This window comes from Balaenoptera ricei, chromosome 18 (genome assembly GCF_028023285.1).
Source record: "Balaenoptera ricei isolate mBalRic1 chromosome 18, mBalRic1.hap2, whole genome shotgun sequence".
NCBI lineage: Eukaryota > Metazoa > Chordata > Mammalia > Artiodactyla > Balaenopteridae > Balaenoptera > Balaenoptera ricei.
Genome location: NC_082656.1, coordinates 46945246 through 47017334, shown reverse-complemented (window position 1 = coordinate 47017334; position 72089 = coordinate 46945246). Strand labels below are relative to the sequence as shown.

Here is a 72089-nt window from a genome sequence, read left to right as displayed (position 1 = left end):
ATTTGTCCAATTCTTCTAGGTTGTCCATTTCATTTGCATGTAGTTGTTTGAAATAGTCTATTATGACCCTTGCATTTCTGTGGTGTGAGTTGTGATTTCTCCTTTTTCATTTCTGATTTTGTTTGGGGCTCTCCCTGTTGCTTTATGTACCTGTCTAAAGTTCTATCAATTTTGTTTATCTTTTCAAAGAACCAGCTCATATTAATTATCTTTTCTGTTTATTTATTTTTTGTTTCCATTTCATTTATTTCTTCTCTGATCTTTATGATTTCTTTCCCTCTACTAACTTTGGGTTTAGTTCTTTCTTTTTCTAGCTCCTTTAGCTGTAAGGTTAGGTTGTTTATTTTTGAGATTTTTCTTGTTTCTTGAGGTAAGTTTGTATTGCTATAAACTTCCCTCTTAGAACTGTTTTTTCTGTGTCGAATAGGTTTTCAATCATTATATTTTCGTTTTCATTTGTCTCCAAGTATTATTTGATTTTTTCTTTAACTTCTTCAGTGATTCACTGCTAGTTAAGTAGCATAATGTTTAGCTCCATGTTTGTGTTTTATGCATTTTTCTTCTTATCGTTGATTTCTAGTCTCATAGTGCTGTGGTCAGAAATGATGCCTGTTATTATTTCAATTTTCTTACATTGACAGAAGCTTCTTTTATGGCCTAGCATGGTATCTATCCTGGAGAATGTTCTATGTGCACTTGAAAAGAAAGTGCGTTCTGCTGCACATACTTGTAATATGTATTACTGTATTATATATATTTAAATCAATTATATTATACATAATATATAATATACATATTATAGTATATAATATATATTATATATTATATTATATATTATAAAATATGTATAATATAAATATAATATAACATATATTAATATAGTAGATATCAATATAATATATAGTATAATATATATTATATTACATATAACATAAGTATATATATTCTAGTATATGTTATATTGTTTTATATTATAGATTATATAATATATGTATTATATATGTACATATTATATATTATATAATATATGTATAATATATAATAAAATATGGATATATAATAATATATAACATAATTAATATATATAATTAATTATATAATATAATATAATGATATAATATAATGATATTATAGTTATATATAATACAATAATCATAATTTAATAATTATTATATGTAATTTAATAATATGAATATATATCATATATAATTATCATTATATATAATACAATGACAATATATAATATTATAAATTAATATAACATAGTAAAATGATATATATATATAATATAACAATATAATAACATAATATAATATATGATGATACATAATATATTTTATATAATGTAATATATATATTACTATATATAATAATATAATATATAACATATATTAATATATTTATCTGTGCATTTATGTATATATATGGATATATATGTTTGGTGCATTTGCTGTAATGTGTCAATTACAGCCAGTTATCCTTATTCATTTTCTGTCTGAATGATTTGTTAATTGGTCTAAATGGGGTGTTAATTTCCACTGCTTTTACTGTGTTACTGTCAATTTATCTTTTTATTTCTGTTAATGTTTCCTTTATTTATTTAGGTCATCTTATGTTGGATGCATATATGTTTACATTTGTTATATCTTCTTCTTTAACTGATCCCTTGATCATATGTAATAGCCTTCTTTGTCTCTTGTAGCACTCATTGTTTTAAGTTTTATCAGGCTATTTTTTCTGATATATGTATTGCTATTCAGCCATCTTTTGTTTTCCAGTGACATGGAATATCTTCTTCCATCCCCTCACATTCCATCTGTGTGTGTATTTCGACTTCATGTGAGTATCTTGCAGGCAGCATATATAAGGGTCTTGGTTTTGTATCCATTCAGCTCCTCTATATCTTTTTATTAGTGCATTCAGTCCACTTACATTTAATGTAATTATTGATATGTAATACTTATTGTCACTAGTGGACACTTGTACACATCTATAGCTGGATGTAACCCAGTGTTAGCTGTATGCATTTAGCATGTTACATTTTCCAATGTGAACTTGTTGGCTAATGTGAGGTCCCTCTCTTTTCAGGTATGTCTACCACTCTTTTGTCTTTTCTGTCATTTGAAACAGAAGTTTCAAATAAATAAATTTATAAATGAAAGAGGAGACATTACAGCTAATACCACACAAATATAAAGGATCATAATATACTAATATGAACAATTACATATCAATAAATTGGACAACCTAGAATAAATGGATAAATTTCTAGAAATATACAACCTATCCAGACTGAATCATGAAGAAATATAAAATATGAATAGACCAATTGCTAGTAAGGAGGCTGAGTCAGTAATCAAAAACCTTCCCACAAAGAAAAGTCTAGGACCAGATGGCTTCACTGGTGAATTATACAAAACATTGAAAGAATAATTAATACCAATATTTCTCAAACTCTTCTGAAATAAAGCAGAGGAGGAAACACTTCCAAACTCATTCTATAATACAAGGACCCCATTACCCTAACCCAAATCCAGACAAGGAGACTACAAGAAAAGAAAATTATAGGTGAATATCCCTGATGAACATAGATGCAAAAACCCTCAAATATGTGTGTGTGTGTGTGCGTGTGTATGTATATATATATATATATATATATATATATATATATATATACTATTAAAAAGACAGAAACTGTCTTTTACAACAACAACATGGATGGACTTTAGGGAATTTTGGTAATGAAATAAGTGTGAGAGAGAGAAATGAAAATTCTGTGTGATATCACTATATGCGGAATCTAAATTAAAAAACCAAACAAACTCATATAAACAGAGAATGTATTGGTGCTTGCCAGAGGCCAGGAGTGTGGGTGGGGGAAATGGGTATAGATGGTCAAAGGGACCAACTTCCAGTTATAGAAGAAATAAATTCTGGAGATGTAATGTAACAGCATGGCGACTATAGTTAAAAACACTCTATTGTATATTTGAAAGTTGTTAGGAGAGTAAATCTTAAAAACTCTCATTACAAGAAAAATATTTCTAAGTATGTGAAGTAATGGATATTAACTAAATTTTGTGGTATTCAGTTCATGACATATACATTTATCAAATCATTACATTGTATGCCTTAAACTAATACAATGTTGTATCTCAGTTATATCTTAATAAAACTAGAGAAAGTAAAAAATATCTTTAGTTGACATTATAAATGTAAATCTATTGATGCTGCTCTGAAAAATAATTGAAAATATTTGCAAATGTATAAAATGGATTGGAAAATTAAGGTCATTGATGTATTTCAGGAAACTTTATTTTTTTATTTATATGTTCTGAATAATTTTATCAAATTCTAGTGCCCAGCAATAAAAAGGAAATAAAAGAGTTAAAATAGCTAGAAATCAGAAATTAGGCAATCTCTTATTAACTAAATACTGTGCAATTTTTTATATCAAATAGTTAATTTAAACGGAAGGGTTGGGCTTCCTTGGTGGCGCAGTGGTTAAGAATCCGCCTGCCAATGAAGGGGACATGGGTTTGAGCCCTGGTCCAGGAAGATCCCACATACCGTGGAGCAACTAATCCCGTGTACCACAACTACTGAGCCTGCGTGCTACAACTACTGAAGCCCATGCACGTATAGCCTGTGCTCCACAATAAGAGAAGCCACCGCAATGAGAAGCCCATGCACCTCAAGAAGAGTAGCCCCTGTTCACCACATCTAGAGAAAGCCTGCGCACAGCAACAAAGACCCAATGCAGCCAAAATTAAAATAAAAAAAAAAATTTTTAAATAAAAAATAAATAAAAGGAAGGTTTATTTCTGTATAATGTATAAATTATGCTAATATTGCCCAAATGAATTTCATTAGCTATGGACAATGTTAATACCCCTTTCAATTGTTTATTGAAACAGAATATTTTTAGTATTTATTTATGACTATTATTTAAATGAGATATACTGAGACTTTGTAAACACATTGACATTTTGATGTTAAATACTTTAAAATAGATTCATATTATAATGAAAATATATTTATTACATTTAAGTACTGAAAAATATGGTACTTTATAATAATTAAAAATAAAACACCACAGACTGTGAATCTTCTTATACTTTTGTGCTCAATTACTTTTTAAATATGACAGGATTCTTTAGCAAATCTTTCTTTCTCATAAATGTATTCAAATTTGATGCTTCCTTTTTACAATGTGTGCAATTTATTTAGTACTAGGTTATAAATTTTTGAAAATTCATTTCTGTGTTTACTAAATTTGAACATTATGATAGATGAAAGTATGACCTTTGAGTCTCTAATGATATATGTACTAACCAAGAAAGAGCTTATTTTCAGGTCTTCTTTTTTGTAAAACATTATATCAAAGAAAAAAATTATTGCCATTGTCTTTGTGATTTTTCTTCTCTTATACTCCAGACAATACCTACATAGAAGACAGTGCTCTGTGTGTGATTGCATAATACTATGATATAGAAATACATAATATATTAATCATAGTATTATATTTATTAGTATAAATGATGTAGATTGACTTAAAAAAAAACATGTTTTTATAAGAGTATATAAAAAATTCACCTGAGCTAGACTAGGTGGTTAGCAAATTCTCAACCATAAGAGAATCACTTAAGTGTTTCTTTAAAACTCAGTCCCTGAGCTCTATTTCATACATTTTGAAACAGAGATCTGGAAAGTCTTCATTTTAATAAGGATTTTCCAGCAAATTTTTATTCATTTGAAAATTAGCCTAAATTCTAAAGACTGAAATTAAATTCTCTGTTTCTCTTCACACACACACACACACACACACCTTTGATTTTAATAGAATATATTGAAAATAAAATCACTGTTGAACCATTCTGGATAATTGTCCAGACTATAGAGATGTGTTAAAACTTTGTTCCAGGTAGGGTGCTGAATCTTAATATAATTTCCACACTGGATCCTTACTTAATTTCTACTTCCCCTTGTAAATTTCCTTCATAGCAAATGGGAAGTTGGATTGAGAAATCAGTAAGACTACTAAGTGTGTAGGAGGATCTCCAAGACCTTGGCTACTGTTCTTTCTCTCTGGCCATCTACATTCCTTAATAAAGTCACTGTGTAGAGGCGACTACTAAAGCCAATGAGCTTGCAGGGAATTTTCTAGTCCTGGGATTGTCCCTCACTATGCCCCACAGAAAATATTTGAATAGCACAAGTGAAAGCTTTTGTCCATCAATCTAAATATCAATTCATTTATCTACCTATCCATCAATTCCTATACTAAAATTAACACCTAATTAATGACCAATACTAATCCATTTTCCATGATACATATATTTTCTTCCAGGATTCTATTACAGTCACATAAATACTCGAGTTCAATATATTGCAATAAATATGATGTTCAGATAAATGGACCAAGGCAGAATATAGATTAGATCTCCTTTTAGGAAGAGGACAATATTTGTTTGAATGATAGTGGAAATAAATGCTCTCTTCAATTTTATAGCCTTCCATTTCAAGTGCACTTCCTAATTCATGTATACATATATGTTTTCTTGGATAAAGTTGTATTAAATATTCTTTTAAAACATTTTTATTGAAGTACATTTGATGTACAATGTTGTGTTAATTTGAGGTGTACAGCAAGACGAATCAGTTATACATATACATATAGCCACTCTTTTTTTAGATTCTTTTCCCATATAGGCCATTATAGAGCATTGAGTAGAGTTATCTGTGCTATACAGTAGGTCCTTATTCGTTATTTGTTCTCTATATAGTATTGTGTGTTCATTAATCCCAATCTCCCAATTTATCCCTCCCCCCTCTCTTACATCCTGGCAACCATAAGGTTGTTTTCTACATCTGTGACTCTACTTCTGTTTTGTAAATAAGTTCATTTGTACCCTTTTTTTAGATTCCACATATAAGCAATATCATATGATATTTGTCTTTCTCTGTCTGACTTCACTCACTAAGACAATCTCTAGGTCCATCCATGTCACTGAAAATGGCATTATTTCTTATGGCTGAATAATATTCCATTGTATATATGTACCACATCTTCTTTATCCATTCGTCTGTTGATGGACATTTAAGTTGCTTCCATGTCCTGGTTATTGTAAATAGTGCTGCAATGAACATTGGGGTGCATGTATCTTTTTGAATTATGGTTTTCTCCGGGTATATGCCTAGGAGTGGGATTGCTGGGTCATATGGTAGTTCTATTTTTAGTTTTTTAAGGAAACTCAATACTGTTCTCCATAGTGGCTGTACCAATTTACACTCCCACCAACAGTGTATGGGTTCCATTTTCTCCACACCCTCTCCCAGCATTTATCATTGGCAGTTTTTTATGATGGCCATTCTGACTGGCGTTAGGTGATACCTCATTGTAGTTTTGATTTGCATTTCTCTAATAATTAGCAATGTTGAGCATCTTTTCTTTTTTTAACCATCTACGTCTTCTTTGGACAAATGTCTATTTAGGTCTTCCACCCATTTTTTGATTGGGTTGTTTGTTCTTTGATATTGAGCTGCACAAGCTCTTTTTATATTTTGGAGATTAATCCCTTGTCTTTTGCTTCATTTGCAAATATTTTCTCTCATTCTGAGTGATGTCTTTCCTTTTGTTTATGGTTTCCTTTGCTGTGCAAAAGCTTCTAAGTTTAATTCAATTTCATTTGTTTATTTTTGCTTTTATTTTCATTACTCTAAGAGGTGGATAAAAAAAATCTTGCTGCAATTTATGTCAAAGGGTGTTCTGCCTATGTTTTCCTCAGAATTTTATAAAGTCCAACTTTACATTTAGGTCTTTAATCCATCTTGAGTTTATTTTTGTGTATGGTGTTAAGGAATGTTCTAATTTCATTTTTTTAGCTGTAGCTGTTCAGTTTTCCCAGCACCACTTATTGAAGAGGCTGTCTTTTCTCCATTGTTTATTCTTGCCTCCTTTATCATAGATTAGGTGAACATAGGTGTGTGGGTTTATCTCTGGACTTTCTATCCTGTTTTATTGATATGTATTTCTGTTTTTGTGCCAGTACCATATTGTTTTGATTACAGTAGCTTTGTAGTATAGTCTGAAGTCAGGGAGCCTGATTCCTCCAGTTTCATTTTTCTTTCTCAAGGTTGTTTTGGCTATTCAGTGTCTTTTGTGTTTCCATACAAATTGTGAAATTTTTTGTTCTAATTCTGTGAAAAATGCCATTGGTAATTTGATAGGGATTGCATTGAATACGTAGATTGCTTTGGGATACAGCCCTGACCAATACTGTATAAAAGAAGGTAAAAAGGGAGAGAATTTAAACATAGTTCAAATGCTGTATTTTTCTCCTAGGAGTTTAAAGTGTTAATTAGTAGTGTCAAAAATATTTTATCAGCATTCAAAATTTGTGATTTGCAGAGTGATTACTATCTGGGGAGGAATTAATTAGCTTCCTCTACCCCTTTATCCTAACATTGTAATTTCACTGTGTGTCTGTGGAATTTATGTTGAGGATATACTCCTTTATAAATGCTTTGAGGGAAACTTTGGGATTAAAATATGCAGAAATAACGTATTTTTAAAATTTTCCAATCTTATGAAAATACACTTTTTTTTTTTGCTTTTGATGTAATTTAGTGATGCTTTAAAATTTCACAAGTAATGGCATATTCTCAGAAGAGCCAATCAATTAAAATTGGTTTACAAGTAAACGTGTTTTTATTTTGTAAATTAATAGTCACTTATCAAAACAAGGTATGAAAATATCTCTCAGTATTCTAATTTATGGGAGCACAGGGATAAAAAGAAGCAGTGCATGAAATAAGGGGAACACAGAAAGTTATATAAGAAATAACTGGAAACAAAACTAAACATAAAAGTGATATGATCATATTTGTGTTAGAAAAATGTTTGCTTCTCTACTGAAACAAAATCCTGAAACTTACAAGTCTCAGACAAAATTCAGTTTGGCCAAATATAAAACTTTTGCTGTTAGTATAATATATAAGAGAATATAAGGGCAGGTACCACACTTAGAAGTCTGAAAGTGGGAGTAGCAAAGAAGAAATAATTTTCTCTCTCAAGAATTCTCTTTCAACACTAGGCAATTGGCTGTGTAGCAAATATTGTTCACTTATATTGGCTGAAAATATAAGTTGAAATACATGTCTTTAGACCTTTACTTTTATTGGTGAAAAAGTAGGATACAGTCACAACCTTTTTGCTGTAAAAATATGGAAGAAAATGTGTGTATATACATATAAGTGTAATATATAATATTATATAAATGTATATAATGTGTAAATATATCATAGATATATTTAAAATATATTAAAATTAAAAGTATAATTTCATAAAAAGAACAATGATTTTACATTCTAGAGTAAAAAACAAGAGTAATAGTATAGAACTTTTATGTTTAAAAGTGATCATGTAAAGAGAGAAATAAAGTGTAAGTATATAAAAAATTATAATAAAAATCAGTTTCAGGGAAAATATTTTACTTATATTAATATTTAGTATTGTATAATGGTTCCAACTTATTATACAATAGTGAAGATGAATTTAAAATTAATGCAAATATTATTTACTGAATACTTATCTTGATATTATGATTGTATATTTTTTCACTTAATACTTATAAATATTGGCTTATGGATAATATTTATATTCGTATATGCATAATAATCTAGCATTTAAATAAATCTATACTTTTTGTAACTTTGTGATTTCAAAGACTTAATAAAATGACTTTTTTCTTCCTCACCTGAATTTGGAAATAATTGGAATAGGATAAAGAAAATTAAAAATAATTAGCTTTATCAATGATACAGTCTATTAGAAAATATAATCTTAGATCACAGACCAAAAAGCCTCACTGATAAGTTTTGACCCTCCTTTCTCAGTTTTAGTTTAGAATAGCCCATTTATGAGAAATAGTGTGTCTTTGTTACATAACATGTACATAGGTTTGTATTTCTGTGGTGATTATGCTGCTGGTGATGTGTGGTAGATTGGTGGGACAGAAGAGTTAGTCACAGAGATATTTCAAATGTGGGTGTTATGGAAATCTGATAAAGCTCAACTAAAATACCCTGTATGAAGGTTTAACTAAATTACTGATTTGTTGAATGTGAAGTTAATTAGAGATACAAGCTAGAAAATTTAGCAATTATTTTGCTTAGCTAAAATAAATACATAAGGCAAAGAAAATCCATCTTACAGGTCTGGTGATTTGTAATTTTCATGGTTTATGTTACTAACTACTTACAATCCAAATGCCTACTTTTTTGAGATTGCAAATCAGTATTTACACATAACCAGGAATAGTGTGTATAGCACATATAATCAGAGGTTAAAATATAGTGCATTATGATTGGAAATATTTTTTTCACCCAACTGTAGGATATAACATATAAATATTTTAATAATTTTCAAAAGTTTATTTCTACTTTTTAGAAAACTAATGCATAAGGGACAACAACAATGTCACTATACATGCTTTGGAGTCCAGAAAATCGTTTTGTGTTAAAAAGCAGCAAGATCTTTGAAGAATTCGGGCTAAAACAGAAGCAGAAAAAAATCATCAGCACCAGAAGTATGAATTATTCACAAGTAATTCAATCACTGAACTGGAGGTTCCCAAGTTGGTGTTAATAAAAGAGAACATTACTAAAAGATAAAAGTTACTGAAGGATGACAAGCTTGGTAGGGCACTGAATAACGTTCTGTAGAGGTATGGACTGTAAAAGTGTCTCATTACCGAAGAATTGTGTGCCTGTTAACTTTACTTGTGGAACTTTGTGTTTACACTCTTTCTTACTTCGGGAGAAGTGGGAGTTATTTTGTAAACATTTACCTCAAATTTCCATCGTTATCCAAATGCTTCCTTTTTTATGGAAGTATAATTGATTTACAATATTACATCAATTTCTGCTGTATAGCAGAGTGATTCATTTAAACATATATATACATTCTTGTTAATATTCTTTTCCATTATGGTTTATCACAGTATATTGAAAAAATTCCCTGTGCTATACACTAGGACTTTGTTGTTTATCCATTCTATATATAATAGTTTGCATTTACTAACCCCGAACCCCCAATCCATCCCTCCCCTCCCCCCTCCCCCTTGGCAACCACAAGTCTATTCTCTATGTCTGTGAGTCTGTTTTTGTTTCATAGATAGGTTCATGTGTGTCATATTTTAGATTCTACACATAAAGTGATATCATATGGTATTTGTCTTTCTCTTTCTGATTTATTTCATTTAGTATGATAATCTCTAGGTCCATCCATTATCCAAATACTTCCTGAAAATTAGACTCACATTTTAGCTGCCAGCTCCAAATAAAAATATTATACAAAACAAGAAGTCAATACTAAAATATAGACTTTTTGTGTGAAAAATAAGATGTTATCATCTTTGTCCAAGTTCACACCCCTGTTCCTCAAATTGCTCATTTTCCTGAATATTTATCTCAGTAACAGGATACATAAATGATTAGTTATCCAAGACATGACTATCATTCTTTAAATATTCCTTCTTTTAGCATCCTCAGTTACAAATGATCACCATTCCTAAATAATTATTTATCCAAAACTTCTCGAATTAAGTGACTTAGCTCCATTCTTATCACTCAGCAGATTTCACATAGGCAAGTAGAAAATAAAGCAAGGTAAAAGCTATTTTACAGCCATAGGCTCTGTTTGTACATGCATATTGTAAACTCTACAAGACCATCCATTTACAAATTACTTGTTTAATTTATAACTCCACATACACTATTTGAGACCTACCAAATTAGATATAGATATATTGATAGATATAGACATTACAGATATAAATATTTGGATACATTTAGTCATTAATTATCAATCCCTGACACTCTATTGTAACTCATGCATCCTGGTCTCTGTCAAAATCATCCTTTTGCCTCAAAACCAATCCATGTAACAATAGGACAATTAAATATATGTATTTATAAATATATTTACATATAAATGTGTATATAAATACATCTATAATGTTTTAGTAATAAAAAAAATTGTTTAAATTTCCTTGCAAGAACTAATGAACATCTTCAGTGATTTTGCAAACTTATTTCAACAATCCAATGTTCTTAATATTTAAAAATTAATATAATTTATTAAACACCAGGTCTTATTACTGTGTGTAATATTCTGTCTTCTATTGTAGGGGGACTATATTCATATTACTTCACTTGTAGTCATTATGAGAAAATTAGTATGTTTGTAGCACATATGATATCTATACTGTCATATCACTGAATCTGAGAAAAAAATGAAAGCTAGAAATCATGTCATCCAAATTAATTTCTTATACATGAAATTCCTTTTCATTATCTCCAACAAGTATGATCTCATCAGCCTTAAACTGTTGTGTAGTAGAAAGAACATACACTTCTGAACCAATTCATCTGTGCTTCAATCTTGGATCTTTCGCTTATTGGCTGGTTTTCTCAGACAATTTATTCATCCTCTTTCTTTCTGAGATTCCTCATTCATATGGAGATAATAGCATCCAAATTATAGGACTGTATGAGTATTAAGTGAGATAATAGGGATAAAGTCCTGGTACTACTCCTGGGGTTCAGCCACTGTTGCATCTCTTCTTTTCCCAACAATACATGAATGATTGGAAAATCACCATCTACAGATACCAATAATGTGTTCAAAATCTATATTGATAATTACAGTGTAGTTACTTTCACTGACTTATGTTTTGCTTTCCTTGGATCATTAGTTAATAAGTATATGTCTTTTATTGGAGTTAAATTGTTTCCTTCCCACCGCTGTCCTACCACACTCAAATGTCTACTTTTGATTAAAAGTGCTGTTCAGTATGCAATGTAATACCATTATACTATTATACAAATGATAGACAAAAAATGAAATAAATTTGCTTTCTTACATATAAACTATTTTCATATGACTAGATGATACTTTTTAAATTAATGAAGTTTTAAATCAATTGAATGCAAGTATCACAAAGGGTTTGAGAAGTTTAGATTGTTATGCATCATTTAAAATATATATTTATTTTATATATAAAATACAGATATTCCATTTAATCTTTATCCAGTTCCCACTGGGTAGCATAGTAGCATCTTGCAAAACTATAGTTAAATATCACAATCAGGTTATTGGCATGGACAAGGTCAACAAACAGAACAATTCCAGCACCATAATAATCTACTGTGTTGCCTTTTTATAGCCCTTCTACTTTGCACGCCCTCCATTACTGACACCTGGTAATCTATTCTGCATTTCTATATTATTATCTTTTCAATAATATATAAATGCAATCATATAGTATGCAACCTTTTGGGATTGGCATTTTTTTGACTCAGCATAATCTCCTGAAGATTCATCCAAGTCTTTTATTTTTTAATTAAAAATATTTTTATTACGACTTTATTTTTTAGAGTTTAAGGTTCATAGCAAAATTGAAGGGAAGGTATAGAGATTTCTCATGTACCCCTGCCCCCACACATTATCAACATCCTTCATCGGAGTGGTACATTTGTTAAAACTGATGAATCTACATTAACACATCATAATTACCCGAAGTCCATAGTTTATATTAGGGTTCACTCTTGATTTTGTTTATTCAATGAGTTTCAACAAATGTATAAAGACATATATCCATTGTTATGGTATCATACAGAGTATTTCACTGCTCTAAAAATCCTCTTTGCTCTGCCTATTTGTTCTACCACTCTTGCTCCTTGGGGAAACACCGTTGTTTTTTTATATTGTTTTCATAGTTTTGCCTTTTCCATAATGTCATATAGTTGGAATAATACAGTATGTAGCCATTCTGATTGGCTTCTTTCACTTAATAATATGCATTTAAGGTTCTTCCAGGTTTTTCTATGGCTTGATGGCTCATTTCTTTTTTGTTCTTAGCTTTTTAAAGTTTTAAAAATTTTTAATTTTTTTTTTATGAGAGTATAGTTGATTTACAATGGGGTGTGTGTTTGTACATATATATAGATATATATGTATATATATATATATATATATATATATCCATTCTTTTTTAGATTCTTTCCCTTTTTTTTTTTTTTTTTTTTTTAGAGCTGAATAGCATGCCTTTGTTTGGATGTACCACACTTTATATATCCACTCACTTACTGAAAGACATTTTGATTGCTTCCAAGATTTGCAATGATGAAAAAAGGTGCTATAATCATCTGGGTGCAGATTTTTGTGTGGACATATGTTTTCAGCTTCTTTGTGCAAATATCAAGGAGAACAATCACTAGATTTTATGAAAAAGAGTATGTTTAGTTTTGTAAGAAACTAACAAATTGTCTCCTAAAGTTGCTATACAATTCTGCATACCACCAGCAATGAATGAGAGTTCCTATTGTGCCACATTATCTCTAAAATTAGGTATTATCAGTGTTCCAGATTTTGGCCATTCTAATGGTTGCACAATGGTATCTCATTGTCACTTTAATTTGAATTTTTCTGATGACATATGATATGGAACATCTTTTCATGTGCTTACTTACCGTCTTTATATCATCTTCGGTGAAGTGTCTGTTAAGGTCTTTGGCTCATTTTTTAAATGGCTCTTTTGTTTTCTTATTGTTGAGTTTTAAAAGTTGTTTGTGTATTTTGGATAAGAGTCCTTTATCAGATATGTCTTTTGCAAACATTTTCTCCCAGTCTATGGCTTGTTTTCTAATTCTCTTGATATTGTCATTCACAGAGCAGAAGTTTCTAATTTTAGTGAAGTCTAGCTTATCAGTTATTGCATTCATGGATTATGTCTTTGGTATTATACCTAATTGGCATCACCACAGCCAAGGTCCACTATATTTTCTCCTACACTATCTTATAAGTGTTTTATAGTTTTGCACTTTACGTTTTGGCCTATTAGCTATTTTGAGTTAATATTTATGAGGAGTAAAACGTCTGTGTCTAGATTCACATTTTTGCATTTGTATGTCCAATTGTTCCTGCACGATTTGTTGAAGAGACTTTTGGCTCCATTATTCTGACCTTGTTCCTTTGTTAAAAATATGTTGACTATATTTATGAGAGTCTAGTTATGGACTCTCTATTCTGTTCCACTGAGCTATTTGTCCATTTCTCTACCAATATCACACTCTCTTGATTACTGTAGATTTATAGTATGTCTTGAGGTCAGGTAGTGTCAGTCTTCCAACTTTGTTCTTCTCCTTCAGTATTGTGTTGGCTATTCTGGGTCTTTTACCTCTTCATGTAAACTTTAGAATTAGTTTTTTGATATCCATAAAATAATTTCCTGGGATTTTGATTGAGATTCATTGAATCTATAGAACAAGCTGGGAAGAACTGACATCTTGACAATCTTGAGCATTCTTACCAATGAACATGAAATATCTCTTATCTCTTCAGTTCTTTGATTTCATTCATCAGAATTTTTTAGTTTTCCTCCTATAGATCTTATACATATTTTGTTAGATTTATGCCTAAGTATTTAATTTTGGGGAGTGCTAATGTAAATAGTATTATTTTTGATTTCAGATTTCACTTGTTTATTGTTGACAGATAGGAAAGAAATAGACTTTTGTATATTAACCTTGTATCTTAAAACCTTGTTATAATTGCTAAGAGGTTTTATTTATTTATTTTGGTCAATTCTTTCAGATTTTCTACATAGATGATTATGTCAAATGGAAATAAAGACAGTTTTATTTCTTCTTTCCAAATCTGTGTAGCTTTAATTTCTTTTCTTGGGTTATTATATTAGTTAGAAATTCCAGTATGATGTTGAAAAGGAGTGTGAGGGGACAGGCTGACATTGTACCTGTTCTTAGTGGGAAAGGTCCGAGTTTCTCACCATTAAGTATGATGTTCGCTGTATGTTTTATGTAGATACTCTTTGTCAAGTTGAGGATGCTCTCTTCTATTTCTAGTTTACTGAGAGTTTTGCATCATGATTGGGTATTGGATTTTACCAAACGCTTTTTCTACATCTACTGATATGATCCTGTGATTTCTCCTTTTTAACTTGTTGATGTGATGGATTACACTAACTGAATTTTCACAAGGCATTTTGTGAAATGTATTCATTTTTATTGCTGAGGAGTTATTCATGGATATACATACTGTGGTATAGTTGTATCTTCATTTCTTGAAGGACATCTAGATTGTTACTGCTATGAACTTTTTTGTACAGATTTTTTATGTGAAAATATTTTCATTTTTCTAAGATAAATGCCCAAGAGTGCAACTCCTAGGTTTTATAGTTGTTGTATGTTTAGTTTTATAACAAATTCTCAAACTGTTTTCCAGAGTGTACCATTTTATTTTTGTATTCATATTCTGAGAAACACCTGTTATTTGTTTATTTATTTGTTTACAGTAGGTCCCTCTTGGTTATCTATTTTAAATATAGCAGTGAGTACATGTCAATCCCAAACTCCCAATCTATCCTCCCCTTCACCATTCTCCCCTGGTAACCATAAGTTCATTCTCTAAGTCTGTGAGTCTCTGTTTTGTAAATATTTCCATCCATGTTGCTGCAAATGGCATTATTTCATTCTTTGCAATGGCTGAGTAATATCCCATTGCATATATGTACCACATCTTCTTTATCCATTCTTCTGTCAATGGACATTTAGGTTTCTCTCATGTCTTGGTTATTGTAAACAGTGCTGCAGTAAACATTGGGGTGCATGTATCCTTTTGAACCATGTTTTTCTCTGGATATACGCCCAGGAGTGGTAGTGCTGGATCATATGTTAGCTCTATTTTTAGTTTCTTCAGGAACCTCCATACTGTTCTCCATAGTGGCTGTACCAATTTACATTCCCACCAACAGTGTAGGAGGGTTCACTTTTCTCCACACCTTCTCCAGCATTTACTGTCTGTAGATTTTTTGATGATGGCTATTCTGACTGGTGTGAGGTGATAGCTCATTGTAGTTTTGATTTGCGTTTCTCTAATAATTAGCTATGTTGAGTATCTTTTGATGTGCCTCTTGGCCATCTGTATGTCTTCTTTGGAGAAATGTCTATTTAGGTCTTCTGCCCATTTTTTGATTGGGTTGTTTGTTTTTTGAATATTGAGCCATATGAGCTGTTTGTAAATTTTGTAGACTAATACCTTGTCAGTCACATCATTTGCTAATATTTTCTCCCATTCTATGGGTTGTCTTTGTACCATTTTAAAGTCCTACCAGGAAAGTGTGAGAAATCTGGCTTCTTCACATCCTTACCAGCATATGTTGTTGCCACTATTTTCATTTTAACCATTGTTACAGGTGTATAGTGATAGCTCACTGTGATTTTAATTTACATTTCCCTAGTAGTTAATGATGTTGAACATCTTTCCATATAGTTGTTTGCCACCTGTATATCCACTTTGGTGAAATGTATTTTCATATATTTTCATTTTTTATTCAATAGACTGTTTGCTGTTTTTACTATTAAATTTTGAGATTTCTTTACATTTTTTCCAGATATTAGTCATTTGTCAGGTATATGGTTTCCCAGTGTATCACTTTTTTATTTTTCCTGTTGATGTCCAATTATCATAGCACCCTTTGCTGAAAATATTATCCTTCCTCCATTGAATTGACAGCATTTTATTTTAAGTGATTTTGAATTTTTTCAATGTAGTAACGATCAATTTTTAAAAATAAAGAAATAGATTTCAGCATAGTTACTCAAATATTTTTGATAATGAAAACTCTGGAGTTTCTTTTTTGACTTGTAAATTCCTAGGCTCCAGGCAAAGAATCACATAATCAGAGTTTTCATCTGGGAAGGTGACTGTTTAATAAGCATCCCAAGGTATTGTTATTATAAAAATTTGGAATTTTTGTTTTCAAATTGTCAAAGACATATTCTTTCAATAAAAAGTAAAAAAAGTGATTAGAGAACATTTATTTTATGTTCTATAAGTATGTAAATTATGTTATATAAGTTTGGCAATGCTCTCTGACCATAACTTTCTACCTAAATATTTAAGCAAGCATATATTACAAATAAGTTTTAAAACTGCAAAAGAAAAAATAAATACAATAATAAAATCAGAAGGTTAAAACAACATAGTAACATATTTGTAGCAACTGAAAATATAAAACAGGATAAAAATGAAATAAAATGTCTTCTTTTCTAAAGCTCAATTCACATACAGTGAAATTTTGTGAACAATGGCATTTTAGTTCATGTAAAATATGTAATACATATATGAATAAGCCATGTGACGTAGTACATATCATATATTATATGCTTGTTATCATGACTTTCTGGTCAATAACAGATACATTAATCTACCTAAAAAGATGGTAAAATATAATGCAATTTCAAAAAGAATAAAAGTGAAAAAATATTAACAATTCTGCTTTTGCAAAATATTAAAGAGGGTACAGTTTTGCATCATAAATGCGTGGATCTACAAGTTGTTCTTTCAAGTGCATCATTGAGTTAGGTAAGGGGTTGTTGTAACTAATAAAACTTGGTATCTCATTAATTTAACAAATGTTTATTTATCCCTTAGGCAGAATACAATTGGTGGTGGTGTGGGAGTGGTGGGTTTAGTCTAACAGAGATTCTGTCATCTTCAAGCTAGTGCTGCCCACATCTCCCTTGTGATTAACAACTCTCCAGCAATTGGAGAAAAGAGGCTTTTAGTTGTCATTCCTGAAATTGGTGGATGAATTTTGCCTACGGCCATTGGCTATGGCTCTGTCACATTTCCACCTTTAAGTTCAAGGGGCATTGAGAAATGGAACCTAGCTCTGAGTTCAGAAGGAAAGTGATCTGAATTTTGTTAACAGATAACTGGTTTCTGTTATATTTGAATAATTATGACTTTAATGGATGTTAATAATTTGGCTCTAAGGCTTTGTGAGTACAGTAAGTCCCCTACATACAAACCTTCAAGTTGCAAACTTTCAAAGATGCAAACGTGCGTTCACATGTCCAATCACGTAAGTTAGTTCATGTGTCTGGCATACATTGTCACATGCGTGCATCCTCTACAAGTGGTGTGCTTTGTGTACTTTACTGTATAGAATACAGTTATACAGTATTTCTATTTCAAGCGCAGGATGTCTGGAAGCAAGTGTAAAAGCAGCGGTTATGTAGATGGTACTACTGTACTTTTCAAGGTACTGTACTGTAAGATTTAAAATGTTTTCTTTATTTTTTTGTTTATTTTTATGTATTATTTGTGTGAAAAGTATTATAAATCTATTACACTACAGTACTATATAGCCGATTGTGTTAGTTGGGTACCTAGGCTAACTTTGTTGGACTTATGAACAAATTGGACTTACGAACGCGCTCTCAGAATGGAACTCCTTCATACGTAGGGGATTTACTGTATTTAAATTTATATTAAAAGGAGGAAATTTTCTCTCTGAATCACATTTAAAGAATCAAATCCCTTTTGGTAATAAAACTAGTAATGAAATCATAGAAGAATCTAGTCTCTAAAGAATGTTAAAGAGACTAGATTCTTTTTGTATGACTGAATTTTCTATTTTAGAAATTCTGAAATTTATGGAAGCTCTTCCTAAATAAAAAAAAAAAAGCCTTTATAAATAGATAAATAGATTTATCCTGAAATTTATTCCCATTTTGATGGTATATGAGTTTAAAATTTCTCTCCTAGAAATTGTGTGATGCAACCTACTTATATGTCAGAGGCTGAAGTTTAAATGAAAAACCAACTACAAATTGGCAAAGAGAAAAGCAAACACAGTATCTATAACCCACTTTCCTGGGGTTGTAGTGGTTAAGAATCCACCTGTCAATGCAGGGGACACAGGTTCGAGCCCTGGCCTGGAAGACCCCACATGCCGCAGAACAACTAAGCCCATGCACCACAACTAATGAGCCTGCGCTCTAGAGCACGAGAGCCACAACTACTAAGTTCTTGCTTAGTCTTGTTCTTTCCACTGCTTCACATTATCCCATGATATGAATGTTATCTTGTTCTGAACCATAGTTAATGCCAAAATGACACAGCAAGTTGAACATATTTACTGTAGCACATAAAATGTAAAAGACCCATGAGTGTTAAATCTAAGTTATTTTCCAACATAAGTATGTTTTTATCAGTTATTTTTAATCACTTATTTGAAAGTATTCCTTCCAGAAACTGAGTATAACAGGTATGGCCTATTACACAGAGTATAATTGAACACTCTCACATGCTGAATGCACAAATTCAACATTTTATAATCACTCACGCTCATTGTTTGTGGAATGAAACATCAGTGCATTAAATTAATTTCCTCTCTTACAATTGCCTGTTATATTTAGCTTATGCCAGGATTTATTGAGCTTGAAAGTTACTTAATGCGTTATTATTTTTCTTCCTTAACTTTAACATAAACAATATAATTGTCTTCTCAGCATTCTAGTTAATAAAGCACTATAAATTAAACTTATTCAGAGAATTAAATTTCTGCAAATTATCCTAGAATGCAACAAATGGACATTTTCGGAGAGAGGAAAGAGAACCCATGTCTAGTTTTTTTGTTGGTTTTTTAAAAATTTATTTTGTTTATTTATTTATTTTTGGCTGTGTTGGGTTTTTGTTGCTTAGTGCAGGCTTTCTCTAGTTGGGGTGAGTGAGGGCTACTCTTCGTTGCAGTGCGCAGGCTTCTCACTGTGGTGGCTTCTCTTGTTGCAGATCACAGGCTCTAGGTGTGCAGGCTTCAGTATTCATGGCAAGCAGACTCTGTAGTTGTGTCTTGAGGCTCTAGAGCACAGGCTCAGTAGTTGTGGCACACCAGCTTCGTTACTTCACGGCACGTGGGATCTTCCAGGACCAGGGCTCAAACCCATGTCCCCTGCATTTGCAGGCAGATTCTTAACCACTGCACAACCAGGGAAGTCCCTCATCTCTAATTTTTTACATTTGAAGTATTTAAGAGAACAGAAGATAATATCAAAGGACTTTATACTTACTAAATATTAACACAGACTTTTAATAATTTAGCAAAGGTAAAGTCGTTAAACATTTCATACCTATGTGATAGGTCAAGGGGATACAAAGGTTAATAAGAATGATACTCAGTCTATCGAGAGCTCATAGTCCAGAAGAAAAATATAATTCTAATTTCAAGGGAGCAATATTACACGAGAGGCACGTACATTATGCTGTGGAGAAAGAGAGCTGTGAGAGACTGCCAGATGAGCTGAGGTTTTCAGAAGACATGACATTTATAAAAGGTCTTGAAGTAAGAATAGAAGTTCAGCATGAGAAGAAAGGGGAGCCGACATTCAGTGCAAAAGGAATTACATGAAAAAAGTAGCACAAATAGAAAATAGAATGCTCTTTTCTCAAAAACTGATAGATTATTTGATTGTAATGTCAGATGAAGCACATGGGTTAGGGTTATGTTTATTGTTAAGGCTAGGGTTAGGGTGCCGAGGTTTTGAAGCCCAGAACCAAACAATGCACACACCACTTTGGCTTATATTCCCTTAATAATGATTTAGGCACAGATGGCCACACTTAACCAAAACTTGTTTCACAATCATATGACCTATGCAGTTGCTTAGGGCCCCATGCTTACAAGGGGCCATGTTTGTTTTAATACTCTGCCTTTGCGATTTTGAAATTTTTAATAATTTTTTTGGCAAGGGGCCCTGCACATACATTCTTTACTGGGCCCTGCCAATCATGTAGCTAGTTCTGCACCTAAAAGCAAAGATGGTTAGGCAACATTGTTTAGCCATGTGCCATTAAGAAAGCTATACTCACTTTCAATCAATATCTAGCAGGCTTTGCTAAGGTAAATATGACAAAGAAGTTGTATAGCCCCAGTTAATCAATGTACAATTATGTGACATAATTTTTATTTTTTTGACATTAAATCCATTGATTTTTTTCTTTTTTAAAACTGAATTTGTATGACTTACTCCATAGACAAATATGTGGGACTTGAAAATATTTTCATGAAAAGTTATAATTTTTTTTGTTTACTTTTCTTTTGCTTTTATTGTTGTTTTCCCTGAGAAAATTGTATAAAAGTGGTACACTAAACAAAAATTAAAAATAATTCTGGAGATTGATCCTTTGTCCATTGTTTCATTTGCAAATATTTTCTCCCATTCTGAGGATTGTCTTTTCGCCTTGTTTATGGTTTCCTTTGCTGTGCAAAAACTCTGAAGTTTAATTAGGTCCCATTTGTTTATTTTTGTTTTTATTTTCATTACCCTAGGAGGTGGGTCAAAAAAGATCTTGTTGTGGTTTTTGTCAAAGACTGTTTTTCCTATGTTTTCCCATACCATATGCTAACACATATATATCAAATCTAAAAAAAGAAAAAAAAAAGCTACTGATGAACATAGTGGCAGGGCAGGAATATAGATGTAGACATAGAGAATGGGCTTGAGGGCATGGTGCAGGGAGGGGGAAGCTGGGACAAAGTGAGAGTACCCTCAACATATATACACTACCAAATGTAATATAGCTAGTGGGAAGCAGCAGCATAGCACAGGGAGATCAGCTCAGTGCTCTGTGATGACCTAGAGACGTGGGATAGGGAGGGTGGGATGGAGGCTCAAGAGGGAGGGGATATGGGGATATATGTATGCATATGGCTGATTCACTTTGTTGTACAACGGAAACTAACAGTATTGTGAAGCAATTATACTCCAATAAAGATATATTAAAAAAATTAATAAAATAATTCACTCATGTCAAAGGAGTTGTTGTGTGAGTTCACTTTGTTAGACAGCTTCACCAAAAGTGAAATAAGTTAAAACTTAGCTTCTGTTTGAAGAGTTAACTAATTCAATCACATAACAATAGATAAGAAAATGGAGTTTATCTTAAGGAATAAGACTTCACTAAATTCGAAACAAATTGGAAAATAGAACTGTTACTCTGTGTTTACATGAGAGAATATTGGAAAGAGATTATTCTTAATCAGCAGGATGAGTTTATCAGGAAGTTTAATTGAAAGCCAAATCCTCAAGAAAACATTTAGAAAACAACAGCAACAACAAAAAATAAAAGAAAAAATAAAAATGTGCTTAAGAAGTCTAAACAAAAATATAAACATGAGGCTTTAGGTAGAGAATAACTTTGGTTGTTGTTGAATGTTAGGGCTATTATATTTTAAAATAACCAATGTGAGGTAGCATACATGTGTGAGAGGATTTGAGAATAGAGTTAAGAATTGAAGTTGAAGGCCAGAAAAAGAAAAAAAAAAAAAAAAAAAAAAAAAGAAGGAAGAGAGAAGAAGACACTGAAGGCAAAAAAAAAAAAAAAAAAAAAAAATGGAACTGAACTCGAACTCTTCCATCCAGATTTTCTTACCTTTGCAAAAATTTTCATCAGGATGCCATGCCTAGTTAAAACCTCTTATTTCCATGGAATCATTTTGTATGGTCATCACATACTAAGCTTGAACCTATCTGCCATGCAAGAAGAATACAGACACAGATACATAATAAATATGTGTGATAAATAAGGCAGGTAAAACCCACAGCCTAGTTGAAGATCATTAACTCTGATTAATGTCTGATTACCAAAAGGAAACAATTCTACAAAACAAAACAAAACAAAACCCAAACAACTTCATTGTTTCTTTTTTCAAGAATTTGAGGTCTTTATTCATAAATCTTTACGTTTATAAATTTAAAAACCTGCTCATCCCTTATAGATAGGCCTTAGAAATACTTTACTAAAAGCCATTCATTTTACAAAAAAAAAAATATGCTCAATATTTTCTTTTAACCTCTTCATTGGGGTATAATTGCTTTACATTGTGGTGTTAGTTGCTGCTGTATAACAAAATGAAACAGCTATACGTATACATATATCCCCATATCCCCTCCCTCTTGTGTCTCCCTCCCACCCTCCCTATCCTACCCCTCTAGGTGGTCACAAAGCACGGAGTTGATCTCTGTGCTATGCAGCTGCTTCCCACTAGCTAGCTATTTTACATTTGGTAGCGTATATATGTCAATGTCATTCTCTCACTTCGTCCCACCTTACCGTTCCCCCTCCCTGTGTCCTCAAGTCCATTCTCTACGTCCATGTCTTTATTCCTGCCCTGCCCCTAGGTTCTTCAGAACCACTACTTTTTTTTTTTAGATTCCGTATATATGTGTTAGCATACGATATTCGTTTTTCTCTTTCTGACTTACTTCACTCTGTATGACAGACTCTAGGTCCATCCACCTCACTACAAATAACTCAATTTCATTTCTTTTTATGGCTGAGTAATATTCCATTTTATATATGTGCCACATCTTCTCTATCCATTCATCTGTCGGTGGACACTTACGTTGCTTCCATGTCCTAGCTATTGTAAATAGTGCTGCAACGAATATTGTGGTATGTGACTTTTTTTGTATTATGGTCTTCTCAGGGTATATGTCCAGTAGTAGGATTGCTGGGTCATATGGTAGTTCTATTTTTAGTTTTTTAAGGAACCTCCAGAATGTTCTTCATAGTGGCTGTATCAATTTACATTTCCACAAACAGTGCAAAAGGGTTCCCTTTTCTCCACATCCTCTCCAGCATTTATTGCTTGTATAAATTTTGATGATGGCCATTCTGACACGTGTGAGGTGATTCCTCACTGCAGTTTTTGTTTGCATTTACTTAATAATTAGTGATGTTGAGCATCCTCTCAGGTGTTTGTTGGCAATCTGTATATCTTCTATGGAGAAATGTCTATTTAGGACTTCTGCCCTATTTTTGGATTGGGTTGTTTGTTTTTTTTTGATATTGAGCTGCATGAGCTGCTTGTATATTTTGGAGATTAATCCTTTGTCAGTTGATTCATTTGCAAGTATTTCTCCCATTCTGAGGGCTGTCTATTCTCCTTGTTTATGGTTTCCTTTGCTGTGCAAAACTTTTAAATTTCTTTAGGTCCCAATTGTTTATTTTTGTTTTTATTTCCATTTCTCTAGGAGGTGGGTCAAAAGGATCTTGCTGTGATTTATGTCATAGAGTGTTCTGCCTATGTTTTCCTCTAAGAGTTTGATAGTGTCTGGCCTTACATTTAGGTCTTTAATCCTTTTTGAGTTTATTTTTGTGTATGGTGTTAGGGAGTGTTCTAATTTTATTATTTTACATGTAGCTGTCCAGTTTTCCCAGCACCACTTATTGAAGGGGCTGTCTTTTCTCCATTGTATATTTTTGACTCCTTTATCAAAGATAAGGTGACCATATGTGAGTGGGTTTATTTCTGTGCTTTCTATCCTGTTCTATTGATCTATATTTCTGTTTCTATGCCAGTATCATACTGTCTTCATTATTGTAGCTTTGTAGCATAGTTTGAAATCAGGGAGACTGATTCCTCCAGCTCCGTTTTTCTTTCTCAAGATTGCTTTGGTTATTCAGGGCCTTTTGTGTTTCCATAGAAATTGTAAAATTTTTTGTTCTAGTTCTGTGAAAAATGCCATTGGTAGTTTGATAGGGATTGCATTGAATCTGTAGATTGCTTTGGGTAGTAAAGTCATTTTCACAATGTTGATTTTTCCAATCCAAGAACATGGTATATCTCTCCATCTATTTGTATCATCTTTAATTTCTTTCATCAGTGTCTTATAGTTTTCTGCATACAGGTCTTTTTTCTCCTTCGGAAGGTTTATTCCTAGGTATTTTATTCTTTTTGTTGCAATGGTAAATGGGAGTGTTTCCTTAATTTCTCTTACAGATTTTTCATCATTAGTGTATAGGAATGCAAGAAATTTCTGTGCATTAATTTTGTATCCTGCTACTTTACCAAATTCATTGATTAGCTCTAGTAGTTTCCTGGTAGCATCTTTAGGATTCTCTGTGTATAGTATCATGTCATCTGCAAACAGTGACAGTTTTACTTCTTTTCCTATTTGAATTCCTTTTATTTCTTTTTCATCTCTGATTGCTCTGGCTAAAACTTCCAAAACTATGTTGAATAATAGTCTTGTGAGTTAGCTACCTTGTCTAGTTCCTGATTTTAGAGAAAATCGTTTCAGTTTTTCACCAAAGAGAATGATGTTGATTGTGGGTTTGTCCTATGTGACCTTTACTATGTTGAGGTAGGTTTCCTCTATGTGTACTCTCTGGAGAGTTTTTATAGTAAATGTGGGTTGAATTTTGTCAAAAGATTTTTCTGCATCTATTGAGATGATCATATGAATTTTATCCTTCAGTTTGTTAATATGGTGTATCACATTATTGATTTGCATATATTGAAGAATCCTTGCATTCCTGGGATTAACCCCACTTGATCATGGTGTTTGATTCTTTTAATGTGTTGCTGGATTCTGTTTGCTAGTATTTTGTCGAGGATTTTTGCATCTATGTTCATCAGTGATATTGGTCTGTAATTTTCTTTTTTTGTAGTATCTTTGCCTGCTTTTGGTATCAGGGTGATGGTGGCCTTGTAGAATGAGTTTTGCAGTGTTTCTCTCTCTGATAATTTCTGGAAGAGTTTGAGAAGGTTAGGTGTTAGCCATTCTCTAAATGTTTGATAGAATTTGCCTGTTAAACCATCTGGTCCTGGGCTTTTGCTTGTTGGAAGATTTTTTATCACAGTTTCAATTTCAGTGCTTGTGATTGGTCTGTGCATATTTTCTATTTCTTCCTGGTTCAGTCTTGGGATGTTGTGTTTTCTAAGAATTTGTCCATTTCTTCCTGGTTGTCCATTTTATTGGTATATAGTTGCTTGTAGTAATTTCTCATGATCCTCTGTGTTTCTGCAGTGTCACTTGTTGCTTTTCCTTTTTCATTTCTAATTCTGTTGATTTGAGTCTAATCTCTTTTTTTCTTAATGGGTCTGGCTAATGGTTTGTCAATTTTGTTTATCTTTTCAAAGAACCAACTTTTAGCTTTATTGATGTTTTCTATCATTTCCTTCATTTCTTTTTCATTTATTTCTGATATGATATTTATGATTTCTTTCCTTCTGCTAACTTTTGGGTTTTTTGGTTCTTCTTTCACGAATTGCTTTAGGTGTAAGTTTAGGTTGTTTATTTGAGATGTTTCTTGTTTCCTGAGGTAGGATTGTATTGCTATAAACTTCCCTCTTAGAACTGCTTTTGCTACATCCCATAGGTTTTGGGCCGTTGTGTTTTCATTGTCATTTGTTTCTAAGTATTTTTTTTTTTTATTTCCTCCTTGATTTCTTCAGTGAGGTCTTGGTTATTTAGTAGTGTATTGTTTAGCCTCCATGTGTTTTTATTTTTGTCGGTTTTTTCCTGTAATTGACATCTAGTCTCATAGCGCTGTGGTTGGAAAAGATACTTGATACGATTTCAATTATCTTAAATTTACAAAGGCTTGATGTGTGCCCCAAGATATGATCTCTACTGGAGAATGATCCATGAGCACTTGAGAAGAAATTGTATTCTGTTATTTTTTGATGGAATGTCCTATAAATATCAATTAACTCTATCTTGTTTAATGTATCATTTAAAGCTTGTGTTTCCTTATTTATTTTTATTTTGGTTGAACTGTCTATTAGTGCAGGTGGGGTGTTAAAATCCCCTACTATGATTGTGTTACTGTCGATTTCCCCTTTTATGGCTTTTAGCATTTGCCTTATGTATTGAGGTGCTCCTATGTTGGGTGCATAAATATTTACAATTATTATATCTTCTTCTTCGATTGATCCCTTGATCATTACGTAGTGTCCTTCTTTGTCTCTTGCAATAATTTTTATTTTAAAATCTATTTTGTCTTATATGAGAATTGCTACTCCAGCTTTCTTTTGATTTCCATTTGCATGGAATATCTTTTTCCATTCCCTCACTTTCAGTCTGTATGTGTCCCTAGGTCTGAAATGGATCTCTTATAGACAGCATATATGCGGGTCTTGTTTTTGTATGCATTCAGCCAGTGTATGTCTTTTGGTTGGAGCATTTAAATCATTTACATTTAAGGTAATTATCGATATGTGTGTTCCTATTACCATTTTCTTAATTGTATTGGTTTGTTTTTGTAGGTCTTTTCCTTCTCTTGTGTTTCCTGCTTAGAGAAGTGCCTTTAGCATTTGTTGTAATGGTGGTTTGGTGGTGCTGAATTCTCTTAGCGTTTGCTTGTCTGTAAATGTTTTAATTTCTCCATCAAATCTGAATGAGATCCTTGCTGTGTAAAGTAATCTTGGTTGTAGATTTTTCCCTTTCATCGCTTTAAATATGTCCTGCCACTCCCTTCTGGCTTGCAGAGTTTCTGCTGAAAGATTAGCTTTTAAACTTATGGGGATTCCCCTTTATGTCATTTGTTGTTTTCCCCTGCTGCTTTTAATATTTTTTTTTTCTGTATTAATTTTTGATAGTTTGATTAATATGTATCTTGGTGTGTTTCTCCTTGGATTTGTCCTGTATGGGACTCTCTGTGATTCCTGGACTTGACTGACTATTTCCTTTCCCATATTAGGGAAGTTTTCAACTAAAATCTCTTCAAATATTTTCTTGGCCCCTTTCTTGTTCTTTTCTTCTTCTGGGACCCCTATAATTTGAATGTTGGTGTGTTTAACATTGTCCCAGATGTCTCTGAGACTGTCCTCAATTCTTTTCATTCTTTTTTCTTTATTCTGCCCTGCAGTAGTTATTGCCACTCTTTTATCTTCCAGGTCACTTATCCTTTATTCTGTCTCAGTTATATACTATTGACTCCTTCTAGATAATTTTTAATTTCATTTATTGTGTTGTTCATCATTGTTTATTTGCTCTTTAGTTCTTACAGGTCTTTGTTAAACGTTTCGTGTCTTTTCTCCATTCTATTTCTGAGGTATTGGATCATCTTTATTATCATTACTCTGAATTCTTTTTCAGGTAGACTGCCTATTTCCTCTTCATTTGTTTGGTCACGTGGGTTTTTACCTTGCTCCTTCATTTGCTGTGTGTTTATCTTCTCATTTTGCTTAACTTACTGTGTTTTGGGTCTCCTTTTCGCAGGCTGCAGGTTTGTAGTTCCCATTGTTTTGTGTGTCTGCCCCCAGTGGCTAAGGTTGGTTCAGTGGGTTATGTAGGCTTCCTGGTGGAAGGGACTGGTGCCTCTGTTCTGGTGGATGAGGCTGGATCTTGTCTTTCTGGTTGGCAAGACCACATCTAGTGGTGTGTTTTGGGGGTATCTGTGAACTTATTATGATTTTAGGCAGTGTCTCAGCTAATGGGTGGGGTTGTGCTCCTGTCTTGCTAGTTGTTTGGCATGGGGTGTCCAGCACTGGAGTTTGCTGGTCATTGAGTAGAGTTGGGTCTTGGCATTGAGACAGAGATCTCTGGGAAAGCTCTTGCTTATTGATATTACATGGAGCCCGGAGGTCTCTGGTGGACCAATGTCCTGAACTCTGCTCTCCCACCTCAGAGGCTCAGACCTGACACCCAGCCAGAGCACCAAGACCCTGTCAGCCACACAGCTCAGAAGAAAAGGGAGAAAAAATGAAAGAAAATAATAAATAAAATAAAGTTATTAAAATTAAAAATTAAAAAAATATTATCCAAAAATAAAAATAAAAAGTAATAAAAAAGAAGAGAGCAACAAAACCAAGAAACAAATCCACCAATGATAACAAGCACTAAAAACTAAACTAAGATAAACATATAAATCAAAAACTAGTCAGTTGCATACAGCAAACTCCAAGTCTATAGTTACTCTCAAAGTCCACTGACTTAATTTTGGGATGATTTGTTGTCTATTTAGGTATTCCAGAGATGCAGGATACATCAAGTTGATTGCAGAGATTTAATCCACACCTTCTGAGTCTGCATGGAGTAATTTCCCTTTCTCTTCTTTTTCCACACAGCTTCTCTGGTCAAGCTTTGGATCTGGCCCTGCCTCTGTTTGTAGGTCACTCTCCGGCATCTGTTTTTCACCCAGACTGGAGTGGTTGGTTAGGGGGCTCTGGGTCACTCAGGTCGGGGGGAGGAAGGGGTATGAAATGCAGGGCGAGCTTGCAGCAGCAAAGACCAGCATCATGTTACAACAGCCTGAGGTGCATCATGTGTTCTCCTGGGGAAGTTGTCCCTGGATCACGGGACCCTGGCAGTGGTGGGCTGCACAGGCTCCAGGAGGGGAGGTGTGGATAGTGACCTGTGCTTGCACACAGGGTTCTTGGTGGCTGTAGCAACAGCTTTAGCATTTCATGCCCATCTCTGGTGTCTTTGCTGATAGCCACGGCTCATGCCCTTCTCTGAAGCTCATTTAGGTGGTGCTCTGAGTCCCCTCTCCTCACACTCCCCAAAACAATGGTCTCTTGACTTAGGCAGTTCCAGACTTCTCTCAGATTCCCTCCCCATTAGCTGTGGCACACTAGCCCTGTTCAGGATGTGCTCACACAGCCATCCCCAGTCCTCTCCCTGGGATCTGACCTCTGATACCCGAGCCTCAGCTCCCAGCCCCCACCCGCCCTGGTGGGTGAAGAGACAAGCCTGTTAGTCTGGTGAGTGCTGGTAGACACTGATCCTCTGTGCAGGAATCTTTCTGCTTTGTCTTCTGAACCCCTGTTGCTGAGCTATCCTCCATGTCTCTGAAGCTTCCCCACTGCCCACCCCCCCATCTCCACCTGTGAAGGGGCTTCCTAGTGCGTGGAAACATTTCCTCCTTCACAGCTCCCTCCCTGAGGGACAGATCCCATCTCTAATCTTTTGTCTCTGTTTTTTCTTTTTTCTTTTGCCCTACCCAGGTACGTGAGTATTTTCTTGCCTTTTGGAATGTTTGAGGTCTTCTGCCAGCGTTCAGTAGGTGTTCTGTAGGAGTTGTTCCACATGTAGATGTATTTTTGATGTATTTGTGGGGAGGAAGGTGATCTCCATGTCTTACTCCTCCACCATCATGAAAGTACTCCTGTCCAACATTTTATATATTGATGAGCATACTCAAATTTAAACAACTTAGGGAACAGAGGTAGGAATTGAATTAAGGAGTCCTGATTTTTCTCTCTGAGTTCGGGCCACTGTTCTACAATGGAAGGACAAGGGTAAAGAGGATGAAGATGAAGCCAATTATGCAGTATTTAAATTATTTAGGGCCAGAATGGGAAAGACAAGGAGTTTACATTTTTTTCTAGGCTTATGGTGAAGGAATGAAAGGATTTTGAGTAGGAAATGTGTTTTATATTTATGTATCAGCAGTATCTCCGACTAAGTGTGAGGAAATCTAGTGCAGAATAAGGAGACTAGTCAGAGGGTATTTCAATAGCCCAGGGGAAAGATTATTGTCCTATAGTGTTAGGACTAGTTATAGGGTTCTTGAGGGTTAACTGGGCCAGGACTATATTTGGAGGATCAAGCCAAAAGAGTTTGTACAGGGAGAAGATATCAGATATAAAGAAAGAAAGGATGCATGTATGAATCCTACTTTTGAACTGATAACTGACCGATGGTTGCCTTTCTAAATGAGGGTGAGACTTGGATTAGAAAGGAAACAGGAGAAAATATGAAGAGCTCATTCTGAGGTGTTTATCACACTTTTATTTCAACTTTTCTATATTTGAAGATTTTTATAATAAAGACATGAGAAAAACTATTGTTTTCAAAATGCAGTAGCATATCATCATAATGTCATAAATGGGTCCAACATTTCAATTACATAAATTTTCAGATTAATGCAATGCATCTGAGCTTAAGCCTGCTACAGAAGTTAAGATTCAATGGTATTATAGCAAATTCACTTTTTAATGGGGAATGTAATTGAAAATTGAAATTCTGCAATGGTTTAAGACACATATAAGACATCTAAGTCAAGTTGTGGAATAAAGAGGTGAATATATAAATCCAGAGTGCTGGAGTAAAGGGGAGAAATCATAGTCTGGCAATAGAAATGCAAGAGATAAACAGACTGAAACAGAGATACAGAGGTACTGATATGGTTAGAGAGAGTGAGGAAGTAATAAACATAGAGATAGAGAACTATGGCATTCCTTTTGTCATGGCTTTGATAAATAAATACTTTGGTGATGAGAGCAGAGCATCAGTGGAAAGTGCAATGGTGATTGGCTTCTATAAAATGAAGGTAAAGGTGGGAGATGCTGTCATTAAAATAGCTGCCTGATTTCAACAGGAATGATGGAATACTGGAATCACAGGCCAAGTCATTGCTTTTAACGTCCAGAGGAGAGGTGTCCATAGTTATCATTACAGGCAGAAAAGCTAGACTGGTAATCAGAACAACTTGATCTACAGAGATCTTTGGTGATACCAAATACATAATCAATCACTCTAAATCATGTGGATGGCAATCCTGATTAATAAAGACTTACTCGACCTATTTAATTATTAAAAATAATAGATCTGGTAAACGAAAGCTTGGTTTGGCTTACCACAATAAAATGTCAGGAGCTTTTACTTAATTCTGAGATATGACTCAGCTGATCATCCTAAAGACCCTGGAATAAAGTATGTCTGGTCCTATGTAAAGTCCTCTCTCGAGGAAGGACTTTGCAAAAACAACACAAGTCTACGCAATATCTTCCTCCCAGCATTTGGAACAGGGAAAATGGGAACTGTGTGCTTGGAAAGAGAAATTATTCAGCCCTATTAGGAATTAATGAATGACTCTGAACCAATCCCTGGGAATAGAGGATGTGTATGTGATCTACCAGTTAGAGTGAAGGTTTATGGAATTTAGGTGGAAATTGAAATTTTAACCTAATTATATTTTAAAATGGGTCCAGTAGGATAACAAATTCATACTCATGTCATTTCCCAAAACTGCCTTTTATCTTATCCTCATAATGGCTCCCTGACTCGAAGTATGAGGGTCATTTAGGGAGAAATAGTAAGTGGAATTTCTGTATTTCCCACATTCCAACAAATGAGTAAACCAAAACCAAAACACATGTGTGATAGAGACAAAAATACTAGTAATATGATGAATTTACAGAAGATATAGGAGTAGTAACACACAGATGGATTTCATCAATGGCTGCATTGGGAAGGGGGTACTCTGTTCCACACACATAAATTGCTTTGACAAATGATATGTTAGCAAATAGGATGAAAGCTGTGGTTGGGAAAGCAATTGCACAGTAGGGCTGGCTCTTTAACCCATTTCGTTCTTCTAACTAACCTTGACAACATGTCCTGGAGCCTGCAGGAGGATAAAATGTGTGGAGAAGGTGGAGAGCTAAGTCATCCCCTGTGAGGCCCTCTTGATCACAGATGTGTAAATGAGACTAACAGAAAGCACGCAAAGCTGGTCCAGGTCAGCAAAAACACACAATGGGACTTAGACTCAAGAGAAACAATAGGATTTTTGTTTTAGGCCAGTTAAATATTGCATCTGGATATACAATTTTATTGAATTAGTAGCTAACTATCATGGGTGGTTACCATCCCATCTCCTTTACTTCACCTATTAACCTAATGCTCAAGAGAGAGTGACCTTGCAATATGAAAGTGGATTATTTTAAGTTTTAGCAGGAAATGACTTTGATTTCAGCTATTCATGTAAATGTTGTCTCCTAACTTGAGGAAGTCACAGATCAAATTCTAAACACTTACTTTACAACTAGTTGTAAAACTAGTTTTTGTTTTTTTGTTCTATTAAATATTGATGTGGAATTTCTCTCTCTCCTCATCTCCTTTCCCCCAAATACTCAGAAATAGTTTGCTTCCACCTGGCAAGAGAGTAATACATCTTCTCTATCTTGCTTCTAAGTTTTAATACATTTTAATTTGCAGGTATATTGATCGTAGTACTGTCCAAAAGAACATGACACTTGCCCACCAAATAAGGACCTTATTCTTATAAGATCTAGAAAGCAGCATATCATTCCATGACAGTTTGTGAAATTCCATAAAAATAAATGGTTTCTTTACTCAGTGAGTAGTTTTGGAGATCCAGTGACCTGGATACATTGAGATATCCCTCCCTCAAAAATAAAAATAGGTTTATGTGTTGGATTTCTGTCTATTCAGAAAAAATATAAGCAAAGCCACTTTTGGTTTTAGAAAAAACAAGACACATTTAGATGAATTGTGTTGACAATTTTCTGTATTGCTAAGATGCCTTCATTTTTAACCTGGAAGAGAAGGCTTGTCAGACTGTCCCAAATGGGAAACAGGCAACTCTGCCACCCAACCTTCAGAAGCAATGGATTGGATGATGAAAGTGTCTGTTTCAAAACAGGATGCTTCAAGGACCTTGTGGTGAACCCAGCAAGGAGAATAAAAAGAGAGATTCTCAGGATAGTTCAGTACATATGCATAAATATAATATACATAGATGTATATGAATGATATAAGTATTTAAATTATTTTCATAAAAAATATATTTGGTGTGGTTTTGGTAACATTAAAGTTTAGCCCATATGTTAAAGTCGTGATATTATTATGAAAAAAAATTTTTAAAGGAGGAATGGACATGATACAGAGAGGGTAGGTTTAAAACTACATATAGAAACTGCCTCATTTTTAAAAATACCCCTCCCAAACTTCTAAAGTTTTTGAAGAATCAATTGACTATGCTTGTGTGGGTCCAAGTCGGGATCTTACTCTCTTCCTTTGATCAACATCTCTATCCCTTTTACACTGAGTTGATGATTGTTTTGAACTTTTAAATGGTTGAAATATTTTTAAGACATTTCTCTAAAAATCCAAGTTATTAAGTATGTAAATGGAAACACAATTTTACATTATTTGACTGACGTACAGTTTCGGGAAAAAAAAAGATGCTCAATTATGCCATTTTACCAAGTAATTAATTTTTAAGATATTTAACTGCATATTTAATTTTCTTAGATATGAACATATTTATTTAAGTGACAATAATTTTTACTTTTGATCACTGATTCTGGAATTGGCTCAATCACTCTGCCTCTGGCTGTAATGGCTATTGTTCATGATTCAAGTCCACAGATCCACTAAAATGTTCTGCCACATATGTGTTCATTCTAGGGTTTTAACTTACAGGGAAACACATATTCAGGAACATCTATTTTCACAAAAATGGCGGGAACACAAGAGAACATGCCACACAAGCAAATTTTAAGTCCTTGGTTGCTTAGCACCTATTAATGGGCTCATTGTTCAAAACAAGTTACATGACTGAGCCCAAAGACAAAGTTTAGGGAGTATATTCCACCAATGGAAGTAAAGTAGAGAAAATACATATTTTAAAATAATATTCAAATTCTCATGATCTGTCTACTTCAAGTCTCTCTAGTATGCAAAATATAAGAATCTCAAAGTTTATCAAAATCATGGTATCAGGTTTGAAGTTCAGATTTTTGAAATCTTGATGAAATCTTGATGCAGCTCCACTTATCTGGGATCCTCTGAACCAAAACAAACAAACAAATAATAAAAAATCAAATATTACCCACACTTAACACTAATGTGTAGTACAGGGAGCTGGTATATTCCCAAGGCACATAGAAGTCTTCCATCCTTAATAATTCTGGACTAATGATACGAGGTATCCGTACTCTGAAGGAAAGGAATATTTCCTCTTTAGGCACAGGTTTTGTTACCACAGCTGTTCCCTCTGCCCTCTGGAAGTTTCTTCTTTTTGCAGTATGCACCATTGACAATTCTGGAAAATTGGTTAAGAATAAAATAACTTTAAAAAGTAAAGAATATGCCCTTTGGGGAATTTGAGAATCTCTCTCAACCTGACTCCCGTCTTTGGAAATTTGGGGACTGATAGACTTATTATAATTTGAATAATTTCAGTTTCTTGAAATCTGGCTGACAGAACTTTTGACAATATAGTTTTCATAGTTTTTTTCACTTTTTACTTATTCATTTATTTTTTTTTTTTAATTTTATTGGAGCATAGTTGCTTTACAATGTTGTGTTAGTTTCTAGTGTACAGCAAATTGAATCAGCTATAAGTACATATATAGCCCCTCTTTTTTGGATTTCCTTCCCGTTTAGGTCACCACAGAGCACTGAGTAGAGTTTCCTGTGCTATACAGTAGGTTCTCATTAGTTATTTATTTTATACATAGTATCAATAGTGTATATATGTCAATCCCAATCTCCCAATTCATCCAGTTAATTCCACGTGCCAAGAGCCACACTCTCAATTATTTCTGTCTCTAGACTAAATTGAAGTTTCTGTGAGCAAATTAGGCTGCTGTGAGACCACGTTTTTCCTTGGATCCTTTTATCCAACTTAAAGGGTATACTTGACACTAACTAATTCTTTTCAGAAATGGTAACTAAAAGTATTTGAGCAACACACTTAATTTGGGTTTTTTTCTTATCATAGACAATAGAACTTATATTTTACTTGGTGAAAAGGAGCTTTATTTTCAAAACATATGAATTATGGTTTTGCTATATTTGCTCTAAATTCTGTTGGCAAACTGGCAAATACTTTCTGTGACCTTATCTCTGTCTTTTAGTAAACTATGAAATACAGCTAGTAGCAACCAGCTCATTATTTCAACATTTGCCTCAAGACCGCCAAGCCCTACATTGAAAATATATCAGGAATGTTTTTTGCCTTTTAGAAGATCATAAGAAAATTTCACCAAATTATTTAGCACTAAAGAAAATAAATTGCTATTTTTCCTACCTCTGTTATCAGTTTTATAACTTCAAGCACTTGGTCCAAAATCCAAGAACCATATATTCTAGGTTATTTTTACACAAGCCAGTCCTCCTATTTCCAGTGTCAATTTTTGTATCAGCTTTTACTACATAAGAAAAGAGAGGCAAAAAATAAAATCTTCTAGCTTCTAGCAATAGATATTTATTTTTTTCATGGCTCTGCAGTTTAGTTTAGGAGTCTCTGCTCCGAAGTGTTCCTCCTGGGGCCAAGGCTGAAGGACAAGTGTTACTCAGTTACAGCTCTCCTAGAGGTCACAGATGTGTGAGATGACACATCCACACACAGACACATTAAAAGCCCTGTTAATGTCACACCTGTTAACATCCCAATGGCCAAAAAAGGAACGTGGTTGAACCCAAGTTCAACTAGTAATGATTGCACTCTTCTCATGGAGTTCAGGTAAAAGGAGTTACTATTTTTCAATACTAACATGTCTTTGTCTGTTCAGGCTGCTGTAACAGAAAGCCATAGATGGGGTGGCTTATACACAACAGAAATTTATTTCTCACAGTTCTGGAGACTGGGAAGTCCAAGGTCAAGGCAACAGCAGATTCGGTGTCTGGTGAGAGCTTGATTTCTCATTCACAGCCAGCCATCTTTTCACTGTATCCTCACATGGTTGATGGGACAAGGAAATTCTTCCAGGTTTCTTTTGTAAGGGCACTAATCTCTTTCATGAAGGCTCTGCCCTCAAATCACCTACCAAAGGCTCAACCTCCTAATACCATCACATTGGGGCCTGGAATTTCAATATATGAATCTGGAACGTGGCACAGACATTCCATCTATAGCATAATGTAATCTAATACAGTCTTACTAAAAATAATTTAAAGAATGTCTTCAACAACAGTTTTTCAAAAGTGAAAAACAAAATAAATTAAACTCAAAACAAGTGTATTTATATACTAATAAATCATCACCCATTTGAAATGTCATCCTTTTGCAAGAGATCCTTCTTAGCTGGAATTGTAAGAGACAGCAGAGAGGTGGGAATTATTCACTTCTATCATCATGATATCCTCACAAGAAATATTATCCATAGACAAGTCATCAAGGAGCCTCTGGTTGATTTATTTTTAATATTTTCTCTTTAGCTCCACTTGAGGCAACATGAAAGCATTTCATATTTGACTATAACATAATTAAGCTTTAAAAAATTATTTTTCAGTAAGTGAAATACCTTTTTTCCCTTTTTTATTGAAGTATATTTGATTTACGGTATGTTGTTAGTTTCAGGTGTACAACAAATTGGTTCAGTTATATGTATACATATACATATATATTCAGATTCTTCTCCATTATAAGCTATTACAAAATATTGAACATAATTCCCTCTGCTGCACAGTAAATCCTTGTTGTTTATCTATTTTACACGTAGTGGTGTGTATTTGTTAATCCTATGCTCTTAATTTAGCTCTTCTCCTGCTTTCTCCTTTGGCAACCATAAGTTTGTTTTCTACGACTCTGTGTTTTTTATGCACTCTTCTTGTCAGGGAGGTACTGGGACTTGTTCCAAAAAAATAAAGAGATAAGACAAAAAAGAGATCTAGTGAACTGGTAGTTCAAAACAGAAGTAAGGCAAAATGTATACTTAGAATCATGGTTAAGGAAAGCTCCAAATAACACATGTGCAATCAACTGAAGTTCAAATAAACCCTGACAGGAAAAGGTAGAGAGAATGCTCTAAAGGTGTATCTCTAATGAAAAAAAAAAAAAAAAAAAAAAAAAAAAAAGGTATGAAAGATTATTTAATGCAGTAATTTTGAAAGAAGTAACTGGTTTGGTCACCTATTTCAGGCTCTCTAAGCAATATTTTCTCTACATCTAGAAACCTATAATACTTTTCTATTTATTCTTCTATTATAGGAATTTTACCAAGGGATATATGAATATGATCATTTTCTGTGTGTTATCCTTGATGTAATGTACCCTTCTAATCTGAGCATTCAATTTTGCAGGTGAATAATCTTTAAATAGGAATTATTTATTTTTCCTGATTCTGTTTTCTCCTTTTAAAATGTCTATTATCCTCATGTTAAGATCGTAGATCTACCTACATGCAGCTAGCTTTTCTCTCAATGATTCTCTTTAAAACAGGATTTTATATCAGAAGTTTATACTGGACACCAAGATAAAATAGACACAATATTTGAAAATAATTTACCAAATAACCATGTACTGATTTTTGAATAATTTGCCTATGAACTGTTTCTTTAATCTTGAACACCCTCGTATACTTTGAAAATACAAAAGTTTTGAGAGAATGAGTGAGATCATTTTGTGAGTTTGGTATTTTAGGAGAAGACTTCACTGTGTTCCTTCCACATCCCATCATGGGAAACCTAGTGCTAGTACTATTACCTCAAACCTAGTAAAGAGCAGGGCTTTGAGAGGGACCTAAAAAAGCTTAATAGGTGACAAACACTAGTTGGGTTCAGAGTGGTCTAGAATTTGACTTCAGCCTGAGAAGCATTGAGGGCAAGAGTTTCTCTGACAGTTTTGGTGCCAAAGCTGAGAAACATCATTACTATGGGATTTGTCAACTTTCCTATGGTTTATCGGGCAAGGGTTAAATGTATGTTTCTAGAAGTTGAGGTGTGATCCCCATGAGAAAGAGAAGCAACAGGGCCTACAGGGCCACATAGATGGGTATAAGGAACCCAGTAGCAAGAAACTGGAAGTAAGTGAGCTGAAATTGAGGATGAATTATCAACTGACTCCCTAGAATACAGAAGAATCTGCAAGAGTGAAGGGAAAGGCACTTGAACCAGTCTAGCAGAAATGTCTGAATAGCCTCAAAATTGTGTCCCAGGAGACAAAGAGTCATCTTAAACAGTGAGGTTCATATAGAATGAAGTAAGCTTAGGACAGTACTAATGAAAGTACTTAATGAAAGTATTTAATGAAACTGCCGTATATCTGTGCCTCTCATTTCATAAAAATTAATGGAACAGGGACTTCCCTGGTGGCGCAGTGGTTAAGAATCGCCTGCCAATGCAGGGGACACGGGGTCAAGCCCTGGTCCAGGAAAACCCTCATACCACGGAACAATTAAGCCCATGTGCCATAACTCCTGAGCCTGCATGCCACAACTTCTGAAACCCGTGCACCTAAAGCCTGTGCTCCACAACAAGAGAAGCCACTGCAGTGAGAAACATGAGCACTGCAATGAAGTGTAGCCCCCCCTCGCCGCAACTAGAGAAAGCCCGCGTGCAGCAAAGAGGACCCAACACAGCCAAAAATAAATAAATAAATAAATTTATTTAAAAAAAAAGAAAATCAATGGAACTGCTGGCAAGAGATAGCAGTAAGAAGAGAAGCAACCAGTAGGAGATTATAGGATCCAATAATGCTCTTTCCCACTTTAGGTGCCCTGCCTGAAGCTACTTGAGCTGCAAGACGGGTAAAAACTTATCACTGGATCAATTCAGAATCTTGATTAATATCTTCGTCTGGCATTATAAAGGTTGAATTGAATCTGTCTTTAAAACTTGTCAACAGAATGTCTGCCTCATAAGATTAATTAGATGTCCTACAGAGGTTGCCAGAATTCTTATCTAGATAAGACTTGCTTTTTTTTTTTTTTAATATAGGAACAGGAAACACGATTTCACTCAATAAATGAAAGGAATGGTGAGAAGTCAATACAGTGTGGCTTAAATGCATTGTAAATCCAGCTTATTCTATATCATTTTTTGTCTTTGTTGTATTTTATTCTGGGTTGTGTAATATTTCTTCCATTTGATCAATCAGTTTATCTCTCTATCTATCTATCTATCATCTACCACATGGTATTAGAGAAACGTGGAAAGTGAAGATTTGAAAAGACCTGAGGTTCTACTTAACCATCCACCTTCAATTTTACATGCTTTCTCCATTCTCTTGAACTGATAACTGCCCTGGCTTTAAATATTTATAATGAGAGAGCAGCCTACTCTTGAAAGTAATTGAGACAGAGAATTAAGAATCCTACTAGGTGCTTCCCTATTTTCAACTGAATTGGTCTCATTTCATATTGCACCATTTTACTTTTCCTACCAATTACTCCAGGTTTTTTTCTGGAACAATATGTAAAAAGTATTTAACATGGGAAAATTTTAAGTCAACTTAACTCAGATACCATGTTCTTATACTATCTCTGCAAATCTCTTAATCCTCAATTTCTCATAAATCTTAGTTTCACACACTATAGGAGATGTTTTGATTGTTACCTATGTCCATTTTAAATTATGGCAAACATAAATGGTCTAATACTCCACAGAGAATTTTGAGTAATTTATTTAAACATGTATGTCTGTTAACATTAACTAATTTCACTTTCATTCTATCAATCAGTGGGGTAGTTAGAGCTCATATTGAGCTCATCAACTTCTAGAACCTCAAGTATTATTCAAATAAGATATTAATCCAAGTTCATGCCCTGTCATATCATATAAATTAATGTAGTATTTTTAAAGTTTCTTTTAAAATGCTATTAATTCAGTTTGCTAAATTTAAATCATCATTCTGATATTGTTAAGAAATTTTAAATCCCAGTTATTATATCTAACACATTAGACATCCTTTCTATTTTCCTTTATGCAGAATTTTGTAAACAACATCTCATATTTTAATTTGATTAATTTACACACGATATGAGACTATTTCATTCCATAAAATGAAACCCCAGAGACCTCACCTAATTTCCATATTGACAATTTTGGAGAATTTTTATATAAATGTTTGTTGTCTACTGTAGTTCAAATTTTGAACATTTTCACAAGAATATCAAAGGTGGTTTTTAGTGGTTTGCTAAAATAAATATATCATATCCACAACTGACATCAATTCCCTTCTATTTACTTCCAAAACCAATGGACATTTTCATCTATTATCTTACACGACTTCACAGCAGAAGCAGATACTACTTGATTAGTTAACACTCTTGGTTGCAATAGGCAAAATTCAATTCACCGTAGTTTAGGACAAAGGAAGAATTTATTAGAGCTTAAATTTCATTTTTTAATTTTTAATCTTTCTTCATAATTCCAGTTTGAACTACTGTCATTTGTTGCCTGGAATATTAAAATAGCTTTCTAACTAGTTTCCTTTCTCCCCCTCCATTTGGTGCTTACTGAGCTTTTGTAAAACTTAATCAGATAACTACAGTATCCTAATATAAATCCCCTAGTGGTCTTTGATTGCCCATAAGGTCCAATGTGATTACAAACATGCTGACCTCATTGGACATGTAGCCTGTTCTTATCTCCCTACCTTCCTGAATTCCAGCACCCAGATCATTTTTATGTTTCTTGAATTCATTGAGATTCCCCCCAATTCTTAGTCTTAGACTAGTTGTTTCCTTTGTTTACTCCTTGGTTTGCTCCCTGACCTCCCTTTGGTTGACTGTATACGTTGTTCAGATCTTGACTCAAACTCTTACATTCTAACTGTCCAATCTAAATTACTCCCACCATCAACTCACTCTCAATCACTTCATTCTGTTTTTTTTAATTTTTGACATGCATTAACTCTACCATTATGTTATATTGTTTATGAATTTATATGTATTTATTTTGTGTATCCCCACAAAATAATATAAAACAGATTAGAGAAAGGATACCATTTGTTCACAGTTGCATTCCCCACACTAAGATAACAATGCCTGACAATTGGTTAGTCCTCATTCAATATAGCACAAATAAATATAATACCTTGGAGGAAGGAGAGAAAGGAGGAAACTGATAATATATATTCTGTCACCACTAAATCTCATTAGCATGCCTCAGTTTATCTCTAGGTGTCCACTTTCTCTTAACCCGCTTATTCCAGATGCTAGAAACAAAGGTCCAGGAAACTCTAAGTTACATGTTTATTTTGTTACCTCTTGATATGAGTAGATTCCTTCATCTCAGCTGAATTTCCAAAAACAATTCTGGAGAAAGAAAGATGATTGATCTTTAACCACATACCCAATATCTGGACTAATTATTTCGAAGACAAATTTAATATACTGTGGTAGAGACTGCTGGTCCAAGCTAATATCAGGTCTCTCTTCTTCCCTATGAGTACACCACTAAACTAGGTTTCACAAGGCCTTTGCTTTGAGTCGTTCTTGTACATGGAATATGTGTGGAAGTGATGGTGATCACTCCTAGTTGAAGTGGATAAGAGAGGAGGAGGACTCATCTTGTTCTCTTTCCTCTGCTGCCAGCAAGATAGAGGATGCATCAGAAGACTTGGAGGCCACAGGGTATAGTGGAGTGAATTAATGGAAGAAAACTGGACACCAGAATGATTGCATGAAAGTGACCCACTGATCTCTAATCAACTGTATCTTCTGTTAGAAATACACTTTATTGTGACAGTCTACTGAAATTCTAGTGTTGTTTGCCACAATATTTAGCCTAGCTGAACAATATATATTCCTCCATTCTCCAATTTTCTGATGTCTCAGGCCTTTTATTGTGTATGGTTCATTGACCTAAGTTTCTAATCAATCAATCAACTTCTGTAAAATTCCTGTAATCAAAAAATAAATAGAACACATTCACTATAGCACCATCTACTTTTATAATTTCATACTACTTATAAAGAAGTAAAAACTTATAGATATTTGCAAATAAATCCACGTGCATACAATTTTAAAAATAATTTTCCATTTCTTTTATATTTATAGCACTCAGTATTTGTTTTGGTGGCTCTCCACTTCTCTTGATATAATCTTCCCAACTGACTCTATTTACTTTCTATAAAAGCATAACCCCTTACTTTCAATAGTTATATTCCATCATTTTACTAATACTCAATTATATTAGTCAATTAAAAATTATTAAAACTAGCATAAAGCACATTTAATAATGAGTGTAATTGACTTTTGGTAGAAGCACAACTCAACTTGTAGATGGAAAACTTTGAGAACATGTTACAATGCAGCTTATTATCAGAAGCCTTTCATTATACATAAACATCAGTCATTATTTTTCACAGAAGAGGAAAAACATAGAAGCCATATCACTGATTAAGAGAAGGTTGATTAACAAAGCTTGTAATTTCCTACCCTCAACACCACCCAATACCACCACTCTGGTCACAGATCCGTTTCTGTTCAGTACAGCTTTTCTAAATATACACTGTTATCTAGTATTGCTACCATCTAGCTAGTTTCTAGAAACAAAATCAAGGAAAAATTTCTTAACTAGCTTTCTTTTACAAAATTCACGCTATCTTTTCAGGATTGATTCAAAGATCTCATCAGATAAGTATTAAAGTATTCTACAGCTCCTTGATCTGCAGAAAGTGTTACTCCTTCTTTGTCTTATTTAACAATAAAGTGCAAGCTTGTCTTGGAAAACTATGTAATGCAATTATTGTTTATCTGTAGGTCTTTCCTACTGCACAGCAACATAGGCCATGAGATACTTTAGAGTGGAAACAATATTTTATCAACATTTAAAAATGATCAATTTTGAGCAAGGAACATGGAAGGAATTCAGTAAAGAGCTAGCATGTATTGACTGCTTACTAAGCTCCAGGAACTCTGCTAAATATCTTACATGGATTATTTCATTACTGATCTAAAGGACACAACAAGGTAGATACTACTAGTATTTCAATTTTACAGAGGATATGTTGAAAGTGAAAGAAGTTACATTTTTGCTCAAGGAATGACTTGCAGCTAGTAAGTGTTTCAGCATTCTGTCTGGGCATATGGCACAAATTTGATATAATATCCCCGCTCTTTTGGTGCTTACAGATTACTGTGATGTTCATGCATCAGTCAGAGGGTTTTAACAATGAATGCATAATTACACATCAGGATAAATGTACTGAATCAAATAATGCATTGTTTATGATTATGTTCTGTGTTTTTACATATGAATTCACCATATATTTACAATGTATTTTTGGTACAATGCCATCAGCCTCACATTTGTTTTACCTTGCCTTATATTACTTTGTGAATAACAAATACTATCCATTATAGATTAATTTTATTAAGGTCATGGACTCAAAATACTCCCGAATTCTGGAAATTATCCCCATGTGTTAGTTTCACTTAGAAATTCTGTCTTCCCAGATTTAATATCAGTTAATATTTACAATGTTACTAAGATCAATGTGTCTCTTCATACCTTAGTCTCGTAATTCCCTAAATAGGTCATACATTTATGCGAATGCTTCATTAAAATAATTACTTAAAATGAGATTTTCTTTTTGATATTCTTTTTTGAAGGGTGCATATAATTTCTTAAAATAAATGTTCTTGTAGAGAGTTTTCTCCTCATGCCTTAAACTTCATGCTTATCTACATATGCTCTTTAAATAAACCACAGCATGGAAAAACTGCTTGAATATATTTTTGCTATTATCAGTGTGCCTGATTATTGTGATTGTCCCTCCATCCTATTGATTTTATTCTTGAGTCATACTTACTGCGTAGAAATAAATATTAATTGGTTAAAAATGTCACCAGTGAAAGTAGCCGACTGATTTTGCTGGTTAAAGTTCATTTCTGAATGGATCTATATTTCTGGTGGATCTATTGTTTTTATTATTTTACTGATGTTTGTAATAGTAATTATAATCAAGTAGGAAAATTTAAAAGGCACTCTTACCATATGTCAACAAAGAAGTTCACAATCAGTGAGGTAAAATATTTTTTCAAAGAAATTCGTATCTCCCAAAGAAAAAATAACTTTTTATGAATGAAAAGATTATTTGAAAAGGAGAGTTTTGTCTTAGGTTTTCAAGTCTTATTATTCTGTTATTACAACCAAAAAGTAAAAGGTTAACAAATAAATACAAACATACATAAGTGAAACAAATTTACCATTCAGAAATAAAGCCAGTATTCTCAGGATCCTAATATATGACAATGTTAGATTTAGAAGTTTCTGAGTAAGGGATGCTTTAATTTATAAATAAAATTGACATGTATTAGGTCTGATGCTTTCTGATTAAAAATAGGCAGAGGATCTGAATAGACATTTTTCAAAAGACATACGGATGGCCAATAAGCACATGAAAAGATGCTCAACATCACTAACCATCAGAGAAATGCAAATTAAGAACACAATGAGATATCACCTCACACCCATCAGAATGCACTACAAGTACATGTTGGCGATGATGTAGAGAAAAGGAAACTTTCGTGCACTATTGGTGGTAATGAAAATTGGTACAGCCACTATGGAAAACAGTATGGAGGGTCCTCAAAAACTTTGAAAAAACAGCTACCATATGATCCAACATTTTCGCTACTGGGTATTTATCCAAAGACAAAGAAAACACTAATTTGAAAAGATATAAGCACCCTTATGTTCATTGCAGCATTATTCACAATAGCCAAGATACAGAAACAAACTAAAACCCATCAATGGATTAATGGATAAAGAAGATGTGATATATATACACAGTGGAATACTACTTAGAAAAAAATGAAATCTTGCCATTTGTGACAACATGGATGGGCCTTGAGGGTAATATTATTCACTCTGATTGATAATTCTCTAAAAGGAGGAAAAATAGTGCCTTCAGTTCATGAATATGAATTAATCATGTTTTAGAATCCATATAGAAAGCATGGAGATACTGAACTCTGAATTTTTTTAAATTTGTATATCAAAATATATATTTATAATCCTTTAAAAGTATAATGAAAATGTCAGACTAAAGAAGAAAAAATAAAAATATATGAAGAAGGGGCTTCATTATATATAATCAGGGTACTTATAAGGCATTAAAAAAAAGAGATAGAAAAGATCATGTAATTGGTAATTTTCAGAAAATAAAACAGGTAATTAAGAAAAGGAAAATGTTCCAATAGACACTAAATCTGAGAATTTCCTGGTAGAAAAAAACATGAAAATTAAAACAACAATTAGATAGTATCTTAAAATCAAATCTTAAAGTTGGTCATCTCTGGTAATACAGGATCATTTTTAAGTTGGATATCTACTTCTACTGCTTTATAAACAAAACATTTCAATATAGAGGAAATTAGAGAATAGTATTTGGTACAGCTTAAGTCAAAGCTACCAATTATATTCCCATATAGAGCAGTTTTCTTCTCCTAATTTCTTCTAGATTAAAAAAAATCTAACATAAAACAGGTAGGAGTTGCTATTTTCACTAGGAACCAAGAGATTCAAATTGTTTCTGTGTAATTAACTCACTCATTGATCAAATACCGAATATAATTATGAGCCTGTTCAGTCACTCATAAAGCCTCTGATCACATGACATTGTTAAATATTCAAAAAAACCTTTTAAATAGATAAACTAATAGGAAGAGTTAATTAGTAAGTTTATTTGTGGTTCCTGTGGAAGGCAAAAATAAATGTCATATTATCTTCCATCAAGATTTTGTTGGAATATTTTATTCATAAATTTAAATTCTAATAAAGGTGATATTTCTGAAAATATCAGACACCTGATATTTTCCCATAAATCATGATGACAATAATTTCTAGTTTACCCTCTGCAAGAAAGAAAATACATTAAGGATAATATAGCATTAAGAGCCACTCAAACAACATTTATTAAATGTTTTTAAAATTAAGCAAATAAATTACTTGCTAAAAAATTGTTATATTATCTACTGTAACTCTAGCTGGAAATTTTAGCTTTTTTTAATATTACTTTTGACAGAGCAGATGTCATTTTTGAATAACAACTGATATATGTCTTTTCATTTCTCTAAAATTAAAGAAAAAGCACTTAAAATTCTGTCCTTTGCATGAGACTATTTTCCTCCTTCACTGAAGGTATGTGAACAGCATCAAAAAGTCTTACTCTGCCTTTAATTCATGATTTCCTTCAATTATGTATCTTTTTAAATAGCTCTTCTTAACATAACAGCAATTCCTCCTGTTGGAGAATTCCTTTTTTTATAACTCAGACATATAGTCTAATCGCCCTTATGTACCTGCTTTGTCATTAAAAAAATTCTTATTGAAAATTAACAATGCTTTTAGTATGTACCTATACAAAGCATCATATATCTACATTTCCTCCAGGTACACAAATATCCTTTTAACACTTACCCCGCCCCCACCCCAATATCAATGAACAAAAGATATACATGCTCACATAAGATAATAGTTATTATTCAGTCTAATTCTAACACTTGTATGGAAACATATTCTATACTGCCATTGAAGACATTTTGAAGTAATATAATCTAAAGCTAGGTTTACTTAGTAAAGTAAAAAGCAAGAGTGCTTCTTCATAAAAATTGTTTCAAGAGATAATCATTTCATATCACTTTCCCATAGCTTTGACCTGAAGAAGCAGAAACAAATTTTATATACTAGTCTAGTATACTTTTGTTATGGATTATTTTTTAAAGAAGCACAGTGAGCATGACCAATGAATAGAATGCATAATGTATGGGAAGATGAACAATGAATAATAAATTTTTAGCTTAAACAAGAACCTCCTTCTCTCGAGGCTCAATAGTTTGATCAAGACACTGTGTTTTAAAATGCAGCTTATAACCTACCACACTGAAATAGGTGGGAGAATGTGTTTCAGATAAGATGTGAATTAAGAAATCTCATCCTTTGGTTACATGTCTCAGGGAGTTGCACTTTTCCCTTTAATAAGTATTTCAATTTAAAGAGAGACGCCTCAGTAAAATGAAAATAAATGACAGTGCTATCTCCAAAGAGACAGTGTATTATTTTTAAATGGATGCTGTGTCCCATGCTCTGCCCCATGACATTTAAATGCTCAAATTAGACAGTCAAAGATAGGGTTAACTCCTTCCCACAGACATGAAATTGAGTCTCAGTTTTTGTTCTAATTTGGAATGGAAAAAAGACAAGGAAAAAGAGCACCAAACCTAAATAATATTTTTACAAAGATTACATATAACAATAACCAGGGACATAGGGCAATCTCGAATAAGGTCATTGCAACTTAGAGCTAACCTTCTTAATTACCACCCTAATATTCTTTGTTACAGGTATTCAAAAAATGGAAAACAATTGTTAAGTAGTTATTAATAGATAATTATGTTTTTAAATGATTATTCATTGGTCTTTAGATTTGAATTTGAAATTTTTATTAGACTTTGAAGGTAATTGGATTTGAAACAATTCAATCACATAGACACCTGATATCATGCATCTTTACTGTTTGACACAAATCAGGCATGCTCATGGCATCAAGGGTCTGACTGTCACATTTGTTTTGTCTGGAGCAAATTCAAAACGTTTGTAAAATCTCAAGACAACATGTCCCCCAATTTTTACATTAACCCCAATATAGTAGAAGAAATTTTGTGGGGGAAAATAACAATATACATAGATATTTTTGGTGATAGGATTTTCTCCCTCTTTTTCATTCTCATTTCACCTTGTTGGGGAAGGGTATTTTTAAGCATTAAAATGCAGCCAAGTCTCTACTTCCCCATTCCCAGTTCTGCTCAGGTTAAGAAAGTTGAAAATTTACTTCAATTTACACTGCTAGCATGTATTTGTTAGAATTTTAGTCTCTATTATTTTCATTAATATCCCCAATATCAGAAGAGAAAATTGGTATAATTGATGTACTATTACTCTTTTAATTTCTAGGATTGCACAGGTGTCAGCATTCAGGTATTGGAAATAAGAATGATGAAATAAACTAGATAGCTTTTTTTTTTTTCCTAGAAAAAACCAAATATCTGAGGCCCACAGTAAGAGATTCTGAATAATCATTGTGAGTTTTGTTTTGTTTTAATGTCCCAGGGGACTGTAACCTTTGGTCAAGATTGAAAAACACTCACCTACATTGTGGTTTCCCTGCAAGTTAATTATGCTACGTAAGAAGATGAAATACAAATCTGTCAAATTTGATTACATTTACAGGTATCTCAACTCCCTGTGCACTACTTCCAAATATATCTTTTATGCAGTGATGACTTAATTGTTATTTCCATGATCCAAATTCCTTTGAAGAGAGCTGATTTCCCAGTTTTCCAAGTATGGATGCTAGACTACTTCCAACGGAGGACTGGATGTGATTTAAAATGTACAATTACAAGCAACTAGGCCAATTATATAACTTATCAACTTTTGAATCTTTACTGCAAACTGTAAATTGCAGCCATACACTCCAATTAGATTGACAGGAATGTCTAAGAGTTCTAATTGCCTTAGCAAAAGCAAATTTGTGGCTTTGCATAGAATGTTCATTCTTTTAAGCAAAGATGCTAACTAATAATTTCTCTGCTGACAAAAAGAAGTAAAATATTTCATGTTTTGATTAGCTATTTAATTTTTTGAAGCGCATAGGTAATATATTCTGCACAAATTTGACATTAAATGCTTATAGCTCTAATAGTATAGGATATACATAATGTATATTCATGAATTAGTTGTGCAATAGTTAAGTGCATCACTGAAAACAGTTTTGCATTATGCAACATACAAACATTCATTTACTGATAGTTTGTTGATCCATTTGCCATTCTCTTAGTGTTTATTTGGACTTAATTTTCATATTCTTCCTGATATGTAAACATGCTAAACTATTAATTTAACTTCAGTATTCCAGTTCACTAAACAGCTTAATGCCCTTGTTACACAACTGCTCTTGTTATTCATACTAAAACGGCAATTTTATGAAATCTTGTGGTATGAATATAGATTTACTAACGAAGTAAAGCTATTAATACATGAATTCATTCAGCTCCTCAGAGTGCATACTTAATGGAACATACAGTCAACTAATATACTAGAAAATCTTTGAGAATGAGATTAACTATCTCTGGGCAATTTCAGCTTTTACTTGAGAAATATTCATTTCTATCAAGTTAGCTGATTCTATTCTTTTCAAAAGGGTACACAAATTTAAACTTCAAAATATAAGAATTTTAGAAAGAGACACAGATTCTAACCACACTAAATTAAAGGAAAGGGAAGCACTTCTGACATTACAATTTATCTTAGTTTGCAGAAGTGAACATTTGAGGCAGTTGTTTACTGAGTATGGAGAAAATGTGAAATAATTCATGTGAAATAATAAAACTGTGTATCATACTAGTGGTTAAAGAGCAGACATGAAAAATGACTATCCACACTGATGACTGCATCAATTTAACATAAGAAAATGTATTGAGTATTTCCCAAAAGAAAACATTAATTTAAGAATCCCAGATGCAAGTTAAGCAAGTTCACAGTTCTTGTGTAGGAATTATCGCTAATAATTTTTAGTCATTTATCAATTTACCTTCTTGGGGTAGAACCAACACTGAGATTTAATTTATCTACTTGTAAATTCATGAGAGTATGATGTCCACATTAATTTGTACATTAAGATATAGTTTTAATTTTCTTTAATATTAAAATGTAAAATATAACTAAATTATGCTTAAAACATTTGGCTGAGTGTGTGCAATATTAATTGCATTTAAAGATGGGGAACTCAGAAGTAAATGTCTCCAAGTTCTCCCAGTGCCATGATGACTAAGTCAGGACAGGAATATATTTACTTCCAAAGTCCCTGGCTGTTACAGGACACACTCTAGCAAATCAACTAAGGGAATATGTTTCAGAGTAATGATGGTATTGTATTAATTTTAGCATGTACTTTTAGCTTTATCATAGATTACAAGAATCTATTATGGTTTATTTTTTCATACTTAGTGTTAAGTGGTTAGATAAGTTTGCCAAAATATTTTGCATAAAAACCTATTCCAGATTCCAAATATACATGTTTATAAATATATTATTTCTTCCCCTTTCAAACTCTCTAATGATTCCTAAGCAACTGTTTTACCTGGCAAATAGATTCTCTATTTCAATACACTTAATTCTGTGGTAAGCCAAAAGACTTGGAATAACCAAAACAATACTGAAGAAGATGAAAAAAGTTTGAGAAGCCACAATATTTCCAATAATTCCCATAAAACTTAGTAATAAAATGTGTGGTATTGGCAAAACGATAGACATATGGATCAGTGCAAGATAATGGAGAGTCAAGAAAATAAACTCATGAACATATAGCTAAAACTGATTTCTTATAAAGACACAAAAGCAAATCAATGGGAGAAGAATAGTCATTTCAACAAATGATGCTGGAACAATTAATTGTAAATCAATATCTAAAAAAAAAAACAACAAAAAACCTTAGATACAGACCTTACACCTTTCAAAAAATTGTCTTAAAATGCACCTGAGATATAAATGTCAAAGGAAAAACTATAAAATTTCTAGAAGGAAACAAGGGGAAACTCTACATAATCTTGTTGATGAGGTTTTAGATATGACACCAAAAGCATGATACATTAAAAAATTGATAAATTGGACTACATAAGAATGAAAGTTTCTGCTTTATGAAAGAGAATGTTAAGAGAATGAAAAGGCAAGCCACGAACTGGGAGAAGATATATGTAAAACACATATCTGATCTTTATCAGGTGGTTAGTTTTATGTGTCAATTCAACTGCCCGGTATTGCTCAGATTAAACATTATATCTGGGAATGTCTGTGAGGGTGTTTTCAGATGAGATTGTCATTTGAATTGGTGGACTCAGTATATTGACCTCCCCAGTGAGGCATCATCCAATCAGATGAGGGCTTGAATAGATCAAAACGTGGAAGGAGAAATTCATCCCTTTTTTTCTGCCTCGGTGTTTGAGATGGGACATCTCATTTCTTCTCTGTCCCTTGGAGTGGGTTTCATACCAGTGGCTCCCCTGGTTCTCAGGCCTTCAAATTCGTATTGAATTACAACCTCCCGGTTTTCCTGGGTATCGAGCTTGAACTTGGCATATTGTAGGAGTCCTCAGTCTCCATAATTGCATGAGACCAATTCCTGATAGTAAATCTCCTTTATATCTATCTATCTACTTATCCATCCATCTATTATCTATCTATCTATCATTATCTCCTATATTCTACAGGTCTATTTCTCTGAAAAACTCTAATACAGGCACCTATTCAAAATACAAAAACAATTCTTAAAATTCCACAATAAGAAATTTAAAATTCTAGTTAAAAATAGGCAAATCAGCTGAAAAAAAAATCTCACTAAGATGTCAAAGATATACAGATGACAAAGAAGCATATGAAAAGATGCTCAATATCATTTGTCATTAAATTCCAAATTAAAACAATGAGATACTAGTATAGACCAACTAGAATTGATAACTTCCTTAATCTGACAATATTAGTTTCTGACAAGAATGTGAAGTAACAGAAACTCTCATTCACTGGGAATGCAAAGTTGTTCGCCCAGTTTGGAAGACAGTTTGGCAGTTTCTTAGAAGGCTAAATTTTGTCTTAACCTGTGATCCAGCAATCATGCTTGTAGATATTTATCCAACTGATTTGAAAATGTATGTCCACACAAAAATCTGAAAGTTTATAGCAATTTTAATAATAATTATCACTAGTTGGAATAAACCAAGATGCCCTTCAATAGGTGAATAAATTAAAAAAACAAACAAAAAACAACAACAAAAACCAAACAGGAGTACATATGTATAGTGCAGTATTACTCAGCAATTAAAAAAGGGTTAACTTAATAAGCCCAAACAAGGATATGGGTTAATCTTAAATGTTCACTGCTAAGTGAAAGAAATCAGTCTGAAAGGCTGAATACTGTATGATTCCATTTATATGACATTATGGAAAAATTAAAAACTGCTGAGATAGTAAACACATCAGTGGTTGCCAGGAGTTGGAAGGAATATATTGAATAGGTAAAGCAAAGAGGAATTCTATTTATAAGACAGTGAAAAGGAATTTTATTTTAAAATATTTTGTATGATATTGTAACTGGATATACATGACCCTAACCCATCTACAGAACTTTAAAGCACAAAGAATGGACTATAATGCATGTATTTTTTTTTTTTTTTTAATTAAGGAAGTCAGAGGATTCCAGAATGGAATAAAGAATGTGACCAAAAAGAAAAACCTAACTGCCTTACAAATGTGTGAAACCATCTCACCAAATAAGGTGAGATAAAAAGGAGCCAACTTAATTAACTTTGGAATTGAATGGAAAATAAAAAAACCGAAAGCAAAGGGAACTCCACACCAGTACTGCAATCTGGTTGAGAAAGGTTTTTTCCATGGGGGTATGAATTAACAATTCTGAAATGACTATACATCATACTGGATTTAAACAACTAAGTAAATTTATGGTGGGAGGTGGAAGCTAGATTTTCTCACTGTTGGAGTGGATGGTTACAGAAAAGTCAGTGAAAGGGCAAGAGAAGGACTAGGAAGTATTCACTTCCCTACATCTAGTGTTGCTTGGTAGCTTAGAGAAAATTAACAGCTAACATGATTTCCATTTTTGTGGTTTTATTCACCTGATTATCAAATGTGCATGAACAAATTCTTGTGTTATAAATACGTGTTTTAACAGAAAACTGTATTCATTTGCAGTAAATCCCCCACCCCACCCTCATTTCCCAGTTGTTTCTTATTGTAGGGTTGCCACCTCCTTCCTGGGAGGGGCCATGGACATTTGCTTTTCTTTCTCATTCACAGCTCCCATCCCCTTTCTCAGAGCAGGAGGAGGAGAAGTTAGACTGACACACAGGCAATTCTTAATCTACTTGAAATGCTGTAAGAAGTTTGGTGAACTCTAGATGTGGCAGATGTTTAAGAATGACTTTGCCCTGTGGATGTTTTTGTGGGTTCTTCAGAGTCTGACCCCTCCAGACCCTTCTGATTGTGTGGGCCTTGTCTCTGCTTCCTCTGCAGCTCATTCCTCAGTAACTCTCATACTGCTGGGATTCTTTACTATGTCAGACTTCCCTCTTGGGCAGACTCCGTTCTAAAATGAGGTCAGGCTGACACTACTGCAAGAACTCACTGGGATTCATGCACTTATTAATCACTCCCAGAAGGAAGAACAGTTATTTGGCAGATGCGGCATTTACCCTGCTACCTTACAGGTAATTTGATCTTTCCCAAGCATGGGTCAGGAAATAGTCCTTCTTGGCCTTCAATTTCAAGAGCACATAGCACATGCTCTGAATTGCTCTGTTGAAGCCTATTCATTATAATTGAATTAGAAATTGCATTCTTTCATTCCTATCTCCTGTTCTTATCCTGGAGAAAGCCACAAAGACTTCTTTTCAAATTAAATCCTCTTTAGCGATTCCCCTCCTTTAAAAAATTTTTCATTTTCTGTCTCGAGAATTCTTGGTTCTTATTGTGTTTATGCTTCAGCTGAAACTGAGATACAAAGAGTTCCATTCTAACATCATGTTATAGTGATCCACTTCTGCAGTGGAATTGTTAGCATTTTAATCTCTTTTTATGTAAATCTCTCATTCCTAGAAAGAAAAGAAAGTAAAAAACAGACTTATAATTCAATTATTTACTCTTTTTATTTGCTATTTTTCTAATTTCATTCATTACAGATAAATCTTACTTTAATGTCAGTTAAGTTAGAAACTGTGAACTCCCATTTGTAACTGATACACAAAATTGTGAAAGGCTCCACTTAAAGACTTAAGCATTCTTTATTGAATGTTTATATGATCTATACAATACATTATAGATAGTACAACTACAGAGTGGAAAAAATACAAAATCCCATTACATTTCTTAAAGGTACTGTGGTAGATTGAATGTCTACATCCTAACCCCAAGAACATCTGAATAATATTATTTAGAAAAAAGCATACTTTGCAGATGTAATTAGATTAAGATCTTGAGGTGAGATTATTCTCCTAAATTCAGTGATAAGAATCCTTATAAAGAAGCACACGAAAGTGAGATAGGGAAAAAGAAAAGGTCACGTTAAAGATGGAGGCAGAATTGGAGTGATGCATCACAAGACCAGAAACTGGAAAAGGCAAAGAAGAAATCTCCTCTAGAGCCTCCAGAGGGAAAGTAGTATGCTAAAACCTGATTTTGGACTTCTAGTCTGCAGAATTGTGAGAGAATATATTTCTGACATGTTAAACAACCCCATTTGTGGTAATTTGTTACAGCAGCCTCAGGAAATTAATATAGGAAATCAGTTAGGTTACATTAAAATACTCTAAAAAAATAACAAAAGTATGGCACAAACATCCTTAATTTTATTTATCATTCATTTAACAATACAGGAAAGGTGATCAAGGGCAGCAAGTAGCTCTTCTCAACAGACTCAGATCCTCCCATCTTTGTCTCCTTTATTCATAAACTTTGCTATAGTTTGCAATCTTTCAGGAGAGGGGAAAAGAGAGGGCGGAGGAGTCAAATACACTCTGTTAAAAATACATCATTTCTGTTCCCATTCTATAAGAGAGAACTTAGTCACAATGTCACATCTCAGGGCAAGAGAGGCTAAGGAATGTTCTCTATCTTGTGCTTGGCTATAATCCTATAACTATGGATGAAGGAGGGAATGTTTTGATGAAATACTAGCATAATTTGCCAGACTTAGTGTTTGCCAAAATTAGAATTTGCCAAAATTGAAGTCAAGTTAATATTTTCAAATCATTGCTATCATCTACAAAATTGTAAGTGTACATAAAATATACAGCTTTATTTGTACTTCATATGATAGTATGTAATTTTCAGAATGTGCACAAGGTACATTGTCTACATCATTTTTCTAAGACAAAATAATTATAATAAAGTGATTTTGCAAGAAATGATTCACACATTTTACTTAGATTTAGAAAAGCACAAATCCAATTAGCAAATTTTCTAATTTAAAGGTGTTATAAGTGTTGAATAGTTGGTCATTTTTTGAACCAAATTGCTTCTTAGAACCAATCATTATTCAGTGTATTATAAGGGAATTGAACACTCAGAATATGTCACCACACTTTTATTAAAACCTTTGAAAGGACAAAAGTTATAGATGCACATTAAATAACTTTAAAATGTATCAGATGAAGATAAGGGAAAAATATAAATGAAATATGGAAAAATCTCTTGTACTGTCAGTAACAAGAAAATCTACTTCCCCTGTGAAAAAAAGAAACAAAAACAAAAAACAGTGACTTCTGTCACACAAATGATAAATACAAAACTCGCTTTTCACCTTCGTAGCTAATTAAATTTCTTGATGTATGCAGTTTGAAGATTCTGTTCAGTTTCTTCTAAAAAAAAAAAATACTAAGTTTTAAGAACCTAATAAATGTCTTACTCAAATAGCTAATTTACATGTTTCAATATCAACATACTTTATTTAATTGATGTGAGTAATCATGGAACATTTATTGATATCCACAGGAATGATGTCTTCAGAATCTGAGTTACTTCCTTTTCAACATTTCATAAGTTACAAGGTCACTAAATTTTTTATCTCTACAAATTTCTTCCACTTCCCAGTAAATTTTGGTCTTTCTAGACATCTTCACTATGGATTCAGCATGGCATGCTCATGGAATTCTTGTGAAGTTTCCCAACAATCATTAGTTTGTCTGAAGTTTCCTAGCTCAAATCCCCGATAGTAAAATCCTGGTTGATTCCATTCATGTTTTCATCCAAAGCATGGTATAAGTTATTGGCTGGCCCATAGTTGGCTAACAATGGCAGGTGTCCAACCATGGTCCAGTTGGCTCCAGACAGGGGTCAGAATCATAGTGAAAAACAAGATTGCAAGTTTTGTTATTGGGGCTGTTGGCATAACAAGCATTCTGAGATTCACCAGTGTTCCAGACTCTCTGCTATCTTTATTGCACCATTAATCTTTGAGAATAGGGTTTTTCGACTTTGACACAATTGACATGTATGCCAAATACTTTGCTGTAGGAGTTGCCTTGTGCATTTTAGGATATTTGCAGGATTCCTGGCCTCTACCCACTAGATACCAGTAGCTTCCCCCACCCCAATGTCTCCTGTCATTGCCAAGTGTCCCCTGGTGGAGCAAATTCACTCTCAGCTGTGAGCTTCTGCTCTAGAATCATCTGGGACCTTTCTCTAAATTCTCTCCATGGCACCAAGATTCTTCAGACTAAAACTCCAAGCTCAGTCACATGATGATTACATAAACCCCAAGCAGAAAGGATTTATTCTGCATGAATTTGTCTCTTGAGGAAATAAAAGGCCTTATCATTATGTTGATTAGCAGGTCCTGGGATGATCTTCCTCCCTCCTTACTTCAAGAGAAGAAGCAGTAGATAGAACCATTCGGCAGCTGACGTCTAAGTAAGGTTTTATTAGGTGAAGTGCTGCCAGTCTTCCGTGGGTCATTTTCTTAAGACTTGTTCCAAATAACCAGAGGACTTGAAGTTTGCAGCTGGGATGACTCAGGCTCTATCATAGCAGCCTGACACCTGCGTTTCCCAGCATGTTGTTGGTCAGATAAACTCTGTCATTGTCTGGTTAACCCGCAGGCTAGAAGAGAAACCTCAAGTCTCTGCTTATGAGCCCACAGCTATCCAGCCATAGTTTCTGGAGTCCACAGGTGGGGTGTCACAGGCTCTCACACAGCAAACATGTGCCCCAGTTCCCCAGGTCATTCAAACTCAGATCCAACTCCCAGAGGTGGTGGTTGGCCGAGGGCATAGCAGAGAGACACTCAAAGGCTGCAGAACTGAGCCAGCAAATGCCTAACCAGAGGGTCTGGAGTTTACTTGGATGCCTGAAACCCTCATATAGCAGCAGCACTTGGGTTCCCCAGGTCATTCAAGTTTAGATCCTACTCTGCCAGGCTCTGATTCACACTGAGGGTGGAAGTCAGGTCTTCACAGGCAGCAGCAGTGACTTGGCAAATCTTCAACTGCAAGATCCTCAGCCAATGACTGGGTGGCTCAAGCTTAACAGAAAAGCCTCAGACCCAAATCCTCCAGTGGATTTGGTGCTGAGCAAGGAGGCAGTGTCTTGGCAAGCCACAACCTCCAGAGGACACTTCCTCAACTGAATCATCTGCAGGATGCATTTGGGATGCTGGAGCCCCTCACAGAGCAGTTCCATGCCTGGCAACCCCAAGTCATTGCTCCTTAGGTCCATCCTTATTAAATTCTTATTGGATATCAGAGCTGCTGTGAGGTCCTGATAGGCAGGGCTAGAAACTCAGCACCTCTTCAGCCTCAATTCTGAAGTTTGCATTTGGGGTGTCTGAGTCTTTGACAGAGAAGCTTCACCCCGCAGCTTCTCAGGGCATTGCAATACAAAACCAGCTCTATCAGATTTGGATTAGAGCTTAGAGCATCAGCAAGCTGTTCATTGTAGATGTCTGGCAAAACATTCCTCTTGACTGACTATGCCAACAGCATCTGGACCCAGAAGTCCATCTCACCCCTCTTCTTCATCCACACTGTAGGCAGCCCTGTACCAGTGCAGCACTGGGATGCTCCTGCAGTTCCTCACACAAAAAGGAGGAAACCTTGGTGGTGATATTGCTGACCACGACCACTCGGAAGTGGCTCAGGGCCTGTTGGATAAATTCATCTTCCTGGATCTCATAAAAGCAGCTAAAGAGCTACTAGAAACCCTGCTGGAGGTAGAGCTCTCACTCTGAGCTTTGCTTTGGACTCACTCCAATAGTTCGACCTTGATGCCAGGGGAGACCTTCTAGCAAAGACTTTTCTCAAGGTAGCTTCTTGTTTCCTCATTCACATGGGGAGTGCCAAGAAGCTCTTTTCTGAAAACCCTACTCAGCCAACAGCATCCTCACATTCTGCTCTGGGCTGGACTCACTCTCCCCAACATCCAGGATATAGTACATGGCCTCAAAGAGCTCCTGGAAACTCAAGTGGATGAAGCTGTAGAACACTGCACAGTTGATATCCTTATGGAAGATGATCACCTTGAGGGAGGAAGAGATATCCATCCCATCAAGCCATGCTTCTGGAAGTCCTGCTCCTCAAATGGGATTTTCTGATTCCCAAGACCATATGCCACCAAAGAGCAAGGGCTGGAAATTTGAGGTCCCTGGCAGACTCAGAGGTAGAGCATGTAAACTGCTGTGGTGTCCTGGATGTCTGTCTCAGAATCCCCCCTGCCACTTTCTAATTGCTTCTTGAACCAGGTACAAATGACCCAACATATGGTGGAGACAAATCATAGAGTGAAAAGGGACTTGTTGTTTTTCACGAAATTGAAGGGTTTACCAGCCTGCTTAACATTGTGGAAATATGTGTAGAAGTACTTCTTCCTTTCTGTGTCAGAGAAGCCCAGGATCTCCACATTCTTGGGATGCTGGAGCAAGTGATGGAGCTTCTCCAAAGCCATGGCCTGGCAATGATGAGCAAAGACAACCAAGGCAGCAGCTTATTCTGAATCAGACTGTTAATGAGAAGCTCTGTGAGCTGTTTTTCCTCCCAGCAGAGGCACCAGGGTCCCTGGCGGTTGTAGAAAGAGGACTTGAGCTCCTCAAAGCCATTTATGATGAAAAGGAGGCACTCAGGAACTCAGACAAGCCCCCGGTAGGGTATGCTGGACTCTGACCGGCAACTGGGGGTAAGGTCTTGCATGCTTTGCTGTGATGTGCTCTAGTTCATCTCTCTTCAGTTGATGTAGAAAAGACAATCAAACTTGTCTTGGAAGAGTCTCCCATTGGTCCAGTCCAACATCACCTTCTGGACCAGCATGAATTTGTCCATCCCTGCTGCCCACTCCAGGACAGCAGTGTACAATGGCTGTGTGGTGCTCCTTACCTCTCATACCATTATTCAAATTGCTAATTTCTAACTCTAAATAAGCCATTAAATGTTGTTAGAGCAGGTAAAGTGACATAGAAGGCAATTCACAATAGTTGGTGTGATGGTTGATTTTATGTATCAACATAGATAGGCCCTAGATTCTAATTATTTAATTATTCTAATAATTAAGTTAATAAAGTAATAATTAATAATTTTTCTAATTATTTAATCAAACACTAGTCTAGGTATATCTGTGAAGGTATTTTGTAGATGTTTCTAACATTGACAAGCAGTTCAATAAGTAAAGGAAATTACCCTAAAAAATGTGGATGAGCCTCATCCAATCAGTTGAAGGCCATAATGACAAAAACAAGTTTCCTAGAAAAATTTTGCTCAGGATTGCAACCTCAGCTCCTGTTAGAGATCCTAGCCGGTCTGCTTTACAGATTTCAGACTTCCTAGTCCCCACAAACACATGAGCCAATTCCTTATAATAAATCTCTTTATATTTAATATATAATAATTTATATATAATAAATCACTTTATATATATCTTTGTATTTCACTAATGTATAATATAGATAAGCCCATATTGCTTCTGTTTCTCTGATAAATTCTGACTTAGGTGTATTTTATGAAAATATACAACTACTCTTCTCTATTGCTTTCATTTTATTTATTGGGTATGTGTAACATAAGTGGAGGACAATACTGTTTTCTTTTAAGCACGTTTATCTGTTAAATTTTGTAGAATCTATTCTAGTATATCAAGTATCATTAATCCAAGGAGAAGATCCTACTACCCACAATGTTTAGACAAGGTGTCAATGCCAGTATTAATAAAAAATACATTTTAACATCACATTCCCTGGTGGAGGAAGTAATGCAGTCATATTAAAGCCAATGAAAGCAAGAATAGCAGCTATTTCTACAACTAAAGTTTGTCCAAATTGGGGTCAACGATCAGGATATTTCTATTTGAAATGACCAATAAATAATAATGGTTCTTTTAAAGACTGGGTATGATAGGACTGAAAAAGAATGTGGGATAAGACATGCAGTCAGAGGAGAAGAGACACAGTGCCTACTTTATATTTTATAAATTTTGATACCAGGAAACTCAAACTCTACAGATTCTGTTTACACACATTTAAATTGGGACATATTTTTACCCTTATCACACAAGATTATTTTAAGAATGAAGAAAGTGTTAATTTAATAAAATGAAGTTCAAAACTAATATTTATTTGCTATTTATTTCTATAGTATTTTTTTCAATTTCTGGTAAGATCCTGAGGTTAAATCTAATAAAGGTTTTAATAATTCTATTGCTTTTCACTAGTAGCTGGTTCTTTATTCCATGAGTGATCCATGGAGACTGTTGGACTAAAGTAGAGTGGCCAGCAAGCCAGCAAAGGGGTAAGACCCAGCTCTTCTCTCTGTAAGACTGAGCTTATGCCTACACAGGCATTGTAATGATTCTCTCTGACCTACTTTAAACATTTTTATAGTTACATAACCATAAAAGATTAATCCAAGAAAATAGAGTTAAAATAGAAATTTATAGTGATACTATAACTAGCGCTGTCAGTGTAGAATGTATGGTTAGGAATTCTGCCTATGAATGTGTTTCTATCTGTGCTTGAAGGTGGAAGTGGTTATATAGCTTATTGCCTATGAGAAATAACAATTATAGATAATATTTATTTTAATTGGAGCTGGGGTGATTTAAAATGTAGTAGTATCAAAGTCTTAACATTTATAGAAAACTAAAATGATATTGCCAATATTAAGAGAGGCAGAAAAGCGATATGAAAGGACACCAAAATGTTTTCCCTTTCCAGCTATAGGAAAAATTAGATATTTCAAAATTTACTCTGTATAAAATAAGTAAGAATAGTCTAGCTGATGACATGTTAACAAACATTTCCCAAACCTCCATACCTTGAAGCAACAAGAATTTATTTCTTTTCTACATTTTAAATTTGTTCTGGGGTCCAAGCTAGTTAGTGTCATACCATGTGGGATATCGCTGGCCATGGTGACAAGAAGATGGACTTTTACAGTAGTATCCAACCCCTGCACCATTAATAAGTATTGGCCAAGAAATAAAACTTTGCTGCTATATGCCACTGAGATTTTGAGGCTGATTATCATCACAGAATAACTCTCTCCTGATTGAAATAGATATTCGTACCTGAAGAAGGTTGTCCATGGGCATGGTTCTTCAGTTTGCACAGAAGATATGAATATTGGAATCTGGAAAATAATGATAAATGTTATACAGTAGCAGAAAAAAGTAAAATTATCCCTGGCAATACACTAAAATACCACGTATCTCGTGAAATTTTAACTCTGGGACAAGAAGTGTGAAAACACTATTAATAGAACACATTTGTTGTTGTTTGTTGTATTTGATAAGGTACTGCCAGAAAAAGAAGAGCTCAGGAAAAACAAAACAAAACAAAAAAACAATAGAAACCCCAGCTTATCAGAATTAAGAAGAAGAATTAAGAATAGACAGACAAGATAATTGAAGTCCTGTAGGTTCATAAGAAGAAATTATTTTTTACCTTACTGTCTCATTATTCCAGAAAAAAAGAAGAAAAAAAAAACAAGATTTGAGCTATAAATATTTATTAAAATTTAGCAATATGAAAAAAAATTAGTATTTTATTACCCATGGTTAAAACCTGAATGGATTAAGATGCCTCAGTACAAGCATGACCTTACTATTGTGTAGGGTCTAGTATTTTTAACTGCATAAGGTGACTCAGATTGAGGCTAGTGGTAAAATCCCCAAATCAAAGACATTTAAGCTCAGGGTACCTATATTTGGGTCTATTGTAGAGGCAGCAAGAAGTAAAGCAATATAGCAAATTTGAGAATTATCTCAAAGAACTTTCTTCTTTTAGCTATTTTCATATATAGATAACTGAGATCAAATATGTAAAATTCCTAAAAAATTAATAGATACTGTAAGGCACAAAATAATTCTTGGACTTCTAACTACTTACAGGCAGAACGTCTGAGACATATGTTTTGCTCTCAAAAGATTGACATTGCCCAATGCTTATTTCACAGAAGCCAAAGTGGCTAAAGGCAGAGAAGAATCTCTCAGAGGGACCCAGGAAGAATGGCATTCAGGGCCATTTTCAGGGAGCAGGAACAGTCTAATTAAGGAACGTTGTCCAGTCCTGAGGTGAAAACCATGACAATTTTGGCTCAGAGGGATTTAAGGATTGATATAGACCAGGGACCGATGCAAGTTTCCATTTGTTTATTTTCCCAGATTGGTGATCTAGTAGTTCTGCAGAACACAATCCACCTCTCTATGTTGCATTTGTGGTGAGAAGATAATTTGTCCTGTTAGTATATAAGTTCCTGGATCAAGAAAAGACACAAGTGAAGCTGATGTGGATGCAACTGTTCTAATAGAGACTAAGTCTCATAACCCAGAGGTACTAGATTTTGAGCTGTCTCATGAATGGAAGGTGTTGTAAACTGCCTCCTTGGGGAAGATGTTTAGTATGTTTTATACATAGAAAGAAAAGAGAACCAAACATGTGATTTATGTAAAGCCTTTTAATTCTCCTCTATATCTGGTTTAACTTCTCTTTAGGTATATGGGAGGCTTGCAATTACACAATTGCACAAATGACAGGGCCATGTGACTCTAACTATGATTTATTGGTAGACATAGCATGAAAAACAGCATTTAATTGCTGGACAAGAAGCTTGGGCACTCTGTCCTTATGAATTAGCACACCAAGATGTTTCATGTGGAAAAATAAAGCCTAGTTATGTTAAGATCACACTAGGATATTCTGTTTTCTAAGTATAATGTAGGCCACCCTGACTGATATACTATCTCAGCACAAAACACATAGATTTTAGAAATATTATAACAAACATACATTAAAGTATACTAATGAGATCATAAGAAAATAAGGGAATAAGCAAAACCCCAAAATAATTTAGTAAAGCTGAGAACAGAATGGAAAGTAAACATGGGTCCTGAGGCCAGATTCTTCCTGTGCATTGGGGTAGAATAGCTTTACGCAGTGAAGCTGATTTTTAAGACTTGAATGTTTAGAAAGTAGTAAAAGTGATGCTGAGTCCTCTGCATTAAGTTGGGACTGCAGAGATTATAGTTTCAGTAAAAAATAGGCTTACAAAAAGCATTTCACCTGTAAATGAAAAAAATTAAGGAAATGTAGTTGCTTGGCCTGGTATTAAGTGGAAAAATATTAATAAAATGAATTATTCAGAGAAGTTGTTGACATAAATCTTCGCTCAAATGAGTCCTATGATTGAAATAATAAACCCTACATGATCTTGGAAATTCCAAGCATAAAATTTAAATCTCATTGGACTCTGTTAAGTAGAAGACCCCAGTTCCAATAAAAATAAAATTTGTTTTAGAAAAAAGCAAAACTCTCAATATTCCCTCCAAAAATGTCTTCCTCTTATGGAATGTGACACGAAGTATTATTAATGCTGGAATTATCCGTATAAAATATAAAATGACAATGGATAGATATTTTAACTTGAAAGAGAGAGTTTTAAAACTGGATAAGAAAAAAATATCAGAATGCAAAACAAACAGGAAATATAATTAAATAGAAACTTTAGAAAAAAAAATATAACAACTAAAATAATATATCCAATGGATGAGCTGGTAACATAATAGAACAGGCCCAGCTGAAGGTGAAATTAGTAAAATGGAAAATATTAGTCAAGAAACAGAATGCAACAAAGATATAAAGGTACATGAACAACATCTTGATAGATATATTGAATAGAGTTAACAGTAATGAATAGTTCTGACATACTTCTAATTAGACTTACATAAAAAATAATGAAAATAGGAAAATATATTAAATATATACTGGATAATAATTTTCTGGAAGTGAGTAAAATGACAAATTACCAGATATTGAAATCCTAGTGCATACTGATCAAGATAAATTAATAAAAATCCAGAGCTATGTAGTTATCATGATTTAAACTGTTCAGCAACTATAGAAAAATAAATCAGTGGGACACAAAATAGAACTTAGAAACAGAGTTACACATAAATAAATAGTTGATGTATGAAAGAAGTTGCATTATATACCAGGGAGGAAAGGATGGACAACTCAAAAAAGAATACTGAAATAATTGGTCATTCATTTGGAAAGAATAGTTTCCCTAACTCACAATAAAAAGAAAAGTAAATTTCAGACAGATTAAAAATAATATGTAAAAGAAAATATTTAAAAGACAATATGGAAGAATGTCTTCATTAAATTTGAAAGGGAAAAGATTTCTTCAACAGGAAGGAAAAAACTTCCAAATGTGAAAAACGTTTTATTTAATAAACTTGACCGCTGTAAGATAAAGAATATCTGTATACTCCAGTACCAAGCAAATTAATTAAATTAAATTAAAAATTAAAACTACAAACTGATATATTTGAACCCTAAATAATGTAAAAAAAGTACTAGTTTATATAAAAATCACCTAGGAATTATGCTAAATCTCATTATTTATTAGAGAAATTCCATCAGTTTAGGGCAATAGTTTGAGTACAAAAGGTGAGCAAACTTTGCATCTCACAATATTGCACACTGAAAAAATTGTGCAAAGAATTCTATAATCTTTTGGGGGAAATTATAAATTGACAAAACCTTTCTGGAAAATATGTTGTAGTTATAGATATGAGTATGTAAGTGCCTGCACTAATGACTTTGTATTTCCATGATAAGGTGTATATCTTTAGGAAATTCTTCTATATGTAACATTAAAATAGCTATACACTTATTCAGAGAAGCAATGTTTTTTTTAAAATTAATTTTATTGGAGTACAGTTGTTTTACAATGTTGTGTAGCTTCTACTGCACAGCAAAATGAATCAGCCACACATATACATATATCCCCTCACTTCTGGGTTTCCCTCCCATTTAGGTCACCACAGAGCATTAAGTAGAGTTCCCTGTGTAATACTCTATGTTCCCATCAGTTTTATATTTTATACATAGTATCAATCCTGTATATGTGTCAATCTCAATCTCCCAATTCCTCCCACCTCACTCCTTTCCCCCTTGGTATCCATACATGTGTTCATTACATCTGTGTCTCTATTTCTGCTTTGCAAATAAGGTCAACTATAAAATTTTTCTAGATTCCACATATATGCATTAATAAATATTTGTTTTTCTCTTTCTGATTTACTTCACTCTGTATGACGCTCTCTAGGTCCATCCATGTCTTTTATAAATGACCCAATTTCTTTCCTTTTTATGGCTGAGTAATATTCCCTTGTATATATGTACCACATCTTCTTTATCTATTCTTCTGTTGATGAACATTTAGGTGGCTTTCATGTCCTGGCTATTGTAAATAGTGCTGCTGTGAACATTGGGGTGCATGTATCATATTGAATTATGGTTTTCTCTTGGTATATGCCCAGTAGTGGGATTGCTGGGTCATATGGTAGTTCTATTTTTAGTTTTTTAAGGAACCTCCATACTGTTTTCCATAGTGGCTGTATCAATTTACATTCCTACCAACAGTGCATGAAGGTTCCCTTTTCACCATACTCTCTCTAGCATTTATCATTTGTAGATTTTTTAAATGATAGCCATTCTGACTGGTGTGAGGTGATATCTCTTTGTAGTTTTGATTTGCATTTCTGTAATAATTACAGAACAGCTTTTCATGTGTTTGTTGGCCATCTGTATGTCTTGTTTGGAGAAATGTCTATTTATAGGTCTTCTGCCCATTTTTGGATTGGGTTGTTTGTTTTTCTGATATTGAGCTGCATGAGCTGCTTGTATATTTTGGAGATTAATCCTGTGTCAGTTGCTTCGTTTGCAAATATTTTCTCCCATTCTGAGAGTTGTCTTTTCATCTTGTTTATGGTTTCCTTTGCTATGTAAAAGCTTTTATGTTTAACTAGGTCCCATTTATTTATTTTTGTTTTTATTTTCATTACTCTAGGAGGTGGGTCAAAAAAGATCTTGCTGTGATTTATGTCATAGAGTGTTCTGCCTATGTCTTCCTCCCAAATTTTATAGTGTCTGGCCTTACATTTAGGTCTTTAATCCATTTTGATTTTATTTTTGTGTATGGTATTAAGGAGTGCTCTAATTTCATTCACTTACATGTAGCTGTTCAGTTTTCCCAGCACCACTTGAAGAAGCTGTCTTTTCTCCATTGTACACTTTTGCCTCCTTTGTCATATATTAGGTGACTGTAGGTGTATGGGTTTATCTCTGGACTTTCTATCCTGTTCCATTGATCTCTATTTCTGTTTTTGTGCCAGTACCATATTTTGTAGATTACTGTAACTTTGTAGTATTGTCTGAAGTCAGGGAGCCTGATTCATCCACCTCCATTTTTCTTTCTCAAGATTGCTTTGGCTATTCAGGGTCTTTTGTGTTTCCATACAAATAGTAAAATTTTTTGTTCTAGTTCTGAGAAAAATGTCATTGGTAGTTTGGTAGGGATTGTGTTGAATCTGTAGACCGCTTTGGGTAGTATAGTCATTTTCATAATATTGATTTTTCCAATCCAAGAACATGGTATATCTCTACATCTGTTTGGGTCATCTTTGATTTCTCTCATCAGTATCTTATAGTTTTCTGTACATACAGGTCTTTTGCCTCCTTAGATAGGTTTATTCCTAGGTATTTTATTCTTTTTGTTGCAGCTGTGAGTGGGATTGTTTCCTTAATCTCTCTTTCTGATCTTTTGTTGCTAGTGTACAGGAATGCAAGAGATTTCTGTGTATTAATTTTGTATCCTGCAGCTTTGCTAAATTCATTGACTAGCTCCAGTAGTTTTCTGGTGGCATCTTTAGGATTTTCTATGTATAGTATCATGTCATCTGCAAACAGTGACAGTTTTATTTCTTCTTTTCCAACTTGTATTCCTTTTCTTTTTCTTCTCTGGTTGCTGTGGCTAGGGCTTCCAAAACTATGTTGAATAATAATGGTGAGAGTGGAAACCCTGTCTTTTCCTGATCTTAGAGGAAATGCTTTCAGTTTTTCATCATTGAGAATAATCCTAAATAATGTAAAAATGTGTATTAGTTTATATAAAAATCACCTAGGAATTATGCTAAACCTCATTATTTATTAGAGAAATTCTGTCAGTTTATGGCAATATTTTTAGTACAAAAGGTGAGCAAACTTTGCATCTCACAATATTGCACATTGAAAAATTGTGCAAAGAATTCTGTAATCATTTGAGGGGAATTGTAAATTGTCAAAGTCTTTCTGGAAAATATGTTGCAGTTATAGATATGAGTAGATAGGTGCCTGCCCTAATGACTTTATATTTCCATGACAAGATGTATATCCTTGGGGAATTCTTCTGTATGTAATATTGAAACAGTTATAATATTATTCAGAGAAGCAATGTCTGTAACGCTACCAAAAGAGATATAATCCAAATGTCATCAATAGGGAATGGCATATGGATCATGGTAAAACATACAAAGGGATTCTATCAAACAGAGAAAAAAAAAGGAAGTGCTGCTGTAAAGATAAGCATGGATTAGATGCAAACATATAATATTTAGAAAAAAAGTTACAAAATGCTACATCTAGTAAGATGTAATTATTAATAATATACAATATGCATATTTCTATTATTCAAAAATTTAAATGTAACAGTATATTATTTGTGAATCCATAAAAATTGAGGAAAGCAATATTACAAAACAAGTGAAAGTGGCTACCTGTCCAATGCAGGTCAATTCATACAAGTAGGGAAGGCATAGAGAAGAAATAATATATATACGTACATATATATATATATATATAACTTAATTTGTATACTTAAGAACTGACAGAATATGACACAAGGTAAAAAATTCAAATTGTTGTGATGAAAAGTAGATTTTGCAAGTTTCAAAACAGGTAATTTGAGATATTTATAAGAGAAGATTTTTTTACTCGATAAGAAGGCTTCATGGAGAATTTGAAATGTGGACAGATCTCTAAAGATATGTGGGGTTTGGACAGAATCACATAGTAAACAGGCAATTTTAAGTAAATAATTTAATTCTTCTTGACCTTAACTCTCTGATATATGAAATAATTAGATTATACCAAAGCATCTCTATGCCCTAACCTTCTCCAACATTCTAGAGTTCACCAGTTTTATAGAGGTCTTTAATTTCTGGGGCAGGAAGGGGAGTTTGATTGGGAGAGTGTAACACAGCAGGAGTAATATTTTTCAAGATTTTATAATGTACCTCCAACAATCACTACAGTTACAAAATTTACAGGCAAGATTTTAAGAAATCTTTTAGTCACAGTTCTACATTACATAATTCATTTTCATTTTCAAGAAAATACAGTGGTTTTGCTTTGTGTTGCTTACCAAAACAAGAAAAAGACTTTCTTCAATTAAGGTAAATAATTATTTGAATGCCTAAACCTGTCAAATTCAATTTTTTGTGTTTTTTACTTTATATCTTAACTTCCTTTCTCAATGAAGTTATTCCCATTAACTTTCTCTCTCTCTCTCTCTGTATATATATATATATATATATATATATATATATATATATATATACACATATATACTTATATACATATACATATCTACACACACACACAATAAAAACCTGTAAATAACCTTAAAGTGGGCACTCAATATCCATAGCTCTGCATCTGCAGATTCAGCCAACTTTAGATTGTGTAGTACTATAGCACGTATTTACTGAAGAAATTCCATGTATATGTGGACTTGTGCAAGTTGAAACCCGTGTTGTTCAAGGGTCAACTGTGTATATATATCACATAAAGTTACCACTATATATAAATACATCTATATTTGTGTTTTGTGAAAATTCTGTTGGGGAAGCTTATCAAGAAGATATAACTTTGATTTGACCTATGAGCTGTACCCACTATTCAAAGTCTGCTCATGCCCTTCCCTGTCCTTGGAATGTGCACTCTTCTTGCCTTCCTGAAGTTAGAAGCTACCCAAGGACACAGCCTTGAGACAGTAATATGATGGACTGTGTATGTGACTGAGCCCAGTTAAAGCCTCTATATAACTTTTAAGTTTTGGTGGGTAGTTTTGGATATCCACTCATTTTGAGACTGCCAGAGACAAGCTTCATAAGCAAGTTCCCTTGATCATTAAGTCTGCCACTTATCAATCTGGTGTGGTCTGCATTTTTCTTTGTTTTCTCCCTGCCCTCCTTGGGAGAGGATTTTAATCCTCAGATTATACCCAGGAAGCTCCCGAGGGAGGCTCCTGAGGACGTAGCAACCCAACAACTGGTGAACCTGTCAGAGAATGAAGAAATAGGCTTTGGGAAAGAGGTGTCTGAGGTGGAAACCCTGCTTGGCCCATATGTCAGACGCTTGTGGCCTGTCCCATGAGTACAGAGATGCCCTGAAAATGCTGGCTGCTTTAATGTGTTTTTTTGAGGAACCTTGCACTGTGCACTGTGGCCAAGAAGGAAAATAAATGGCCACCATGGTGGGCTGGCCATTGGTGAGCAATTCAGCTGGACACCAATGCTCAAGCAGAGGCTGAGACTCAAGTTAGAAAGGTGGAAGAAGAGCTGAGGTTAGAACGTGTGGTTTTCCACTACTCTGCTTACTTCACGGCTGGCAGACAATGTGGGAGAGTAGGATAAGAAGTTAGAGACCTTGGCATGCCATTTTGCAAAGCTAGGAGGGTACAAGATGCCAAGGACTATGATTCAGGTGCTTGTGACAAATTGTGATTAGGAAGGTGAGAGGTAAAATCTCTGGAAGAGTGATGGGAATGAAGAGGAGGATGTGATGGTAACTCATGAGAAAACTGACAAAATGCCACAGGCCCAGTGACCACTAATACAAAGAATAAATTTAAGTAGCATTTAAAGAGAAACATTTATGAGAAAACTTACATTTTTCTCTGTCCCTTGAAGTTTGAAAATCTTATCATATTTTTGAAATTTAAATACTCCAGGAATTAACAAAAACATTGCCTACAGAAACTAAAGGAAAGAAAAGGGGGGGGGGGGGAGAAATGTAGCCTTTTGAAATACAGACTGCTGTAGCAGTTCCCTGGCCTAAATTGATTTGTAAGAGAGCTAAGAGTTTTTGTTTGTTTGTTTGTTTTTACAAAACTTCTAGAAATGATAAGGATGAAAGAAAATGACTGTATATGAAAAGCAGAATGTGTGTTTTCAGTAATAAAAGTAGGTGAAACAGCAGAGAAGGGGACAGGGCACAACATTTAAAAGAATTGTGCAGCCACAGGACATGACAAAGACTGGTTAGAACCAACTGGGGTCAAGATGGCAGAAGATTCGACATCCACTACACCTTGAGCCTCATTGTATGCTCATTGTAATGCATTAGCTAAATGACATACCCAACAGAATCATGACAGTTCTGTGACCAACCATAAAAGGTCAAAAAGTGGGCAGTGGCCCAATTCCTGGAAATCCCCACCCCCTCCCTGAAATAATTGGAACAATCCCCCCACTCATTAGCCTATGAAATTACCCAGCCAATAAAAACTAACCACGCTATATTTTGAGGCTCTCTCACCTTCTGAGATGGCTCACACTCTGTCTGTAGGGTGTGTTTCTCTCTAAATAAATCCACTTCTTACCTATCACTTTGTCTCTCACTGAATAGTTTTGAAAGGAGACATCAAGAACCACAAATTCACCGGGAACATAGGTATGAGGAATGGAGATGCATTTGGGGGAAAGAAAATAGATTTTTAATAATAAAAGTTATAAAGCACATGTTTTATTTTTGGTAAAATAAAAATAAAGTAATTTTCTTTTAAAGTAAAATAACTGTTTTAGAATAAGAAAAGAAAAAATACGACAAATTTTAGTTAGATATAGGAAGTTGCAGTTTTGTGGAAGTCACAGAAGTTCTATGGAGGAGGAATCTTGAGAAAGAAATTTTATGTGTGGTCAGGCTGACTAAAGTTGGAATAGAATTATTTAAGTTAAAGGGAAAAAAACGAAGACTTAATATCAAAAATCCACTGGTACAAAACGAGAATTTGTTTTTTTCCCTGTTAAAAGGGCAAACATTTTCGTATATAATTGGTCTGCTCTTAATACGATATTGTAAACAAAGGTTTTTCTTTATCTTTAATGTAATCTGCCTAGAAAACAAAGATTCTGTGTTTGTCTTTATTGGATCTTTAACCATGTCCGTTTTTCGAAGTCTTTTGTTATTTGCAGTTATTGATTTACTCTGAAGCATTTGTAAGAGCATTCATACAAAAATGTTTTTTTTTTTTTTTTCAGTATACCCTTAGCAACTGAGTTATAAGACCAATTTGCTTTCATGTGGGAGGGGCAACAATGGACCTTTCCATTACCTCCCCAAGTGGGAGGTAACCTGAGACCTGTTCCTGTTCTCCTTCCTCACATCGGTAAAATGGGCCCTTTACATTGATGGTACAATGTCAACATATGAGATCTTACCTCTGCTGCAGGACACTTTGCAGGTCTTGTTGGAACATCTGCAAGGGAGATGGATGGTGAACTCATAGGAAATTAAAGACCCAGGTACTGCCATAAGGTTTGAGGAGTTGTTTGGTCGGGTATGACGTGTGTTACCCCAGAAGCTGTGTTTGATAAGATAGAAGCCTATCCAATCCTTAAGAATACAGAGGAGCTGCAAGGCTTTGTAGGGATCTGGGGTTTTAGAGGACTTTATTCCCCACCTAGCACAGTGACTCCATCCACCACATCACCTGATAAAGAAAGGGCACGTGCAGGACTGGGGATCAAAGTAGCAAACACCTTTGAAAGGACAAAAGTACTAGTGAAGCAAATTAAAGCTCTGGGTGTCTCCCAGGCAGGGCTACCATTATGTTAGACGTACCTGTGACTCCAAAAGGTATGAGTCAGGCACTGTGGCAGAGACAATAGAAGAGGAAAGATCCCCTAGAATTTTGGTCCCATCTCTGGAAAAGGACAGAAACCCAATATACACTCACAGAGTAACCGTTCTTAGCAGTGTACACAGCACCCCACCAAGTGAAGGCTCTCAGGGAGGAAATGAACTGCAGCAGCCAGTGGGCTACACTGAGAGCAGCTTGGCTGGTGAT

General features: G+C 34.0%; 1 pseudogene; it reads right to left on the bottom strand.

Moving 5' to 3' along the window:
* Positions 1-53747: 53747 nt before the first annotated feature.
* On the bottom strand, positions 53748-61227 carry LOC132352431 (NACHT, LRR and PYD domains-containing protein 12-like; annotated as a pseudogene).
* Between the last annotated feature and the right edge of the window lie 10862 nt (positions 61228-72089).